This window comes from Euprymna scolopes, chromosome 1 (assembly GCF_053919585.1).
Source record: "Euprymna scolopes isolate OS-2025 chromosome 1, ASM5391958v1, whole genome shotgun sequence".
Classification (NCBI taxonomy): Eukaryota; Metazoa; Mollusca; class Cephalopoda; order Sepiida; family Sepiolidae; genus Euprymna; species Euprymna scolopes.
In genome coordinates this window covers 660,550-732,638 of record NC_136482.1, presented here as the reverse complement: position 1 = coordinate 732,638, position 72,089 = coordinate 660,550, and the positions used below count along the sequence as shown (strand labels likewise).

General features: G+C 35.5%; 1 protein-coding gene across 4 annotated transcripts; it reads left to right on the top strand.

Annotated features, from left to right (window-relative positions):
* Positions 1-14,873: 14,873 nt before the first annotated feature.
* On the top strand, positions 14,874-71,228 carry LOC145293032 (E3 ubiquitin-protein ligase RNF166-like). Of its 4 annotated transcripts, none has more exons than XM_080140358.1 (5): positions 14,874-14,973; positions 47,798-47,954; positions 53,811-54,029; positions 61,713-61,820; positions 69,334-71,228. In XM_080140358.1, exons 2-5 carry the CDS (start codon positions 47,820-47,822, stop codon positions 69,397-69,399), a joined length of 528 nt encoding a protein of 175 aa, XP_079996484.1. In that variant the 5' UTR covers positions 14,874-14,973; positions 47,798-47,819; the 3' UTR covers positions 69,400-71,228. The 4 variants fall into 4 exon arrangements, with proteins under 4 accessions (XP_079996484.1, XP_079997382.1, XP_079995873.1 ...); XM_080141256.1 differs by having other exon boundaries at positions 14,927-14,965; XM_080139747.1 differs by lacking the exon at positions 14,874-14,973 and adding an exon at positions 15,515-16,216.
* The last annotated feature ends 861 nt before the right edge of the window (positions 71,229-72,089 follow it).

Sequence of the window (72,089 nt, the reverse complement as noted above, 5' to 3'; positions counted from 1 at the left end):
TTGTAGTCAGTTGGGAAGCAGGCAGACGGAACAGAGTTCCACAGGCGTGCAGTTCTAGGAAAGAAGCTTTGTTCATGGAATCTACGTTTTGATTTAGGCACAGATAAAGAGTGGGGAAAGTTTTTGACAGTGGATTCAGCTAGACGGGTGTTTTTCATAAAAGATTGGCAAGGGGGGACAAGAGATTGGAGTTCAGACGAGTACCTGCCATAGAAATAACGGTAAACAAAGATAGGCTTGCAATGTCTCTTCTGTGGGAAAGAGGTTGCAGGGAAGAGAAAAGGGTATCCCCCACTAAGCCATGAATTTGTTTTTGTACTCTGTCAAGGCAGAATAGGCTGTTTTTAGCAGCTCCTGCCAAGATATGGCAGCAGTATTCCATCCTTGGACATACTTGGCTTTTATATAGATAGAGAATTGCATCAGTAGTGAGATATCTTCTTGAGCGGTAGAAGGATCCCACCATCTTTTCAGCGACCTTGGCAACAGACTTGATGTACGTGTTCCTTTTCAGATCAGAAGTGAAGATCAAGCCCAGAAGCTTGTCAAAACATGGGGCTTCTCCTAGACAAGAGCCATCCATTTCAATTGATGCCAGATGGCCATCGGAGCGTTGATGATGTAAAGATAGGCGTTTGGTTTTAGATGCATTAAAGGTAACCAGCCACGTCTTCCCCCACTGAACCACGCATTCAAGATCAGAGGAGAGAGAATCAGAGAGAACTTTGTCATTTACAGCCTTTGATGTGTTGGCGTAGATCGTCAAGTCATCAGCATAGATGTTAACGAATGATTTAAGTATGTGTTTAGGGAGGTCATTGATGTAGATCAGGAAGAGAGTTGGGCCCAGGATGGACCGTTAATACTGCAGACCTCTGATTTTTGTCCATCAACCACTATTCTTATGAGCCTATCGGAGAGAAATGATTTAATGATAGAGAGAACATTTCCAGTTATACCATAGCTGGAAATCTTGTGAAGTAGGGCTTTATGCCATAACTTGTAGAAGGCCTTTGATATTTATCAAGAGATTCACTAATCCTATGAGATATAACCATTAGCACATCTGCGGTAGATCTTACAGAACAGAAACCATATTGCGTATCACTAAGAAAGTTATTTCTGCTGAGGTGGTTGACTATTTCTCTATTTAATATGGATTCCAGCAACTTACTCATGACACACAGGAGACTTATTGGTCTGTACTGAGAGGGAGTTGACTTATCACCTGAGTTCTTAAATACAGAGCATACTGATGAGGTTTTCCAGGGTGTTGGAAAGCACTTCTCCTTAAGGCAACGCTTAAACAGTTTTGTAAGTATGGGAGCAAGTTCTGGTTGAAGCTTTTTTAACACTATAATTGGGATGCCGTCAGGGCCAGTTGCTTTACTGAAATCAAGGTTCTTGATTAACTTGGTGGCCTCATGCACAAATATTTGTATGTTACCTAGCGTGTTCTGTGTTATAGGAGGAAATATGGGGAGTTGATGGCCTACGTCGCATAGGGTAGAATTAGCTGCAAAGTTCTTGGCAAATAGTTTGGTCTTGTCTGAAGCTGACGAGATGACCTCTGGTCCATTGATAATGGTTGGGATAGAACGCACACTTTTGTTCAGGATCCTATTTGTTATTTGCCAGAACTGATGGGAACCAAGCCGATGATCAGCTACCTTGGATTTAACAGACTGAACATATAGCTCTCTTGCATTTTTTATTACTCTTTTACAGTGGTTGCTTGCAGTCCTGAAAGCAGCTTTAGTCTCAGTACATCTATTATGTTGGTAGCTATGGAAAAAGTGATTTCTGTGCGCGATGGCAGCAGCACATTCAGGGGAGAACCATGGCTGGCTGTTAGGTTTTTGTTGGAATTTTTTAGATGGTATGAATCGGTCTATGCCTACAATTAACCATTCCGTCAGATCTGATACTATAGAGGATACATCCTTTTTAAACATGGAATGCAAAGGTAGATCAGATATAAATGTACAGAAGCTATCCCAGTCAGCCATGGCGTATCGGTATACAGTATGATGGAGGGGTATGTCTGAAGGCTTATTATATTTCATTTTTATCTTAACTGCTACAACAGGGTGGTTGGAGGATCCCAGAGGAAATAGAACAGAACATGAACATTGCTCAGGGGGAGTTGTGAGGAAAAGGTCTAGAAGGCTTGTAGGTTTCCAATTACTTTTTGATTGTATTTGAAAGATTAAAGCCTAAAGTTAATTCCTGAAAGGAAAAAGATATTTTTACACGTGATAAAAAGTTATACTGAAAAATGTTTTCACAGCGACATTTGGAAACTCACAAGTTCGGCTAAATTTTGAAGTTAAATAAATTCATTCTAAAGTTCCTTCGAAAGATAAATTGTCCCAGACAACTAATATTTCAATATTAGTAAAGTCCTAAGATATTGAATTAAATGAAAAAACACCTTGTTTGTACAAGAAAGAATAGCTCACTTAGACACCAAAAGTGAGAGATTCTGGCTTCGCATAATCGAAAGAAAGTCATCAAGCATGAGTTCTATGGATACCCAAAATGTCAGAAACTCAAAAGGCTATCTGAAAATGATGTCAGGTGGTTGGAGGGAGGGAGGGAGGGAGGGAGGGAGGAAGGAATGCAAAACCAACTGTTTTTCTCCCATCTGTGCATTCATACATTCATATCGTGAACGTTTGTATAATTTTTATCATTTTTTTAATTTAATTATTTTTGTTTGTTCCTGTTTTTAAATTTTTTCAGTTTTTCTCTATTTTTCGAAATTATATAAAAATTATGTTACGCTGAAGATTCCACGTTCATTCATGCAAGGAAAATATTGAATCTTACATATAAAAATGACACTAAAAATGTAATCTTAAAAGAATCTTTTGCAATTATATGTTTTCGTGTGTGAAACTATTAAATAAACGATGCTTAATCAAATAATAATATCGTTAGTTCAAGAGATAAATTTTCTTCGAGTTCTATAGAATTCATTATAATGGACTTTAGGGGCTTTTTTCGTAATGTTCCTGAAAAAATTAATTTTTCTTTTTTGTTACAATTTACGATACTTCATTTTTTATAAAAAAGCTAAAATAAAATAATTCATTTTTTTTTACTACTGAAAACCATAACTTTGGTAAAGGTGTTTTTTGTTTAAACAAAATAATACATTTCCACCAAGATTCCAATAACAATAATGAGTTCATTATATTTCATGATCATTATTTGATAAATACAACATTTTCATTAAAATTGGTCAAATTTCTGATTTTTGGTGAATTTTTAAGTAACGTGTGGAGTCAAAATATTTATATATTTTGAGCATTGGCATTCATTTTGCACGTACAAATGCAAGAATAAAAACATGTTTTCATTTTAAATTCAAAAAAAATTTAAATCAAAGTTGTTTAAATTACTTATCATTCTAAATTATAAAAAAAATTAATTTAAAATAAAAATTCTTTAAAAGTTTAACTTATTTTTCATGCTTTTTTTCCAAATCTGTGTGGGTGGCAGCCATCTTGAATATTTTTCATGCAATATTTACACATTTTAGTCATTCATTTCTTGAGTTTAGATGAGTAAAATTAACGGTACTTGTACAGTTTAATCAAGACATTCAAAAATGAAAATATCGAAAAAAAGGTTATATTATACGTATCCGTTTTGGACTACAGATCTCCGATGATAGCACGTTGAAGTCAGCCATTATGGAATTTGTTAAACACGCCACGGGAAGATAACTCCATGTAAAGCACCGAGACTCCCTCCCCATCTTAGTTACTAGCTTTTCTTCCTAAAAATCGAACCTTTTTCTCGGTATCATAACAAATTGTTTTTTCGCTGTAAAAAAAAAAAAAACTACTTGATGAAATTAAGTGAAATTTTCTTTTGGAGAACTTCGTTCCATAATGGATATGTGCAATATAACCTTTTTTCGATATTTTCATTTTTGAATGCCTTGATTAAACTGTACAAGTACCAAATTAACTTTTTACTCAAAATGACTTGTGTAATGTTTAAGATAAGAAACATTTTTACTGCCTACACATATTTTCTCATATCACCCACAAACCCTATTTAGTGACATTACATTATTATTTATGGATATCTTAAAGTTTCGTCACCCAGCATTTACAAAGGTTTTGCCCAGACAAATTTTTTCTGGTTCTCCTTAAGCAGATGTCTCCCTGAACTACTTTCACTTTTCCTCGCTCACATGCCTCAATTCTGAATTCGTAGTAGCAGGCCGATATGTGGGGAGTTTTTTCATACTGAAATATGCTTTCATTGTTAAGAAGGAAGAAAAACAAGACGCTTGATATAGTCAAGGAGTTGTGATATAACCTCTAGTTTTATTGCTTGTAAATCCGCCCTGAATTGAAGGGCTTGTATATCTTAAACTCTGTTGAATAAAGAGTTCTCTAAGGGGAGGTAACGGTTACATACTATCATATCCTCCTTCTTTCAATGATTAGAGAAACAGATAAAAAAAGGAAAATTTTTATGAAACGATGAGGTAAAGTAAAAAGTCAATTAGTAACTGTCCCATCTCTAAATCTTTTGAGGGGTCTGATGACGTGTCCAAACCTGGTGGTTTTAACTGTTATAGAGTTGTTATAGAGTTGTAAGTGTTCATGTCTGGTACTCCACGGAGTGCTTGTTTAAAAGGCGTCTGTTGCTTTTGTGTGCTGTTTAGCTCTATATTGGGTGAACAGTCTTTGGTCTTTGGTAGGTTCCTGAGGAATTTCAGTTGAGTATGCCTCTGGATGTGATGTGATTCCAGACGGGTCTACTCTAAGATGCTGTTGATTTCAATGAAGAGTTTTTTCGAAAGGGGTCCATACCATGTACGATCTTGGTTCTCTGCTCATTTGTGTGCAGGAGACCACTTGCCTGCTTCCTTATATAAAACATGTACAGGTTGTCCTATGTGCAGGCTGGACAGATCTTTTTTTATGTTTGGGTGACTAAACTTGAAGATAACCATAAATGTGTAGAGAAAATAATTGGAAAAGGGCAAATTTCAAGCAAAATTCAAAAAAGGCCAAACTGCTAAAAAAGTTTAGATTCATGAAAAACGTTGTGTGGTTCTAAAATGGGTAATCGATATACTAAAATGTTGCATCACACAAATAAAATTATAATTGCAAAATATATTTTCCCTTTTTATAAGGTTACATTTTTAGCATAATTTTTATATGTAAAATTCTAATATTTTTATTGCATGGCTGAACGTGAAATCATCAGCATAACATTTTATAAAATATTGAAAAATAAAATAAAATTAAAAAAAAATTAAAAACAGGAACACACAAAAATAATTAAATTAAAAAATGATTAAAAAAAATACAAACGTTCAAGATAGGTATGTACAGATGCACAGCTGGAAGGAAAAAAGGTAAGCCAGTAGGTTTTGCACTCCCTTCCTCCCTCCAACCACCCGACATACTTGTTTCAGTTGGCTTTAAATTTCACTTAGAGACCTTCCAAAAAATAAAAATGTAAATGTTTTTTTGTTTATTTTTTTAGTGTAAATTTTTCAATAATTATAAATAATTATTTTCTTTAAAATTGGTTGATTTCCTGAACTTTGGTGAATTTTTAAGTGAAAGGAGGGGTCTGCAACTCCAAAACAGTCGCTAATATGCCAGAATGCCAAATACTGGAATAGATGATTTTATGTGCTTCCATACTTTTTTGAATTTTGTTGCCATGTTTTATTTGACACGAAAAATAAACCTCATTGCTAAAACTGGCACATTTTTGGATAATTATTGCCTTTTTAGCAAAAGTTAAATGCAGTTATTTTATTAATTTGGTACTCCTGCATTTATGAACCTGCGATTTCCAAGAAGTTACTCGGGTGTGCCCGGCAGATGACGGAAAGAACCGAAAACGGTCGACAAGTAGTTTTTTGGATATTAAGACATCATTTTCCAATGTATTACTTTATGAATTCCAGTGGTTGTAGTCATTCTTAACATAGGGATGAAGGGTTCTAACAATTTGTGTTTTTTGTAATAAGGCTTGACGGGCACATTAACTTTTACTTGAAATGACTCCTCATGTAATAATGTTTAAGATAAAAAACATTTTTAATGTCTACACTAATTTATTTTCTCATATCACCCACAAACCGTATATAACCGTACAGATGTTTATCTTTCTGAAGATATCAAAAAGGCAAATTTCCCAGCAATTGCATACCCGCAAAAAGACCATCAAAGAGTTGATTAAAGAATAACATTGTTAAGAAAAAAAAGAAAAAATGGAAGAGCTTTGAACAAGAGAGGGAGGGAGAGAGAGAGAGAGAGAGGGAGAGGAAAAGGAGTGTAGAAGAAAGGGAGAAGAAAAGGAGTGTAGGAGAGAGAGAGAGAGAGAGAGAGAGCTTTAGGAATGTGCCTCACTTTATTTGGTTGATGAGTTTCGTTTTGAAGAAATTTTCATTAATAAAATTTTGTACGTTTAGAATTAAATGTGAGGAAACGAAAGACATGTTATATGATAAACAGAACTGAATGAGTTCAGAGTGCATATATTCACAAAAGAGATATTTTATATGTTTAAAATAGAACTTTACAGTAATAGGAAAAACATAGCACGTTTGTGAATATTTGGATTAACCACTAAGGAGGCTGTCCTATAAGCAGGTACAAAGTACCAGGGCTGCTGTATTTTTTTTTTTTTAAATTCAATTTTCACCCCAAACAAGGCACAGTGCCACTTTGAAGCAGGGGGCTACTATCCGGGACTTAATTAGCAGGGTCATTATGATGGGAGATGAGTAGAAAGATGTTTGTTATCATTACACTTGAACTTCTGCATATTAGTACAGTTGGGAAAGCAGAATCCCGGAAGGAAGTTCCAAAGACCTGCAGTTCTGGGGAAGAAACTATTCGAGTAAAAGGCTTTCTTGCACCTAGGGATCTCTACTGTAAAGGGATGAGACTTAGTAGCTTGTCGGGGTAGTTATGTCGGGGAGGTACAAGTGTTTGCAGTTCATCAGAGCATTGACCATTAAAGTATTTGTAGAACAGGCGATGGGACAGAGGCTGAAGCCTAGATGACAGTTCAGGACCTATCAGGTTGGCGACTCTCTTTTGAACCCTGTCCAGGAGCGAGAGACAAGCAGCAGATGCACCAGCCCAGATGTGACAACAGTACTCCATACATGGCCGAATGGTGGCCTTATAGAGGTATAGGATACTGTCAGGCGTAAGTAGTTTTCTAGCACGGTAGAGGGAGCCAACCTTCCTTGCAGCAGCCTTGGCAATGCTCTCAATGTATCTATTCCAGTTCATATTCCCTGTAAACGTTAGGCCGAGGAGTTTAAAAGAAGTACTTTCAGGCAATGTGTTCTTGGCCATTGCTATTGGTGGTAGAGAAGGTTTCTTGTAGTTATTGAAGGAAACAAGGTTAGTCTTAGCAGCATTGAATGTGACCATCCATTTTTGTCCCCATTCCACTACAGATTGAAGGTCATCCTATAGTGTTTCTGCCATTTCCTTGGATATGTGTTCATTTGTTTTCCCCTCATATCTGTTATAGAGAGTGGTGTCATCGGCAAATATGCCCATCTCCGAAACAATTTTATCAGGAAGGTCATTTATGAATATCAGGAATAATAGAGGTCCAAGGATAGACCCCTGAGGTACTCCCGCATTTATCTCATATTGTTTGGATGTACGTCCGTCGAGGACAACTTTGATTTTTCTATTACTTAAGAAGGATTTAATTACATTATGAATTCTTCCAGTGATTCCATATGATCTAATTTTCCTTAGAAGACCAATGTGCCATACCCTGTCAAAAGCCTTAGATATATCAAGGGCCACCGCTCTACCCTCCCCTGTTTTATCCAATGAACGGTATATACGTTCAGAAACTACAGTGAAGATATCTGCTGTTGAACGGGCTTGTCTGAATCCATATTGTTTGTCAGTCAGGAGTTTAGCAGCTGTTAGGTGCTGGACTAAGGCTTGATTAACTAAGGACTCAAATATTTTGGCAAAAAGCGAGAGGAGGCTAATGGGGCGATAATTTAGTGAGTCAGTTCTTTCACCAGAATTCTTGAAGACTGGTACCACAGAGGCGGTTTTCCAGCAGTCGGGAAAGCAAGATTCGTTAAGGCATTTATTGTAAAGTTTGGAGAAAACTGGAGCAACCTCGGCAGAGCATTTTTTTAATAGTACAGCCGGGATGAGATCTGGTCCACATGCTTTTGAGGTGTCTAGATTTTTTATAATAGCATGTACCTGAGAAGGGGTGATTTTCAAATCGTCTAGTGTGGCGTCTGTTCGCAGAGGAAAATCAGGGAGTGAGTGGTGTACCGAGTTCAGTGTGGAGTTTGAGGCAAACCGACTGGCAAGCAGATTAGCCTTGTCAGTTGCTGTGCAAGCAACCTCATGATTGTTTGATAGTGGGGGAATAGTTGACTGTCCATTATTTACTATGCTGTTGTAGATTTTCCAAAAATCCCGGGTTCCTAATTTCTGTGCTTCGATGCGTTTTCTTCGATGCGTTTTCTGGTAGTTTCAGAGTAGTCTGTCTTAGCTGTCTCTATCACTCTCTTACAATTATTTCTAGCTTCTATAAACTTCTGTTTATTTGAGCTGGACTTATGTCGGTTGAATCTGTGGAATGCATGCTGCCTTTGACAAATGGCAGCTGCACAAGCAGAAGTAAACCATTGGGGAGAGTGGGGCTTGCTATAGAATTTCCGTGCGAGAACATGTGCTTTAATTGCAGTTTTGAACCATTCAGTGGTCTCATTTGTACACTGTTCCGCTGGAAGAGTAAAGATATTTTGCCATGGGGCATCTCTGATGAGTTTCCTGATGGCTTCCCAATCAGCCTTTTTGTAATATCTCGTTGTTTTGAGTAGTGGGTCTTCAGTTTTAGGACGAGAATTTAGGCTGATTTCTACCATTATCACAGTGTGATCAGCATTCCCGAGTGGGCTGTGGGCATTTGTTGTACAGTCATCGGGAACCGCTGTCAGAAAGAGATCTAGAAGTGAGGCATGTTGATCTTGCTGGTCTGGGAAACGTGTCGGAAATGTAACCAACTGAGATAGGGAATGGGATATAGAGAAGCTAAGTGTTGTGCTACCAGCTATGTCTGTGTAATTAGAGAATCCTAGCCAGTTACTGTGGTGGACATTGAAGTCACCAAATACATGTATTTGTGCGCTAGTATCGAGGGAGAGTGCTATATCTATGCTGTCTGAGACTTTGTTTATTAGGGTACAGTCTTGGTTTGAGGGAGAACGGTAGAGAAAATACAAGTAGCTAATATTATGTTGCATGTTTAGCCTGAAGCACATAAAGGCCTGGTCGTCTGATTCTAGTTTTATTTCTCTAGTCAGGGGGAGGGTGTTACGAATATAGACTCCAAGCCCATGCATATGTCTGTCCGAGTCCTTACGGTAGAGTGGGAGATAACCAGGTATGTTAAAGTGGTTAGAGGGAATGGAAGAGTGAAGGTTAGTTTCAGTTAATGCTAAGATATCCGGGGTGTTTACAAGGAGAAATGACTCAACATCATCTAAGTTAGTTCTAAGCCCACGGATATTAGTAAATGCAAGCCTCAAGGGAGGAGGCAGATTGGTTTGTTTGAGTTTGGTCCTGGTTTAAATGTAACTTTTGCTTGAGCTGTCATTTCATTTTATTTAAAAGTTTCAGTTAGGGTGAGTGAGTGAGGGGTTGCTGGACAAGTAGTCGTGCAGAATACCAGACATACAATACAAGTAGACCATCAGCTGTCCTCACCCACAGGATTGTGGCCTCAGGAAAGCCCACCGGGGATGAGTGCAGGGTCCCTTTCCATGCGCAACATGGCACTACAAACATCCCGATATTATACAACTGTTGATGGAGCAGCCGCTTTAAGCGCTACAAAAGAGTTAGGGCACCTGTACTATCAGTCGGAAACAGCAGCCAAGAAACTGCCAATCCAGTACCCTCAATCCATTAGGCAAAGTCAGCCCAATCCAACTGCACTGACATATATGGCACTGAAGCACCCCACTGTGTCCAGTTTAGGGGGATGGGATGTCGCGGGAGTGGGGAAAAGCGGCGTTCATTGCCCTAGTCAGGAAACAAGGTCAATCACTGGGTGATTCAGATGAGTCCTTGTGATAGTACCTCTATGCCTGGCCAATAGGCAAAGAAGGAGTACGAAAGCCGGGCGATAGACAGAGCCTATCTCCTCCTTAAGCAGTTTAGGTTTGCCAACCGGTGGTTTGTTTGAGTCACCAGCTCTAGGAAGGTTGTCATCCAGGACTGAAGAGGCCTCCCTCCCCTAGGTTTAGCTTCAGAGTTTTCCTTCTAGACGGATGACCTGGGAAGATCTACAGGTCCATCAGCTCCGAGGGGGTTCGCCCCGCACCTGGGTCCTAATCCAGGTATTTCTGCGACCCCGCATGGGTAGTTAATATTAATTGGTTATTTAGGTAAATATCTCTTGAAAAAATCGGGTATTTAGGTTAACTTCTACAGAAAATTTTCACTCCTCAAACGTGGTTAAAAAAGGACATTATGCTTTGGATTGAGATAGACGAGTTAATGTATGGTTAGATATAGTTTTGTAAGTTTAGGAATGTATAGTTTGATATGGTTTAGTAAGTTTAGGAATGTATGGTTAGATATGGTTTAGTAAGTTTAGGATTAGGATAAAGTGTTAAAGTATGATTTACTTGCTATTAGAAATTATGATTTGGTGCCCAAACTGAATATTAAGTATGACTGAAAGATAAGATATATGCTCAGTATAGATATAAGAGAACATTTGATATGGAGTACAGTTATACCTGATAGATATAGGTTATTGCGTATTCTGTAAGTATAGTTGAATATAGATGGATGGATAAGTAGTATGTTGCATTGTATACGAATGCATGGAATTTTAGACAATTTAAGTTGCCTTCAGACTTCAACGAAGGAGGATGACTTCGCCTTTCTCTTAATATCCGGAAGTTTGTATTACAATGAGTACCGGTTTAGTTTGTGTAATAATTATTGCAATACTATCTCTTAACAAGGAGATATTAACGGTTGCTGTTCATTATATATTACTTTAAGTCTATGTATAGGACTATGGTTAGTAAGTATTTACTTAGAAGCTTAGTTATGGGTTAGGAGTTATAATCAGGAGCATGCCTAAGAAATCTTTAGGTGCTAATGGGTATCGATTTACGAGTCTGTTAGGGTCAAGGGCAGAGAGCAAGGACCCCTCTAAGTTATGTGAAATGGATTAGGTTTAGTGGCAACTTAGGAAATAGAGCAGTTTGATTTATTAGTGATTAGGAGAAAGAGAATTTAAGTAAAAATTAAAAAGGTTCGTCATGCAAAACAGACAAGGCAGTCATCTTGGAGGTAAAGTATCTATAGGATGTACTTAGTATACAAGCAGCGGTATTTTGCAGTTTTGAGAGGAATTATAGGTATTGCAGTGAATGGATTCTGGACCATGCAGTGGCTTCTGGTAGGGCTTCTTGATGCCATATTAGTGGGTAATTTTTACGGCTTTACCTTTTCATATGCTACAAAAAAAAAGTTTCTTTTTCTCTTTTACTTCCCCTCTCTGCTTTGCTCTAAGTCTGTCGACCTGTCCCACAAATCTGAACACTCCATCATGAAAAGTCTCCAGAAAAAATACACGATTAAACCCAGAACTCCAACTTCAAATGTAGAGCCCCACTACCATGTTTCCTTCTCCAACATCAGGGGTTTACATTCCAACCTTCCAGAGGTTGAATCCCAATTACAGGAGACTAAACCAGACCTCTTATTTCTAAGCAAAACCGGCATTGGACTGACAATTACCCTAGATGATTTTGTAATTAAAGGATACCCTAACTTAACATCCAAATCTGACCCCCAAGATCGCCATGGGCATGGACTATGTGCCTACATTAAAGATGGCTTTCTATGTGGTAAGGACATCTCCAGAGAGGACCCTAATTTACATTATATGTGCTTCCAGGTTGCACTTGCTTACGCTACAGAATTTATATTTGCCTTTTATCGCCCCCCACAACAGCAGAGCTGAGAAAATTGACCACATCCTGTCTGCTCATCCTTCGGCCAATATTCATGTTTGTGGTGACTTCAATGTTCATAATGTGGAATGGTTAACCCACTCAAACAAGACCGATGATGAGGGAAGGTTCTGCCACGATTTCTCTATTGCTTATGACCTGACTCAGATTGTTCGCGAACCCACCCATGTGCTCAATACTGACAGTCAGTATGCAAATCTCCTAGACCTTTTCCTCACAACTTGCCCTGAGCTATGTTCATTTTCCGTTCTATCATCACTTGGATCTTCCAACCACTCGGTTGTATCAGTATAAAAACAAAATGTAATAAGTCATGCACTTCTGAGAAAGAAGCTCTGCTCATGGAGTCTACGTTTGGATTTAGGCACAGATAAAATTGAGGAAAATTATTGACAGGTGTTTCTCGTGAAAGAATGGCGAGGGGGGACCAGTAGATTCCATGAACAAAGCTTTTTTTTTTTTTTTTTTTTACACAGTAATCACCACTTATCAAGGCCCGGAAGCCACTCAGGGTTATTGCAAGTACATTACGTTAGTGTGGAGATTTCCCTCCTGACTTCAACTTGGATGTCTTCAAGTCCAACACAAACAAATTTTTGATGAACCGCCCCCTTAAGTAATGACACTTTATCAAATCTCCAATACTAACTATTACTACGATATTATCCCATTGATTACTGTACACACAATAACCCTTATCCCCGAGTGGCATCTGAGCCTTGATAAGTGGTGACCTCCATGTAAAAATAAAAAAATATCATCTTTCTTCTCAATAACTTTTATCAATCTCTCTTCATAATGATCTAACATATGCACAATAACATCTCTACATGTTTCTATTAGTTGTTTTTTGGCATCTAGTATTTTTCCCCATAATTGAGCCTCTTTCGTTATTTCAGGTCCATCATAGACAAGTTGCGCAAGCATTTCCAAAACATTTTCCATTAAATTTAGATCTGGGCTTTTTGCAGGCCATTACAAAGTAGTCATATTCACTTTAGCCATCCATTCTTTCATGAAATTTGACACATGGATGCTGCAATTGTCTTGCTGTAGAACAAAATCATTCCTGATCTCTCTTCTTATCCTTGGTAGGGCTTTCTCGTCCAGTAACTGCTTGTAGCTTTCGCTGTTCTGTCATCCTTTCAGCCACTTGAATCATATATTTCCATTAGCAAAGATTATACCCCAAACCATAACTCCTCCTCCTCCCATCTGTCGTTTGTTCAGTACAACAGGCTCACTCCTTCTCGACCAAGTACACTATCCATCGGGCCAATCAAACTTGAAATGCTTCTCATCAGTAAATATAACCTTCTTAAAATCAACATGCTTTGTTAACCACCTTTTAACACTCTCTAGTCTTGCTCCTTCGTGTTTCTTTGTTAGTGTAATTTTTTTCTTAGCCTTTGCATACTTCAAACCAATTCTATGCAGCGTTCTTTGTACTGTTGAGACATTTACATCCAATTCACATTTCTCCTTCACTTTTCTTGCTGTAATTTTTTCTTCAGATGTCAAAAGCCATGTCACAATCCTCTTCATTCTGCTTTCAGACCTCTTGCCAATTGATCTTTTCCATCCTCTCTTCTTTTTCCGCTCAGAGTTTGTGTTCAGCATGTATTCGACCATTGATTTCGACAGCTTCAAATCCATGGCGATCCTTCTGATGCTGAGGCCAGTTATGTTCATGGCAAAGGCTCGTCTATGGTCCTCCCTTGCCAAACTTTCACAAAAAATACTCGTATAGCCAAAACCACTATCAATAATTTCCCACACTCTTTATCTGTGCCTAAACCTAAATGTAGATTTCATAAAAAAAGCTTCTTTCTTAGAACTGCATGCCTGTGGAACTCTCTTCTGTTTGCCTGCTTCCAGCTGACTCCAATTTGATTGTCTTTAAGTCCAATGTAAACAAGTTCTTGATGTAGCGTCCCCCTAAGTAATCCAATTTACAAAATTTCCACTACTTATGAGTACTACGCTATAATCTCATTGACTAATGTATACCCATTAACCCTTATTCAGGCCTTGATAAGTGGTGACTCCTTTGTAAAAAAAAAAAAAAAAAGCATGTTGCAGGGAAAGAGACTTTTAAGCACATGTCGACATGGCAGAGTTTTTTTTTACCACTTGGCGGCAGGACTGGATTTTTAAAACAAAATGCAAGAATCATTTATCTTCCAGACTTTTAACAAGATTTTCAAATGGCTGTACAGTCGAATGAATTACACACATACCAGCTGATTATAGCTGCAGACTAAGCAACTAATTGACCATATTGTCGTTAGCTTGGAAATAAATATCAGGTGGTTTGGTATAGAAATAACTGGTAATAAATATTTTTTCTTTCAACTGAAAAAAAAAAAACTTGTGTCAAATTTCTTTTCCGTTTATTCCTTTGTGAAACCCTATATATAATGTTACATATAGTTTATTTGGTGCTGTGATGACCACACAAAAATCATAAAAAAAAAGGTCCAAAATGATTGAAAAAAAAAGGTTATCATCAGAGAACATTCCGTGACAAAGAAAGGAAGAGTTGTAACAACTGAAAACCAGCAAAATCACAACCCTATACTATAGAGATCCCCAGATTCCAGAAAGTCTTCTATTTAAATAGTTTCTTCCCTCAAACTTCCAGACTTTGGAATTCCCTCCCTGGTTCCTTCTTTCCTATCTGTACTAACACGCAGAAGTTCAAATGTAATGCGAATAAACATCTTGCTGCTCAACTCCCTACATAGTATCCCTGCATAATTGGCCCCAAATAGTAGTCCCTGGCGTCAAAGTGGCATTGTGCTTTGTTGGGTGTAAAAGTAATTAAAAAAATAATAAATTTCTTTAAAAATTAATCTACTTGATAAGTTTACGTCATTCTTGGAATATGACATTTTCGTTCCGTGACTGGTACAGTGGTACGTACATCATAAAGATTTTTTTTTTTTAAATGATTATTTTAATTAGATTGAATTCTAAATAAGAGCCTCTCTTTGTTCCAATTATTTTGTTTTTCAAATTCATCTGTTTATTTGGGGGGGGGGTGAAACTACAATGGCTGAAAGCTAACGTAACCACAATTTTATACGTAAACATTAATTTAATTTTACTATTAAACAAAATAAATAAACATTTTATTCTCAAGACAAAGGGATAATTTCTTAGTAAATACTTTTTCATTTTTATTTATTTATTTTTTTTTGTTATAATTATATTGTTATTGATTTAAATTAATTGTTTTGGTTTTGGGTGCGAAACTATACTGTTTGAAAACTAACTTAACCTGAAGCTAAAATTAAAAGGCTACGTAAACATGTAACGTTTGAATTAAATATTTAAAAAAATATATCACTTTATTCTCAACTTTAAAAGATAATTTTTAAATCCATTTTCATATATTTTTTTCCTTTTTAAACAATAAAAAAAATTTTTTTTGTCAGTATCATGTTTTGTTGTTTTTTGGGTGTTGTTAGTGGAAATTTTCAATAAATTTGTTTCCCTTTTTTGTTTTGCTTGGAGCAGCTTCCTCGAAGAAGACGAGAATAATTGACACTTGACGAAAGAGTTCTGAAATCGACTACAAAACTGTTTAATGAAGAGTTTTTCTTTATTGTAAACCTTTTTACGAAACATTATATGATCAATTAAGAACATCTTACAGAAAAATGGAGGATGAAACAATTATTTACTACTAGAAAATGCCTTCCACATCGGTTCACAAAAGCAATATTTCTACCCACCCAAGATATTTAATTTTAACGTTATCGTTTTTCTTTTTAATTTCCGCTTTATACTTCGCATTCTAGACTGTCTAAAATAGATTAATTTATGTTCAATTTAAAAAAAAAAAAAAAAACGCACTGAGAATAATTTATATTAATTTATAAGCCTGAGAAGCCCCCCCCCCCTTTGCACTCGTTTTAGGATATTCCAATACAACTTAAAGTCTACAAGAAGATCTATTTACTTAAATACGTAAAACGTAAATTACATTTGAACTTTTCTTTTTCCTTAAAGAAATACCACTGACATTTTGAATGTTTACACTTTGTTAACTAATAATAATATTCAGCTGAGACTTATGGCGCAAGCCGACAACATAAAATGTCCAGTATGTTTGGATGTATTCGAAAACCCCGTACGGATACCTTGCAAACATGTGTACGTATATTTTTCATTATTATTAATAATAATCGTTAATTTTATTTATTTTTTTTTTGTCTTCGTTGGCGGACCTATAGAATCTTGCCCCCCCCCTCACTCTTCACCTCAACATTTTTATTTTCTCCAAATGGTAAAATTTTTACATTAAGGCCCGTCTCACGATCGTATATAACAAAATATTTTTTTTGTAGATTTCGGTGTGCTAATAACGAATCTGAAAACCGTTTTCGTCGCAAAGTTTTCATGATAAAAAGAAATTACTTTTTCGAAAAGTGGGTGGTCACTTTTCATTGTAAATTTAAATTAAAATGAGCATCCACTTTCTGGCCACTTAAGAGAGGTGGCATTTTTTCATCTTTCAATAAAGACATGAGGAAATGAAGAAAAATCGTTATTATTTTACTTAGTTTTCGGTGTACTTTAAAAGAATATGGTAACCGTTTCCATCGCAATTTTTTTTTTTTTTTTTTTTTTTTTTTTTACACGGTGGTCACCAGTCACCACTTATCAAAGCCCGGAAGCCACTCAGGGATAAGGGTTATTGCAAGTACAGTACGTTAGTGTGGAGATTTAATGAAGTGTTTACTTAAGAGGGTGGTTCATTAAGAATTTGCTAACGTTGGACTTGAAGACATCCAAGTTGTAGTCAGGTGGGAAGCAGGCAGACGGAACAGTTCCACAGGCGTGCAGTTCAGTTCTAAGAAAGAAGCTTTGTTCATGGAATCCACGTTTTGATTTAGGCACAGATAAAGAGTGGGGAACATTTTTCACAGTGGATTCAGCTAGACGGGTGTTTTTCGTGAAAGATTGGCGAGGGGGGACCAGAGATTGGAGTTCAGACGAGCACCTGCCATGGAAATAACGATAAAACAAAGATAGGCTCGCAACGTCTCTTCTGTGGGAGAGAGGTTGCAGGGTAGAGAAAAGGGCATCCCCCACTAAGCAAATTTATCGTTTTTATGGTACTAACCCCTTAAGTCTGGGACTATTTTCCATTTCACTGCCCAGTGCCCAGCCTTCGTTTATGCTACGCACGAGCATAGAAAAGGGGGTATTATTTTACTTTAAAGCCCGTCTCACGTCCGTATATAACAAAATATTTTTTTGTAGTTTCGGTGTGCTAAAAACGACTCTGACAACCGTTTCCGTCACAAAAAAATAGTCTTCATGCTATGAAGAAATTACTTTTTCGAAAAGTGGGTGATCACTTTTCCATGTAAATTTAACTTAAAATGAGCACCCACGTTCTGACCACCTGAGAGAGGGGGTCATTTTTTGTGTGTTTATAGGCTAAAAAGTTTTTGTTTGCTACTAGTGCACTTATTGATCCGTGTTGAAATAATAACGTTATTTAAAAAGCCATTTTTAACATGGGGAGGGTGTTCTGTACCTATTCTGTACTTTAACCTTACAATTGAATAAAAAAAACAAAACAACATAAAACTTTAATTAAACTTGGAAATACGATTTAAAAAATAGCGCGATCTGTAAGTGCGTTAGCACCGATTTCTTTTGCATGGTATTAACCCCTGAACTCTGGGACTATTTTCCATTTTACAGCCTAGCCTTCGTTTACGCTACGCACGAGCATAAACGAAGATTGTTAAATGTGCACTCGCGTACTGCTTTGTCACAGTGTAGTATTGGCGAAAAATTAAAATTAGACGAAAAACAAGTTGTTTTCCAAATGTTAAACCATCACGGGTGACCATTTTGTGCGCGTGCTTGCGCGTACAAAATGGCCACCCGTGACGCGCGTCATGGCCTACGCGCCACGTCACGCGTAGGCCATGTGCGGCGCTTTCGCATACAAAATGGCTACCCGTGATAACATGTCAATACTACACTGTGACAAGGCAATTTGGTACGCGAGTGCACATTTAACAGTCTTCGTTTATGCTCGCGTGTAGCGTAAACGAAGGCTGGGCTGTGAAATGTAAAATAGTCCCAGAGTTAAGGGGTTAATACCTTGCGACGGAAACGGTTACCATATTCTTTTAAAGCACACCGAAAACTACAAAAAAACTTTTTTTTAATATGTGGAGACGAGCTTTAAAGTAAAAAAAAAAAAATAAAATAATCCGGTTTTTCTTTATTTTTTTTTTAATTTTCTCGTGTCTTTATTGAAAGATGAAAACACAAAAGAAATCGAAAACACCTTTTAGCTAATAAACACTAAAAAAAAATGCCCCCTCTCTCAGGTGGCCAGAATATGGGTGATCATTTTAAAGCTTAATGTACATGGAAAAGTGATCACCTATTTTTCGAAAAAGTAATCTGTTCGAAAACTTTTTTTGTGACGAAAACGGTTTGAAGATTCGTTTTTAGCGCACCGAAATCTACAAAAAAAATATTTTGTTATATACGGACGTGAGACGGGCCTTAATGTAAAATGTTACCAAAAAAGACTGTTAAATGTGCACTCGCGTACCAAACTGCCTTGTCACAGGGTAGTTAGTATTGGCGAAAATTTTAAACTAGACGAAAAACAAGTAGTTTTCCAAATATGAAACCCTGTAATTCTATGTTATTACGGGTGGCCATCTTGTACGCGTAAGCACGCGCATGTGGTCGTCGACCACATCGATTTTTAATTTTTCGCCAATACTACACTGTGACAAGGCAGTTTGGTACGCGAGTGCGCATTTAACAGCCTTCGTTTATGCTCGCGCGTAGCGTAAACGAAGGCTAGGCTGTGAAATAAAAAAAGTCAAGTTCAGGGGTTAATACCATGCAAAAGAAATCAAATCTTTTTAGCCCATAAACACACAAAACTGGCTCCTTTCTCAGGTGGGCAGAAAGTGGTTGCTCATTTTAAGTTAAATTTAGATGGAAAAATGATCTCTTTATACCATGGAAACTTTTTTTTTTTTTTTTTTTTTTTTTTAGCACACAAAAATCTACATAAAAAATATTTTATGGACGAACGTGAGACCGGCCTTAAAGTAAAATAATACCAACATTTTTAGCGGATTTTCAAAGTCTACCAGATTATTAAAAAAAAAAAAAAAAAAAAAAAATGGAAAAAATGTCTATTTGTAGAGTGATCAGTTTCTAATGCAACATTCTTAAATCGATCACCCATTTTAGAACCACTCGATGTTTTTGGGCCAAATTTCGCGAATTTAGCATTTAAATAGTTTAGCCGGGTTTGTATTACTGTACACATAGATTCGAAAAAGTTGTCAAAAAACAAATATATAACAAATAAATGTTATCAAAGGCAAGATAAGTTACTTTTCTACTAAACTGGATATATTTTTCGTGTTTTTATTCAATGTAACATGTTTATTCAGCTCGAAAACCATACAGTGTTTACCGATGTATTGGAACATTCAAGATGGCGTCTGATTCTCTCTTTAACACGTCGCTGGGGTAGGTCGTAAAAATACTTTTTTTTTTTTTTTTTTTTTTTTAGATGGGATTTTAAGAATATTCCTTTTTCCTTAATCGTAATAAAAGTAATCACCTGGCATTACTGCAGATTAACACATCCGCTAAATAACCCTCCCCGCACAAAACTGAGACTACTTTTATTTAAATAAACGGTAAGGGTTGGGGCTGTCAGCCTCCCTTGCGCGGTCGTAAAATACGCTTAAATATATATAATTTGGTACTGGTCGCGATTAGTTCCCTGCCGAACACCCTAAAAAACACTGACTTCTCCCTACGCATGAGCAAAGGACATGTTTTAGTTGCCATAGTAACTAAACGATCATGAATTTTTATCGACTTTGTTTTACTGTTTATGAATATTGAAATAAGACATTACTACACATTTATTAATAATATCTCACTTTTAATCACTTTTATCGACTTTTTTTTTTTACTGTTTATGTTTCTATAATTTATACATAAATTTATGCAGACTTCAAATTTGGTGTTTAAGTCGACAGATCGATACTTGCTTGTCATATGGAAAATAGTAACATTAAAAAATTATGAAAATTTATTGAGTTAAAAATCCAGTTAGGTAGAAAAGTAACATATCTTGCTTTTTTGATAACATTTGTTATATATTTTTTTTTTTTTTCTTTTACATAGGGATCACCACTTATCAGTGCCAAGACGGCATTCGAGGATAAGGGTTAAAGAGTGTACAGTAGAAATTGGACAATTTAGGTGTGTCAGAAATTTCGTGAAAAATAGTGAATAATTCCACCCGGTCTTTCCAAGTTTATAACTCCTCGAAAAATGTAATTCAAGCCCTAATTTTTTTTTTTTTTTTTTTTCAATTAAAGGACCAAGGACCAAGGTTTCATTAAAAAAAAACAAACAAAGTGTTTTTTTTTTTTTTATAAAAAGGTTTTAAACTTCGGACTTTACAGGTAAATTTCTAAAAAAAACACTACTTTTTTTTTGTTTTAAATTTGAATATATTACTTATTGACTTTTCCTCTTCAATTTGTGATATATAACACTTTGGTGAGTAAATTATTTACTTTTTAATAGACATTTCAAAATGGGAGGTGTGAATTATTCGACCCCCAGTCTTTCCAAGTTTATAACTACTCGAAAAATGTAATTCAAACCCTAATTTTTTTTTTTTTTTCAATTAAAGGAGCAAGAACCAAGGTTTCATTAAAAAAAACAAACTACGTGATTTAAAAAAAAAAAGGGTTTTAAACTTCGAACTTTACAGGTAAATTTCTAAAAAAAACACTACTTTTTTTGTTTTAAATTTGAATATATTATTTATTGACCTTTTTTCTTCAATTTGTGATATATAAAACTTTGAGTAAATTAATTATTTACTTTTTAATAGACACTTGAAAATGGGGGAGCGTGAATTTAAAAAAAACGTTTGTCTAAAATATTATATTCAATTTATTGGAAAGAGCATAAAATGTCACATTGACCCTGAAAATATCATAAAAATAGAATCAATAGAAAAATTTTGATAGATTTTTAAAGTTTAAAAATTGAAAAATATTTAGTTCGTAAAATTCATTACTGTTTTTTAAAAAATAAAAAAAATATTTCTATTACTTTTAAAACAACTTTAATAGTTTATTTTGGAAGTATAATCCATAAAGAAAATAAACAACCTACTTTTAAAAGAGAAATTACGAGTTTTTTATATTTTATTCGCAGTTTCGTGTTAGGGGTGTCAAAAATTCCTACAAAAATTCTGATACACCTAAGTAACCGTTAGTAATGGAGATTCGGTAAATTTCTTAACTTATATGAAACGCCTCATCAAAAACTTGTTTATGTTCGACTTGAAGACAACCATATTGTAGTCAGCTGGAAAGCAGAAAAACGGAAGACAATTCCATAGGCGTGCAGTTCTAAGAAAAAAACCTTTGCTCATGGAATCTACGTTTACGTTTAGGCACAGATAAAGAGTGGGGGAAATTAGTGAGTGTTTTCTGCTAGACGGGTGTTTCTTGTGAAAGTTTGGCGAGGGAGGGGGGACCATAGAATGGAGCTCAGCCGAGCACTTGCCATGAAAATAACGATAAACAAACTCGCAACATCTCTTCTGTGAGAAAGGTTGCAGAGAAGAGAAAAGGACATCCCCCACAAGGCTACGAAGTCTATTTTGAACTCTATCAAGGCAGGATAAGTCCTTTCTAGCAGCTCCTGCCCAGATGTGGCAACAGTACTCCATCCTTGGACGTACCTGGCTCTTATATAGATAGAGAATTGCATCAGCAGTGAAATATCTACTGGATTGCTAGAAGGATCCCACCATTTTTCCAGCGGCCTTGGCAATGGATTTAATGTATGTGTTCCATTTAAGATCAGGAATAAAGATCAAGCCCAGAAGCTTGTCAAAACATGAGGCCTCCCCAAGACAGGAGCCATTCATTTCAATTGATGCCAGAAGGGGATCAGAGCATTGGTGTAAAGATAAAAGCTTGGTTTTAGATGCATTAAAAGTAACAAGCCACCTCTTTCCCCATTGTACCACTTGCTCAAGATCAGAGAGAATCGGAGAGAACTTGGTCGTTTACGGTCTTAGATGTGCTACCATAAATAGTGTCATCAGCATAGATGTCTATGAATGATGTAAGGATGTGATATAGATCTTTGATATAGATCAGGAAAAGAGTTGGGCCCAGGATGGACCCTTTAGGGACTCCAGCATTAATACTAAGAGCTTCTGATTTCAGCCCATCAACCACTACTCTTATGAACCTATCAGAGAAATGATTCAATAATTGAGAAGACATTTCTAGCTATACCGTAGCTGGAGATCTTTTAAAGTAAACCTTTATGCCATACTGTATCAAAGGCCTTTGATATGTCAAAAGCAATTGCCCTAGAAAGGTAGCCTCCGTCGAGAGATTTGCTAATCCTATGAGATATAACTGTAAGCACATTTGCTGTAGATCTCGCAGAACAGAAACCATATTGCGTATCACTAAGGTTGTTTTTGCTGAGATGGTTGATTACTTCTCTATTTAACAGATTCCAGCAACTTACTCATGACACACAGGAGACTTATTGGTCTGTTCTGTGAGAGATGAGCGATCACCTGAATTCTTAAATACAGGGCATACTGATGAGATTTTCCAGGGTGATAGGAAGCAATTCTCCTTAAGACAACGTTTAAACAGTTTTGTAAGTATGGGCGCAAGTTCTGGTTTAAGTCTTTTGAGTACTATAATTGGAATACTGTCAGGGCCAGTTGCTTTACTGGAATCAAGGTTTTTGATTAGCTTGGCAAGATCACGATATATGTATATCACATAGCGTGTTTTCTGATACAGGAGGAAATATTGGAGGTTGGCAGCCTTGGTCGCAAAGGTTAGAATTAGCTGCAAAGTTCTTGGCAAAGAGTTTGGCTTTGTCTGATACTGACGAGATTACCTCAGGTCCATTTGAGAGTTGGGATAGAGCACACGCTTCTGTTCAGGATTCTGTTTGCTATTGGTGGGAACTAAGCTGCTGCTCAGCTACTTTGGACTTGATGGACTGAGCATATAATTCTCTTGCATTCTTTTATTACTTTTTTACAGTGGTTTCTGGCAGTTCTAAAAGCGGCTTTAGTCTCAGTACATCTATTACGTTGGAAGCAATGGAAAAAGTGAATCTTATGCACAATGGCAGCAACACATTCCGGAGAGAACCACGGCTGGCTGTTAGGTTTTTGGAATTTTTTCGAGGGTATGAAACGGTCTATACCTACAATTAACCATTCTGTCAGGTCTGATACTATAGAGGACACATCCTTTTTAAACATGGAACGCAGAGGTAGATCTGATATAAATGTGTGGAAGCTATCCCAGTCAGACATAGAGTATCGATATACTGTATGATGGAGAGGTACATCTGGAGACTTATTATATTTAATTTTTATCTTAACTGATACAAGATGGAGACAGAACAGGAGCTGAACATGGTTCATGGCAAGTTGTGAGAAAGGTCTAGGAGACTTGCATACTGGCCGTCAGTATCGGGAACACGGGTGGGTTCGTGAACAATCTGAGTGAGGTCATAAGCAATGGAGAAATCATGACAGAACCTCCCCTCATCATCGGTCTTGTTTGAGTGAGTTAACCATTCCACATTGTGAACATTGAAGTCTCCACAGGCATGAATATTAGCTGAAGGATAAGCAGATAGGGCGTGGTCAATTTTCTCAGATATGCTTTTAAAGATAGTAACTCCGCTGTTGTGGGGGCGATAGAGAGCAAATATAAATGCAATAGTTTGAGCAAGTGCAATCCGGAAGCACATATAGGGTAAGTTAGGATCTTCTCTGGAGATGTCCCTACCACATGGAAAGCCATCTTTTATATAGGCACATATTTGATGCCCATGGTGACCTTGGGGGTCAGATTTGGAAGTTAAACTAGAGTATTCTTTAATTACAAACTCATCTAGGGAAATGGTCTCTCCAATGCCAGTTTCACTAAGAAATAATATGTCTGGTTTAGTCTCCTGTAATTGGGTTTCAACCTCTGGAAAATTAGAATGTAGACCCCTGATGTTAGAGAAGGAGACCTGGTAGTGGGGGGAAGGTCTACGTTAGAAGTTGGAGATCCGGGTTTAATCGCATGTTTTTTTATTGAGACTTTTCATCGTGTTTTGGGATTTGTGGACTAGGTCGACAGACATGCCTGAAGCAGGGCAGAGAGGGAAAGTAAGAGAGAAATAGAAATTAAATTTTTTTTTGTAGCACATGAAAAGGTAAAGCCGTAAGAATTACCCACTAGTATGGCATCGAGAGGCCCCACCAGAAGCTACTGCATGGTCCAGAATCCATTCACCAAATGGCAATACAGCAGCCCCAGTACTTTGCACCTGCTGATAGGACAGCCTCCTTAGTGGTTAATCAAAGGTTCGGGTCTCTGACTATCAGGCAGATGACATCAGCCCATATAAAATGTTTACCTCCAGCACTCTTACTAGTGACATAGCTATAAGGATAGACATAGAAACAGAAAATTTCCGAAATCCTTGGCGGCTGTTTACGCAAAATACTGCCAACCTAGAAAACAGCTTTTTCTTCTTCCTTTGTCAGAAAAATCACTCATTAAAAATGAGGACTGAGGGACAAATAAAGAGAAGCAAGAGTAACAGGAGCTGTCGATAACGCATCCACAATGTATTGTCTACTCTCCATTTTAAAAAAAAAAAAAAAAAAAAAAAAAAAAAGTATTGTACTTAATAAAATTTATAAGTATATAATAAAACTATTTATAGCTAAAAGTATTTTTATGGAAATTTGGAAATGGCATTTCTCTAGATGTGAAGATTGTGAATAGTGGTGGGACGATTAATCGGAATCGGAATCATTAATCGTAAGAATCGTGTATTTTGGGAGGTATCGGAATCGGAATCGCATCGTTAAAAAATACCTTAATTTTCCGATTCCTTCATTACGATTCTTTTAGTCTGATGTTGAAAAAAAAGAAAAAAATTTTCTGATATTTCTAACCGCAAGAGAGAAATAAAAAGAAACCAAAGAAATTCATTATTAACAGGGCAATGCTTAGTGCCCCTCCCTTACAAGGTTCATTCATTCAGATCTATTGTAATCAAAACTACAAAGGAGTTAACTTGAAAAGAAGTATGCAGGGGGCAGGGCTCTACATTGCAAGTAAAAATAAAAAAAAACGCTTATCTTTTTGGCGATTGTTTTTTTTTACTGACAAATCTTCTAATACTGAATGAAAATGCTTTTTCAACTTATATTTTCTTAAAATAAAACGAGCAAAGTCAAATTATTTAAACAGTAAAAGGTTTAATAGAACAATATACTTTTTTTTCTTTTTTAAAAGAAGGCTTTTGAAAGAAATATCTCTAAAATGAAATTGATCACGTTGTATTATTTCGCAAAATTTTGACAGTAGTCGGTTTCTTTTGAAGTTTCAAAAAAATCGACCCCATACCTATCTCTTCCAAACCTAAAGTTATTAAATAACCCCTTCGTTAATTTAAGGGTAATTAATTCAATTCAGTCAAGTTTTTTTTTTTTTTTAATTTCATTGAAATAAAATCCATTATTTTTTTTTTCTCCAGAAAGATAAAACCCTGAATTTGATTATATTAAAAGCAGAATAATATAATCTTTTTTCTAGAATTTTAAATTGAAAATTAAAAGTGTTTTGCGCAGTTTTTTGCCGAACGAAAAAGAAATTAATTTTTTTTTTTTTAAAAGGTTTTGTAATCAATTAATTTTTATGTCTAAATAATATTTACGGTTAATTAAATAATTTCATTTTAAAAAGTATTTATAAATAGAATTTTACTAAGGACTTATAGTTTAGCAATATTGAACCGCATCAACGATGTGTGAATTGAACACAGTCAACCAAAAAAAAAAATTCAAAAGAAAATGCGGGTTTGTATTACTGTACACATAGATTCGAAAAAGTTGTCAAAAAACAAATATATAACAAATAAATGTTATCAAAGGCAAGATAAGTTATTTTTCTACCTAACTGGATATATTTTTCGGGTTTTTATTCAATGTAACATGTTTATTCAGCTCGAAAAGCATACAGTGTTTACCGATGTATTGGAAAATTCAAAATGGCGCCCGACACTCTCTTTAACACGGTAAGTTCAGGAGAAGATGTTATAAATAATAAACTATACAAAATACTGCTAGAAACTCGCTCAATATATGTTACCGTGACATATTTTGACATATATTCGGTGTTTTTTTAATAGTATTTTGTCTAGTTTATTATTTATAACACCTTTTCCCGAACTTACCATGTTAAAGAAAGTGTCGGGCGCCATTTTGAATTTTCCAATACATCGGTAAACACTGCATGTTTTTCGAGCTGAATAAACATGTTACATTGAATAAAAACAAAATAAATTACCCAGTTTGGTAGAAAAGTAACTTATCTTGCCTTTGATATTATTTGTTTGTTATATATTTGTTTTTTTGACAACTTTTTCGAATCTATGTGTACAGTAATACAAACCTGAAAATGCATATTTGCATTTCATTATGTAAACTTTTATACATTGGTTTCAAAAATTAAATTCTATAAGTTTTTTTTATTAACTACCGGTTGGTACAATTTACCACCCCATCCCTTTATATTTTTTTCTTTTTGTCTTTTTTAGCGGATTATTTTCAATTAATTATCCAAATAAGTGACTAGCTTTAAAACAAAATTTAATAGTAAATTATTTGTTTACAGATAAACTGAATTTTCTAATATGGCCCAAAGTCCAAAAAAAAAAGTCTTTTTGAAGATGATGAGTTGAAAGCCATTTGCAAAGTCTGTCAAATTAAAATATCGCGAGGAATAAAACCATCTAACATGACCACAACCAACATGTTAAAACATTTAACTATGAAGCATCCAAATAAATTGGAGGAGCAAAATAAAAAAGAAAAGGAACAAAAAATTACCAACTAGTCACTCAGAGCAGTTTTATTAGTGAGGGTCGAAATCGCAGTGTCTTTTTTTTCTTTTTTTTTTTTTTTTGCCTACGTCACCATCTAGGTGTCACCATTTTTTTTTTTTACCCTCCTTAACTTCAAAGAGTAAATACAATATATACAACTAAAAAAATGATTTTTAAAAATGCTGATTCCATTCATGAAAAATTCTTTTAACTAGAAATTAAAATTTAGGTAAAGATAGCTGACTGACAGCAACAGGAGCACTGGTTAACTACTGAACCACGTGGAAAGGTGTGGGGGGAGGAAAAAAAAGAGGAAATTAAATGATGATAATAAATTATGATAACCGTCTTTGAAAGGCACTAAACTCCTAAAATTTACTTCTTTAAAATTTTAGGCGGCATTCCCTGGCGATTTTAAAGCACTCTCTCTCTCAAAAAAAAAAAAAAAAAAAAAAAAAAAATTTGATTTTTAAGTTTGGGAAAGATATATTTATTATAACCAAATTCCTGTATGAAGACTGGATCTACTTTATTGGACGTTAATTTGTGAGATAAGTAATTTTTCAATGTTTAATGTTTTTAAAGTTTCAATTATCAATTAAATTTTTTTAATTGCATTTATTTTTCAATTTATTTTAAAAAAACAGGGTTTTAAATGTATTTTTCAAGGTAACAAGCTTCGAAAGAAACCTAATAAAAAAAAAATCACTTAATTTTTAATTCCGACAACCCTGAGAATTTAATTATTAAAAAAATATTGAAATGTGACATTTTTTTATTTAACATTTCTATTAGTTCAATTAATTTTCTTTCAATAATTCATTTCACTCAACAAACTTCACCATTTTTTGTTTGTTTTTTTTTATCTTTTTCTGTAATTTTTGTAATTATGTTTGCTCAATTTTATCTAGTATTTCACTTGTTTTTTATAGTGGTATCATTTTTATATGTGTTCCTTTGATATACCCTATTTCAAAATTAGTTTGGCTAAACTTATTCTTCACGTTAGAAACAACGTGTAAAAGCAATGAAAAAGTAAGAAAAAATAATAGGTGTTAACTACTCCTTGTGAATTATGGAGGTCTGAAGAACTGCCGTCACAAATACAACTATCAATAGCTAAACAAAAAATCGTTTTTGAAATTCCTTTAATTGTAACTTTTGACTATACCTACCTTTTGGTATAAAACACAAAAACTTTCGATTAATGGTATTTCTCATATATGGTCGTTAACTTTGGAAAGGTTATTTTGTATCTACGGCGCGATGTCACGTGGTATATTGTTTTTTGGTCGAGTTGAACAACTCACACACCCCCTGTAATTTTTTTTACCGATAGTTTCATTAAATTCTTTTGCTGGATTTTCATTGATTACACACTAATCTAATAGATTATGAAAAAAAAAAAAAAAATTACCATTATTTCGACATTTGGAAGGGGTGCTCACTTTTTAGTTACAACGTTCTGGTAAACCGGTCACCCATTTTGTAACCATCGATATTTTTTTTTTTCTCATAATCTGATAGATTAGTGTGTAAACAATATAAATCCAGCGAAAGATTTAATTAAAACTATCGGTGAAAAAAATTACACGGGGGGGGGGGGGAGTTGTTCAACTCGCGATGTTTGTTTTTTATGAAATTGTTTTTTATAACAATGAATGGACATATTTTTAATTTTTTTAATTTTTTTTTGTTTTTATGAAAAGAAAGTTTCATTTTTTTTTTCTTACTTCGTTTTTATTTTTTTTGTTAAGGATTCAAGTCCTATAGATTTACAACATTCTGGTAAACCGGTCACCCATTTTGTAACCATCGATTGTTTTTTATAACAATGAATTTTTTTTTTTAAGTTTATTCTTATGTGTGTTTTTATGAAATAAACGTATCGATTTTACACAATCTATCAGATTATGAAGAAAAAAAAAATTTCCTTCTGGCAAATTGGTCACTCACTTTCGGAGAACGGAAGTGAATGTCAAGAAATTGCATTTTTTTTATTGCCCTTTTATTGCGCTTTTTTTTTGTTTTTATTAAGACTAGTTATTTTTCCATTGTGAACACGTGGTAATTAATTTTTAATTATGGCTACCTCCGGAAACCCAAGGTGGGAGTTAATGAAGAAAATGAATGAAACGCCAATAGATTATGCCAGGGAGAAGAATTTGATAGCGCAAAGTAAGGTTTGTTCATGTGGCCATGACATGGCCCTGCAGAAATATGGGAAAGCCAAACTGGATGGCTTCTGTTGGAGATGCTGCCGCTGCAAAAAAATCACATCATTACGGAGTGGTACACTTTTTGAACACGCAAAAGTGACCATTTCCACACTGTTACAAATAATATACGACTTCGTAACACAAACTCCTGTTACAGGGTCGGCAAACGCCATTGGCATTAGCGAGAAAACATGTATCCAGTGGTATCAGTATTGCCGGGATATTTGCTCCAGTAAAATGCTGAAAGACTGGGAAAAGCTAGGCGGTCCGGGACATGTTGTAGAAATAGACGAGAGTTTATTATTTAAGAGGAAGTATAACATTGGCCGAGTGACAAACCAGATATGGGTTGTAGGGTTCTATGACCGAACCCAAAGGAAAGGATTCCTGCGACGAATCTCGGACCGCTCAGCAAGAACATTGGAGCAAGTAATTGTGGAATGTGTTGCTGTCGGGTCAACAATTTATACAGACCAGTGGCGGAGCTATTCTAATTTAGGAAATCTCGGATATGTGCACGGGACAGTCAACCATTCGGAACATTCGGAAGTCTGCACAAACAGTATTGAAGGGTACTGGTCAAGAATTAAAAGACGCATAAAATACATCTATGGGTCTTCCGGAGACATGAAATGGTCCCACGTTGATGAAGCAATGTACCGGGAGGCATACCACATGACAGCAGACAAGGGGATGGAGAATTTTGAAACATTTCTCCAACATGTCAGTGAAATCTATAGGACTTGAATCCTTAACAAAAAAAATAAAAACGAAGTAAGAAAAAAAAAAAAAATGAAACTTTATTTTCATAAAAACAAACAAAAATAAAAAAAATTAAAAATATGTCCATTCATTGTTATAAAAAACAGAAAAAATAAAAACGAAGTAAAAAAAATTGAAACTTTTCATAAAAACAAAAAAAAATAAAAAAAATTAAAAATATGTCCATTCATTGTTATAAAAAACAATTTCATAAAAAACAAACATCGCGAGTTGAACAACTCCCCCCCCCCCGTGTAATTTTTTTCACCGATAGTTTTAATTAAATCTTTCGCTGGATTTATATTGTTTACACACTAATCTATCAGATTATGAGAAAAAAAAAAAAATATCGATGGTTACAAAATGGGTGACCGGTTTACCAGAACGTTGTAACTAAAAAGTGAGCACCCCTTCCAAATGTCGAAATAATGATAAATTTTTTTTTTTTTTCATAATCTATTAGATTAGTGTGTAATCAATGAAAATCCAGCAAAAGAATTTAATGAAACTATCGGTAAAAAAAATTACAGGGGGTGTGTGAGTTGTTCAACTCGACCTGTTTTTTTTTCATTACGCACGTTCATTTATAAATTATTAAATCAAATATTTATCTTTTTTATATTTAATTAGTATATATTTTCTTTCTCTTCCGCTATATTTTTTTTATTTAATTCATTAAATCTGTTAATTATGAGGACCAAAATAATGAATCGTGTGTATTTATTCTCTAATTTTCTTGTTTTTGTTCTGTTATATAAATTCTATTTTATTTGTTTTTTCTCTGAAGGATGAATTCTATTTTCTTTGAGTTTTTTTTTCTGTATTCCAATTAAGTAAAATAAATTTTCTCTAAAATAAATTTTGCTCATTTTTCCGTTTAGTTTACTGTATAATAATTTTATTTAAACCAAAACACGACGATGTAGACATAAAATATCTCTTCCAAAGTTAGGGAACATATTTGGGAACTACTGACCATAAGTATAAAACTACCTGGTATATTTCAAAACAATAAATTCCCTAGGAATCGGAATCGGAATCGTACTTGGTATCGGAATCGTTAATCAATATTTTCCTGGAATCGGAATCGGAATCGTATAAAAATTAGGAATCGTCCCAACACTAATTGTGAATAGAGGGGACGTATTTATGTCCCCCTACTCGATGAATTTTTGTAATTTTAGGATGTGTTATTATTTTCAATACAACAATTAAATTTTTTTTTTTTTTTTTTTTTTTTTTTTATTACATTTTCACCCCAAACAAGGCAAATTGCCACTTTGGTGTAGGGGGCTACTATCAGGGGCAACAACTACTGGGGTACTATGTAGGGATTTGGGCAGCAAGGTGTCGGTTCACGTTACACTTGAACTTCTGCACGTCAGTACTGTTGGGGAAGCAGGGACCTGGAATGGAATTCCAGAGTCTTGCGGTTCTGGGGAAGAAACTATTGGAGTAAAAAGATCTTTTACATCTAGGGACCTCTACAGTGTGGGGGTGGGATCTAGTAGCCTTTCGGGTTTGTCGAGGGTGCTCGCGTCGTGGGGGCACAAGTGATTGCAGTTCATCAGAGCATTCACCACTAAAATACTTGTAGAAAAGGCAGAGGGATGCAACATTTCGTCGATGGGACAGAGACTGAAGCTTAGATGCCAGTTCAGGGCCTATCAGGTTTGCGACTCTCTTTTGAACCTTGTCAAGGAGCGAGAGACTAGTAGCAGATGCACCAGCCCAGATGTGGCAGCAATACTCCATACATGGGCGAATGGTGGCCTTATAGAGGTACAGGATACTTTCGGGTGTTAGTAGTTTTCTAGCACGGTAGAGAGAGCCTACCTTTCTTGCAGCGGCCCTGGCAATGCCTTCAATGTAATTGTTCCAACTCATGTTTCCTGTGAACGTTAGGCCAAGGAGTTTGAAAGATGGACTCTCAGATAAAGAGTCGTTGGCCATTGCTATTGGTGGTAGAGAGGGTTTCTTGTAATTATTGAATGAAACTAGTTTAGTCTTGGCAGCATTGAACGCGACCAACCACTTTTGTCCCCATTCCACTACAGATTGGAGGTCTTCCTCTAGTGTTTCTGCCATTTCTTTAGAAATGTGTTCATTCGTCTTCCTGTCGTGTCTGCCATAGAGTGTAGTGTCATCAGCATATATACCCATCTCAGAGGCAATGTTGTCGGGGAGGTCATTTATGAATATCAGGAACAATAGAGGTCCAAGGATAGAACCCTGGGGCACTCCCGCATTTATATCATATTGTTTAGATGTGCGACCGTCGAGGACTACCTGGATTTTGCTCTTATCTAAGAAGGATTTAATTATGTTAAGTATTCTACCAGTGATACCGTATGATCTGATTTTACTGAGGAGACCCTCATGCCATACCCTGTCAAAAGCCTTAGATATATCTAGAGCTACCGCTCTGCCTTCCCCCGCTTTGTCCAGTGATTGGTATATACGTTCAGAGATCACGGTGAGGATGTCTGCTGTGGAACGGGCTTGTCTAAATCCATATTGTTTGTCAGTCAGTAGTTTAGCATCTGTAAGATGATGGACTAGAGCATGGTTAATTATGGTCTCAAATATTTTGGCAAAAAGTGGGAGGAGGCTAATGGGGCGATAATTTGATGGGTCTGTCCTTTCGCCAGAATTCTTGAATACTGGTACAACAGAAGCAGTTTTCCAACAGCCCGGAAAGCAAGCTTCATTAAGACATTTGTTGTAGAGTTTGGAGAGAACTGGAGCTACTTCGGCTGAGCACTTTTTTAATAGCACAGCTGGGATAAGATCGGGTCCACATGCTTTTGAGGTGTCAAGGTTTTTTATGATAGCATGCACCTGAGCAGGGGTGTTTTTCAGATCGTCTAGTGTGGCGTCTGTCCGCATAGGAAAGTCAGGTAGGGGGTGGTTGGAAGGGTCCAGTGTGGAGTTTGAGGCAAACCGACTGGCAAGCATGTTAGCCTTGTCGGTTGCTGAGGAGACAACCTCGTGATTGTTGGTTAGTGGGGGAATTGTTGATTGCCCATTAATTACTACACTGTTGTAGATTTTCCAGAAGTCTCGAGTTCCTAGTTTTTGTGCTTTGATGCGCTTTTTAGTGGTTTCCGTAAATTCTCTCTTAGCTGTCGCTATTTCTTTCTTAACGTTATTTCTAGCTTCTATATACTTCAGTCTGTTTGAACTGGACTTATGTCGGTTAAACCTACGGTATGCATGCTGCTTTTGAGTAATGGCAGTTGCACAAGTCGACGTAAACCATTGGGGAGAGTGGGGCTTACTATAAAATTTCCGCATGGGAACATGCGCTTCGATTGCAGTTTTGAACCAGTCAGTGGTCTCGTTTGCACATTGTTCAGCAGGGAGAGAGAAAATATTTTTTCATGGAGCATCTCTAATTAGTTCCCTGATGGCTTCCCAGTCAGCCTTATTATAATATCTCGTTGTTTTGAGCACTGGCTCTTCAGTTTTGGGTCTAGAGTTTAGGGCGATTTCAACCATTATCACTGCATGGTCAGCGTTCCCGAGTGGGCTGTGGGCCTTCGCTAAGCAGTCATCGGGAACTGTGGTCAAAAACAGATCTAGAAGTGATGCGTGTTGTTCTTCCTGGTCAGGGAAACGGGTTGGAAACGTAACAATTTGTGATAGGGAGTGAGATATAGCGAAGCTATGGGTTGTGCTGCCCGCTGCATCTGTGTGAGTAGAGAATCCAAGCCAGTTTTTGTGGTGGACATTAAAGTCACCAAACACATGTATTTGTGCGCTAGTGTCGAGGGACAGTGCCGTGTCTATGCTGTCAGATACTTTGTTTATTATGGAGCAGTCCTGAGTTGAGGGAGAGCGGTAGAGAAAATAATAGTAGCTAATACTGTGTTGCACGTTTAGTCTAAAGCACATAAAGGCTTGATCATCTGTTTCTAGGTTTGTTTCTCTAGTCAAGGGAAGGGTATTACGAATGTAAACTCCAAGTCCGTGCATATGTCTGTCAGAGTCCTTACGGCAGAGTGGGAGATATCCAGGCATGTTAAAGTGGTTAGAGGGAATGGAGGAGTGTAGGTTAGTCTCACTTAGTGCTAAGATAACCGGGGTATTTGTTAAGAGAAATGCTTCAACATCAGCTAAGTTAGTTCTAAGCCCACGGATATTTGTGAATGAGAGCCTCAAGGGAGGAGGCAAGTTGAATTTGTTTGTCCCTAATCCTGGTTTAAGTTTATTTTTAGATTGTACTGTCGTCATATTTATTTTTAAGAGTTTCGGTAAGGGGGAGCTAAACAAGAGGTTATGCGGAGCTTCAGACATGCATCACAAGTAGACCATCAGCTGACCTTTCTCCAATTAGGATTGTGGCCTCAGGAAAGCCCACCGGGGATGAGTGCAGGGTCCCTTTCCATGCGCGTCATGGCACTGCAAACAACCCGATATTATTCAACTGTTGATGGAGCAGCCGCTCTAAGCGCTACCAAAGAGTTAGGGCTCCTGTACTACCAGTCGGGAACAGCAGCCAGGAACTGTCAATCCGGTACCCTCAACCCTTTAGAAGAAGGTCAACCCAATCTAACCGCTCAGGCATATCTTATACTCAAGCACTCCCAAATGTTCAGTTTTAGGGGTGGGGCGTGCTGGGAATGGGGAAGAACGGCGTTCATTGCCCTAGCCAGGAAACAAGATCTACCGCTGGGTGTTTCTGTTGAATCACTGAGATAGTGTCTCTGCGCTTGACTAATAGGCAAAGAAGGAGTATGGAAGCCGGGCGATAGACAGAGCCTATCTACTCCTTAAGCAATTTAGGTTTGCAAACCGGTGAATTTGTTTGAGTCACCAGCTCTAGGAAGGTTGTCATCCAAGACTGAAGAGGCCTCTCTCCCCTTTGGTTTAGTTTCAGAGTTTTCCTTCTCCTAGACGGATGATCTGGGAAGACCTACTGGGTCCGTCAGCCCTGAGAGGGTTTTCTCCGCGCCTAGGTTCTAATCCAGGTATTTCTGCGACCCCGCGTTGTTAGTGTTACTGGGTTAGTTTGTGGGGGATTATATCTACTGATTAGTTACACTCCTCAAAGTGATTTAGGGACATGCTATTTACTTGTTAATGAATAAAGGGGGTGGGTGAAGTTCATGCAGTGTAAGCGTCTACGTTTGTAAGAGGGCTTGTTAGGGAGGAGATAATGTGATTTTAGTCGTACCCTTTTTTTTTATTTTATTAATGTTAGCTTAGGTCTAGTATAGTGTTACAGTATGAGTAGGTATTAAGAATTGAGCTACGAGTTGTGCCCGAGCTATTTTAGATGATAGGAGGGTTAAGATGTAAGTGCAATATAGCATGGATAAGACAGCAAGTATTGAGTCATACGTAATTAGGTGAATAGATATATATGGGCAGGTTTTCAGTAGGTGCGAATAGAGTTGAAGTTGTAGGTATTTTTTAGTAAGAGTCATGGGGCGTTTTGCATAACAAGGAGTGTCGTTTCAATAACGTAATTAATCGTTGCAAAACTCGAGACAGTTGTGTAGTGCATATCGCTTTGTTTCTGGGTACTTTGGCTGTTAAGTACCTGCCTTTGTGTGCATAGGCTGTTAAGTCCCTTAAATAAATATTGTTTTTGCTTAAAACCACACATTAAATAATCGATCCGTCGACTCACAAGAAAGCACCTATATTTATTATTACAGGGCCAGTTCTCTCTCTCTCTCTCTCTCATAATTATATATAAGTACTGCAGGTACCACCACAGATATGTGTAAAACATCAGCGTTTCACACTAACAGCAACGTCATCATCATCATCATCATGTGTTTACTATTTTCTGTGTCAATTTCTATGGATGGGCATTGGTGCTATAGTGGTTAATAGAAGTAACGTTTCTTTTTTGTTATCAGATTTTCATATTTACATTTCTATTATATTGATTTAGAAAATGTAATAATTAAATATATACATATTTATTAATGTGTTAATTTTAACGTCTTCTGTTGACAGTTGACACTTATGTATATAAAGATAATATTGTTGGAAGGCCGTCGCCTTTTTTTTTTTTTTTTTTTTTTTTTTGGAAAAACGGCATAAAAAAATAAAGTAATATTTTACTGGTGGAATCCAAGTTTAGCGTTACAAATTCCAAAGAATTATTTGAGGATGGGCACTATTGCCAAACGAATTTTGCGCTAAATAGGATTTTCTGCTTAAAAAATTAACCATTGTAAGCGTAGAATAAAATATCAAAGCCGGTCATTTTGTTTACCTTATCACCATCATGTAAATTGAAAAATCTCGGCCTCTCCTTCTTCATGAAGTGATTCTTTAATCTGATTGGTCCATTTTTTTTTTCTTCGCGAGTGACCTGCCCTTGGAGGTGGGGAGATTTTCCCTTTTAATTTATTTTACATTTTTGAACAGAATAAAACAAACGAAAACATTAAGCATTTATTTTACATTTATACGGAATGAAATAAATTTATTTTATTCTGTACAAATGTAAAATAAATGTTTAATGTTTTTGTTTGCTTTATTTTATTCCGTTCAAAAGTGTAAAATAAATTAAAAGAAAGGGAAAATCCTCCCACCTCGTAGGGCAGGTCACTCTCGAAGAAAAAAGATGGACCAATCAGATTAAAGAATCACTTTATGAAGGAGGAGACGCTGACATTTTTATTTTTCAATTTACATGGTGGCATAGGAGTATCAGAATTTTTGGAGAATCTTTGACACCCCTAACACAAAACTGCGAATAAATATATAAAAAAACTCATAATTTCTCTTAAAGTGGGTTGCTTATTTTCTTTATGGAATATACTTCCAAAATAAACTATTAAAGTTGTTTAAAAAATGATAGAAATTTTTTTTTTTTTTTTTTTTTAAGTGTTTACAAAGTGCCGCTATGCAGTTTTTTTTTTTTTTGTTTTTTTACGTAATGAAATCAATTGAATTTTACGAGTTAAATATTCAATTTTAAACTTAAAAATTTTTCTATTGGTTCAATTTTTACAATATTTTCAGGGTCAATATGAAATTTTATACTCTTTCCAATAAACCAAATATATTTTAGACAAACATTCTTTTTTTTTTCTTTTTTTTTTTAATTCATCCCCCCCCCATTTTGAAATATCTATTAAAATTTAATTAATTTATTCACCAAAGTTTTATATATCACAAATTGAAGATAAAAGATCAATAAATAAAATATTCTAATTTTAAAAAAAAGTGTTTTTTTTTTGTTTTTTTGTTTTTTTATTTACCTGTAAAGTCCAAAGTATAAAAACCTTTTTTTTAAAGTGGAATCATATATTAAGTAAATATTGTCAAGTAAATATCGGACGCTTACAACAATTTTTTTTTTTCTATTTCATTCAATATTTTCTATTTTTAAATATTTAAAAAAAGAATTCACTTGATAAAGAATTAAAATATTAAATAAAAAAGTTCATGTATTTCTTTAAGAGAAGGAAAAAAAAAAATGGGAATTTGGTAGAGCGAATTTTTTGTAATCGGCCAAAATCCATGAATGAAATGTTCATATTTTGCAAATATGGTAGCACATACTGAGAACTTTGTAGTTGAAATGAAATATGTCAAAAATACAAAAGGGAGATAAGGATGCATGTGCTGTTTTTACCTTTTTGAAATAGTTATGTCCTTTTGAGACATCCATATTTGATAAATTGAAAATTAGAAGCCACACGGCTTTAAGCTAATGACAGAAATGAGTTGTGAAAATGTGATTTTCTGGTACCCTTGCTTTAAAAACCCTTTTTATTTAAAAAATACATGGAATATAAAATATAAATATGGACAATTCTTATAAATGAAGATTGGAAGCATCCATTGCTTATTTTTATTTTTTTCTAGGTAAGTGATTTTTTTTTTTTTTTTTTTTTTGGGCATTTATTTATATTTTTTAGATGTGGTTTCAGTTAAAACTTTTTTAACATGGAGGTCACCACTTATCAAGGCCTGGAGGCCACTCAGGGATAAGGGTTATTGCGTGTACAGTAATCAATGAGATAGTATTGTAGTAATCATTAGTATTGGAAATACACTGTCTTACTTAAGAAGGCGGTTTGTCAGGAATTTGTTTATGCTGGACTTGTTGAAGACATCCAAGTTGTAGTCAGGTGGGAAACAGGCAAACGGAAGAGAATTCCACAGGCGTGCACTTCTGAAAAAGAAGCTCTGCTCATGGAATCTACGTTTGGATTTAGGCACAGATAAAGAGTGGGGAAAATTATTGACAGTACTTTCAGCCAGATGGGTGTTTCTCGTGAAAGATTGGCGAGGGGGGCGAGAGATTGGAGCTCAGACGAGCACTTGCCATGGAAATAAAGACCCTCGCAACGTCTCTTCTGTAGGAGAGAGGCTGCAGGGAAGAGATAAGGGCATCCCCCACTAAGCTACAAAGTCTATTTTGTACTCTGTCAAGGCAGGATAGGCTGTGTTTAGCAACTCCTGCCCAGATGTGGCAGCAGTACTCCACCCTTGGACGTACTTGGCTTTTATACAGATAGAGAATTGCATTAGTAGTGAGATATCTTCTGGAGCGGTAGAAGGATCCCACCATTTTCCTAGCGTCCTCGGCAACAGACCTGATGTACTTGTTCCATTTCAGATCAGGAGTAACGGTCAAAGCCATAAGCTTGTCAAAACATGGAGCCTCCCCAAGACGAGAGCCATCCATTTCAATTCATGCCACATGAGGATCAGAACATTGATGTAAAGATAGAAGCTTGGTTTTAGATGCGTTAAAAGTAACCAGCCACCTCTTCTCCCACTGTACCACGTGTTCAAGATCAGAGGAGAGAGAATGAGAGAACTTTGTCATTTATGGCCTTTGATGTGTTGCCGTAGATGGTCGTGTCATCAACATAGATGGCAATGAATGATGTAAGTATGTGTTTTGGAAGCTCATTGATGTAGATCAGGAAGAGAGTTGGACCCAGTATGCACCCCTGAGGGACTCCAGCATTAATACTGTGGGCTTCTGATTTCTGCCCATCAACCACTACTCTTATGAACCTATTGGAAAGAAATGATTTAATGATTGAGAAAACATTTCCAGTGATATCGTAGCTGGAAATCTTGTGAAGTAGACCCTTATGCCATACCTTATCAAAGGCCTTTGATATGTCAAGAGCAATTGCCCTGGAAAGAAAGCCTTTGTCAAGAGATTCACTAATCCTATGAGATATAACTGTTAGATTATCTGCGGTAGATCTTGCGAAGCGGAAATCATATTGCATGTCACTAAAAAGGTTATTTCTGCTGCGGTAGTTGACTACTTTATTTAATATGGATTCCAACAACTTACTCATGACACATAGGAGACTTATTGGTCTATATTGAGAGGGAGATGACTTTTCACCTGAATTCTTAAATACAGGGCATACTGATGAGGTTTTCCAGGGTGTTGGGAAGCACTTCTTAAGGCAATACTTAAACAGTTTTGTAAGTATGGGGGCAAATTCTGGTTGGAGCTTTTTCAGCACTATAACCGGAATGCCGTCAGGGCCAGTTGCTTTACTGGAATCAAGGTTCTTGATTAGCTTTGTGACCTCACGCACAGATATTTTGTATGTTGCATAGCGTGTTGTCTGTTATAGGAGGAAATATGGGGAGTTGATTTCATGAAATCTTTTTGAAAGAAAACCGATGAAAAAAAAAAAATGTATATTTTTCGATTAAACCTTTTATGATTTTAAAATTTCGTCTCAGCTCATTTTATTGAAATAAAAATTAGGGTTTGAAATTACATTTTCATATTAGCTTGTAGTCTATTTAATTGAATGTTTGCAATGGCGACTTGCCCAAAAATTCTGATACACCTAATGATGAGTATAAGGTAAACAAAATGACCGGTTTCGAAATATTATTCTACGCATACAATGGTTAATTTTTTAAACAAAAAATCCTATTTAGCGCAAAATAATTTGTTTGGCAATAGTGCCCATCCTCAAATAATTCTGGAATTTGTAACGCTAAACTGGGATTCCACCTATTTTACATTAAGGCCCTTCTTGCGTTCATATATAACAAAATATATATTTTTTCTTAGATTTCGATGTGCTAAAATCGAATCTGCAAACAGTTTCCATTGCAAAAAAGTTTTCATGGTATGAAGAAATTACTTTTTCGAAAAGTAGGTAATCACTGTTCCATGTAAATTTAACTTAGAATGAGCACCCACTTTCTGACCATCTGAGAGAGGCAGGATTTTTTGTGTTTATTGACTAAAAAGTTTTTTTGTTTGATTTCTTTTGCATGGTATTAACCCCTGAACTTTGGGACTATTTTCCACTTCACAGCCTAGCCTTCGTTTACCCTATGCGTGAACATAAAGGCTGTTAAATGTGCACTCGCGTACCAAACTGCCTTGTCACAGTGGAGTATTGGCGAAAAATTAAAATTAGATGCAAAACGAGAAGCATCGACCATAAGCGCATGCTTGCGCATACAAAATGGCCACCCGTGATAACATATAGAAGTACATGGTTTAATATTTGGAAAACTACTCGTTTTTCGTCTAATTTAAATTTTTCACCAATACTACACTCTGACAAGGCAGTCTGTAACGCGAGTGCACATTTAACAGCCTTTGTTGGTGCTCGCGCATAGCGTAAACGAAGGCTGGGCTGTGAAATGGGAAATAGTCCCAGAGTTAAGGGGTTAATACCATACAAACGGTAAATTTGCAACGGAAACGGTTACCATATTCTTTTAAAGCACACCGAAAACTACAAAAAACTCCTTTTTTTTTTTTTATATGAATGTGAGACGAGCCTTTAATCGAAATACTGATTTTTCTTTTTTTAATTTCCTCGTGTCTTTATTGAAAGATGAAAACACAAAAGAAATCGAAAACACCTTTTAGCTAATAAACACTAAAAGAAAAATGCCCCCTCTCTCAGGTGGCCAGAAAGTGGGTGCTCATTTTAAAGCTAAATGTACATGGAAAAGTGATCACCTACTTTTCGAAAAAGTAATTTGTTCATATCATAAAAACTTTTTTTTTTTTTTTTTTTTTTAATTTTTTTTTGTTGTTTTTTGTTTTGTTTTTTAATTTTTTTTTGTTGTTTTTTGTTTTTTTTATTTTTTTTTATTTTATTTTTTTTTTGTTTTTTATTTTTATTTTTTTTTTTATTTTTTATTAATTTATTTTTTTTTTTTTTGTGACGAAAACGGTTTGCAGATTTGTTTTTAGCACAGGCACCGCCAAAAATGGCCGCAAAATCAAGTTGTTGTTGTTTTTTAAAACTAAATTACATTTATTAAAATCCATTATTTCTGAGTAACTTTTTTTTTTCCAGAAAGATAAAACCCTGAATTTTATCATATAGAAAACAGAATAATGTAAAACTTTTTCTACTATTTTTAATTCAATTTTAAATGTTAAATTTTCCCAAAAAGTTAACAATTGTTATTTTTTGTCTTGCACAAAAAACGTACTTAAATATTTAAAAAAAAGGGTTTTTGAAATAATTTATTTATTCATTTATTGTTTAACTAAGATTTAGGATGATTTTCTAAGAGAATATGCAAAAATATTATAATATAAGTACCTGAAATTCAAATAATTCCACTTATTCATATATTTAACCAGATATTTCGCGTCGCCGATGAGTTCAGATCGACTCTGTTTACGTTTTCCTTCGATGAGACGAAAACTATGGGAGACTAAACAGGCCCAAAAAAATTATTTTTCAGTGACGAAAATTTCAATGTATTATTAAGCTGAGGCTGGCCAGTACCAGATGGGTGACCATTTGTATGAGTTTGGTTTTTAATGTGTATGTGTGTGGGGGCCAGGCTCCCCAAAATGGGGGGAGGGGGCAATTTAAAGCAGAATAAAAAAAAATTATTTCAGCGCGTTTGGTCCACCGTAGTCGAAAGGCGGCAAACGTTTTCAAACGAGATCGAAAAAAATGATGCTATTTTTAACACAAAGGGCACAATATTTATCGAATTTTTTTTTTTTGTATCGATTATTCAAAGCATGCTCTGTTTAATAATGGTCATGCATTATTCGGCTCGCTAAAAAAAAATTGTTAATTTATTTATCAAAAATTTTAAAATGGCTTTTTTCGTATAAATATAAAAAAAATTTTTTTTTTGTTTTGCTTAACTTAAATTAATTATTTTACTTAACATATTCACCGAATTTCACACTTCAAAACTCAAAAGCGGGATAATTAAACACAATCGAAGTTCTGATATTCAGACGTCAAAATAAGGTATGCAAACAATTTTTTTTTTTTTTTTTTTTTTTAATCTATAATTTTGTCCCTTACAACAACACAATATGTTTTGTTCAGTTTCAGATGATTATTTTAAGCATATTTGTTCCCACTTCAAAACAAGGGGGGGTTTTGTAAGCAAAAATATATATATATATAAATATCGTTTATGAAAAATAAGTACACTGTTATAAAGTTCATTCTTCTCCTAATAATCGCTGAAAATTTCGTATTGATCGGATAATTACCTGATTTTTGGTAGATTTTTAAAAAGACGGTCCGTCAAAAAGTACTGACCTGCCCCCCAGTTTTGGCGGTGCCTATGCTTAGCACATCGAAATCTGTTATCAAAGCTGACCTTTGGTAACATACATTTGTTCTTTAGATATTATTTTTTCACCCCATTTTTACTTTGTTGGCTAATTGACATGACATGTAAGTAATAAGTACGTAATGTTTTCAACTGAAATGCGTTGGTTGAAAACCTGCACAAGCAACGTCACCACTCTCAAAAAATGAAAGTGTTGATAAAAGATCTAGTTCATTTGTGCTGATAAAAGGAAGATTTAAGTTTTATTTTTCCATGAAAACAACAAACTCTAAATTTGTAATTCTCAGAAAAGTAATTTTACTTGAAATGGATCTTAAAATAATTTCTTTCCAAGAAACCATGCAATATTGAAACTAAAAAAAGATTTGTTTAATAGTCAAGTAGGTACCTCCCAGTGCGAGAAATATGATGTAACTGTAATTTAAAATAAGTTTTGTACCATTTAAAAGGAACTTTAAATAAAATATTTTTACAGTGTACGAAATTAATGAAATGCGAGACCAAAATCGTGAGTGATCATTTTGAAGCTGTAAACATACCTGTGTTTTAAAAAAAATCTAGCAAAAATCAACTAAGGATCAGATTTTCATGAAATTTTCAATACGTATTCAATTTTAAATTAACTTATATTTTAAAAGTTTTTAAATATGTGAGGGGAAATTTTTTCTTTAGTTGTACCCACCCCCACTCATTTTGGATTACAGAAACTAAAAATACATTTAGGTCCATAAAAATTGCAACATCTTATAAAGCTGAAGAGTTTAAATAATTAAAAAGTACATATTTTTTAATTATTTTGTCATTTATTTGTAAATGCTCTGTTACATCGAGCTTCATAAATTAAAGGATTGGTATAAATAAAAGGTGAAATATAACTGAATAAGCATATTTTCCCATAAACACACACACACACACACACACATACATATATATATATATATATATATATATATATATATATATATATACCCACTACTTATTTCACTTATCTCAAAGTTGTAAATAAAAAGTGGACATAAAACCAATATTATGTTAAAAAAAATCAACATTTTTTTTTCTTAATATGTACTATAATCAGTTAAATTACAACAAAAAAAATAATTCTAAAAAATAATTTTTAAAAGATTTAAATAGAATAAAATTCCAATATTCCGCAAAGTTGTTCAATAATCCAGAAATCAAATTTTCACTTGTTGAAATTAAAAAAAATATGTAGACTATCACTCATTAACTTGCTTGAGTCCTTGCATGTTGTCTACATCATGACCGTGTTCGTCAATTTGGCGATCCCCGCCCAATTTAATTTCATGATTTCTTGTTTCATTTCAAGGTTGGGTTTGGTTTGGTTCTCATTGACTTTTGTCTCCCTGTTTCTAGCTTCGTTTATTTTCTCTCACATTCCCCTATTCTGAATTCGTAGGCCGGGATTAGTGGACCTTTTTTTTTTTTTTTTTTTTTTAAGTTTAACCTATTTTAAACTGATATAAATTATTGCACAGTAAAAAAAATTAAAAAACAAAAACGAAAAACATTGTTTATAACCTTTTTGTTAAAAAAAAAATCCACTGATGCCAGCCCACGCACGACTACAAATTCGGAATAAAGAACATGTAGCTTTGGTTGTGTATAACATGAAAAAAGCATGAAATAGAAACTCCATTTAACACAAGACCAACTATGAACATTCAAGGTTTGAATAACTTTTATCAACAAGACTAGATTGAATGTGCATGTTCAAAAAAGTTCATTTCTATATGTCATCACCTCTAAAGTTTTCCGGTGTTCAACAAAAAAATAGTTTTCGTTTCCTTAGATTGTGGCTGTGGTAATTTTATGAAGGTAGTCCAAACGTGCATGTTTTTTTTCTTCTCCTAAAGAGAAAAAACAATTTTCAATTTGGATAATTATATAATTGCAATTATTATAATTGCACATTGGGATTCTTTTAAAATATAAGTTAGTGAACTTGTTGAACTTTTATTTCTATCGAAGGAAATCGAATATTTTTTTTTTTTATTGCAAAATAAACAATTTTTATAAGAATATTTTTCAGTCCATTCTTAATAATAAATAAAACTTTTCTACACTTTAACTTAACAATTTAATGAAAAAAAAATACCATAAAAATGTAATTTAACTTGAAAATCTTATCTAAAATATAGCACCATTATTATTATAACAACAATAAAAAAAATGTACTTCACAGGGAATGTGGACCCTGCGTAAAAGGGGTTTTAATTTAATGGTTGCTCCCTAAAAAGTGTATACAGAAAAGGTTCTCATTAGTTTATTTAATCACAAGAAATTTTTAAAAGTACTATTTGAGGCAAAAAAAAGGCCAAAAGCAAAATTTGAATATGTATGAAAAAATAAATGTAACACTAAATAAAAATATTTAGTGTGGAAAATATAATAAAATGAAAATAAAATAAAAACAAGCACGAAATAAAAATGAATCAACTTTAATCTGTCACCTCTGTTGAAAGTTTTAGACAGACATACATGATGATGATTGCAACGTCTTGTCAAACGAGAGCCACTCCCTCAATCACTAAAAGTCCATGTACCCGAAGATGACTTTTTAGCCCTGCCAGAGACTTGCACACCCTCAAGCAGACATGACACTGAAAACGTTCACTGGTTTGTGTGAAACTAACAGCAGCAGAACATCGTGGGCTTTCATGTGATTAACAAAACCTGCCTTAGATAACAGCCCGATCACGCACCTTACAGATCCAGAGATCTCCATGGTTGGGCGGCAAGGTTTGGCATTTCCTACATGCTCTCTTAAGCTTCTCTCGGTCTATTTTGGCTGCTTCAAAGTGTTCTGCGCTCCTATATATCAGTGTCCTCCACTGCTTGTGATCATACGCTAGGGACTCCTAACTCTCAACAGGAATATGAAAGCTCACCAGACTCTCCTTGATGCTATCACGAAAACGATTTTTGGGCTTGTGCTGGGGTCTTTTTCCAAGAAAGAGCTCACCATAGAACAATTGTTTTGGGAGACGATAGTCTTCAAACCGGATGAGATGACCCGCCCAATGCAACTGGTTCTTAATAACAATGGTAGCAATACTGGTTGTTTTGGCCTTTTTTAAGACATATGTATCAGGGACAAAGCTATACCACTTTAAACCCAGAATCTGTCTAAGGCAATGCTGATGGAACTTCTCAAGCAATTCTATATGTGACCGGTACAAGGTCCAAGTTTCAGATGCGTAGCGTAGGGATGGTACTACACATGCTTGATATACTGAAATTTTAGTTGTCAGAGTTAGATCACCGTCAGACCAGACTCTATCTTGTAACCTTCCAAAAGCATCAGAAGCCTTGCTGATCCTGTCTTATTTCTGCATCAAGAGTGCCATCATTTGATAAGGTACTCCCAAGGTAGACAAAATTTTTTATGACTTCAAGGCGCTTTCCACAGACGAAGAAATCAGGTTCCACATATAGATCATTAGGAGCAGGAGTGTACATGACTTTAGTTTTCTTAATGCTAACTGTCAGTCCGAAGCAGGTACAAGCATTTGTAAAGAGATCCATCACTAATTGCATATCTACTGGGGAGTGTGTTACCAGGTCAGCATCATCAGCATACAACAGTTCCCTAACAAGTCCATCACTAACAAGTGTTTTGGCTTGGAATCTTCTGAGGTTGAACACCTTTCCAGTTGTTTGGAATCTAATATATCGCAATCGTGGAAACCATACCAGAGCACAGCAGTCAGATAGAGTGAAAACAATATTGGTGCAGCTATATCACCCTGTTTTCCACCATTATCAATGGGGAATCCTTCCGAAAGCCAACCATTGAAGTTGACGTGACCTTTCATACTACGATGAAGTTGCTTGAACTTGTCTGTAAAAGCAGGTGTATAGCCAAATTTTTCCAGCACTTTCCAGAGAGCCTCACGGTTGACTGTGTAACACCTTGGTTAAGTCCACAAACACCAGGCAGGCAGACAGGCAGACATACATACATACATACATACATACAATTAAACAGACAGGTGAGATTTATATAATCGATGGCTTGAATTAAAGTTTAAAATGCAAAAGTCAAGGCAAGTATCATGCTTCAGTTGTGCTCTAAATAGAAACATTCATTTCAAACAAGCCCCTGTCATATCAAAGAACTTACTGTTGATTTTATGTTAGGCCTTTTGGTTTGTTTGGTAATAAAATTCTTCAAATACACTTGTGGTGTTAGGCTGTGTAAGATGTTAACTTTGGTCAAAATCGCCTGTTCTTTCTTTCATCGGAGTATTTTGATTATCGATGCTTATCGAAGACATTCTGACACAAAATCTAAGAACACCACCAGACATATAAAGTACCTTGTGGAATTTTATAAAAATCAAGCCAGCTGTTTTTGAGTTCATAGGGAATGAACTCCCAGACACGCAAAGTTCCTTTTAGATAATGTATTTAAATTTGAAGTTTTAAGGGGGATTCTACTCCCATGACTTGTGTGTGTGTGGGGGGGGGGGTCAGCAAATAGAAGGGAATGTAGAGATTCGGGACCACTTCCATTTTCTTCCTCAGAATTTTATTCCTGATTTAAATTATCCAAATAAGATATATTTGAAGTTTTAAAGAAGGTTCTGCCCACACACCTCTACTCTGGCTCTTTTAGGGGTGTACTTAAAGATTTGGGTCCTTTTGATTCATGGTCCTAGAAAATTGTACATATGAATACAAATTTTTTTTTTTTTTTTTTTTTTTTTTAGATTCTCTAATCTTTCTAAAGAGAACATGCAACCATTAACATTTATGTATATATTGTCACCTCCTGAATTAACACTCCCATATGAGTATATAAGACAATACATTAAAAAAATACTCAAGTGTTTAGCAGAAAGACAGGTAGGGCAAGAGAAAAAAAAAGAGGTGGAGTTAGATAGGAAAAAAAAAAAGGAAGAAATGGTAGGTTCAAAGAATTGGGGAGAATGTTATAAGTAACATTAAACTCATTCAGCAGACAGGACATGCTCGACCTTAACAAGACACAAGCGACAGTAGGAGTTATTAATTTATTTGTTTGTTTCTCTGCTAGACACTGTAGTTCTATTTGTCTTATATTTTTTTCACTCATTAAACATTATTTTAATTTTAATGTTTTCAACACTATGTGACTGCTCTCCAGATTAGAACTTCTGTGAACTTTCTCTAAAATCCATTAAGGACTGAACTTTATTCCTATTTTACTTTTCAGATTTTGCCAGAATTGTATTGATATGCAAATAAATGTTGTTGAACCAAAATGTCCTATGTGCCGGGCTGTTTTTAACAGACATTCAGTGCGTCCTGCTGGTGATATTTGTATAAAGATATCTAACCTGGAAGGAACGTGCACTTCATGTTCAAAAAAGGTATTTTAATGTTATATTTATTTTGTCCCATTTTTCTCCTATTCACATAAAACTTTAACCACTTTGTTTTGATAAATATCATTCTCTTTCAGCTGACCAAAGTCAAAGTAATATAAGACATAATAATGACTTCTCATTTTTTTTATATGTAATCGTACCCATATTATTTTTAAAAGTTGATGAGTTCTTATTCTTCTGATCAGTCAGGGTGGAAAATATTAAAAATTGACATAACTAAAATTGTTTCTGCAATACGAAGCAGGTACTGTCAAGAATGAAACATTTTAACATGCTGAAATAACTGGTAAGATGAACATCTTGGAATTTGGAATATAAACTTTTTGTCATTTACTTGTATGTGTTCTATAGTTATATTTAACATCGAGCTTCATAAATAAAGGGTAAAATATAATTGTATAAGCATATTTTTCCCTTAAACATGCTAGCAGGCTGCTCGGCATTTCCTAGTTATAAGATACGCTTAAATATATTTGAATACATGCAGATTATATATTTATTATAGATTATAGACAATTCTCCAGGGATTATTATATTGAAGCTAACATATAGTAGTGAAATCAAAACTAAAAAAATATGTATATGACTTCGGTGCCATCAGCTAGAATTGAAACCAAAACATACGACTGCCCACCCTAATTCCTTAACCTCTGGGCCACGCCCAGACATGTGTTGGGACAATTAATCAGAATGGAGAATCCGAAATATCGGAACTTTTGGTGGTATCGTAAAAATGTGTGCTTATTTTCCGATGCCAAAAACAATTCCTTTTTATCATTTTTTTTCATTTTTTTATTTGATTTTGTTTGAAACGAAATCTTCTACTGCTAAGAAAATAATAAATATTAATTTTAATCTACCACTAAAGCTAAAAGCTCTAAATTACCTCCAAGTGTTTTTAACATTTCGAGAAAATATATGCACATTTAACACATGTTTTTACTGTAATCCTGACAAAATAAGAACCTTATACTTAAATATTTAGATTTATAAAGAATCAGAATCGGGAATTTAGTACAGAATCGGTAATTGTATCAGAATCAGGCGGAGGGGGGGGGGTATTGGAATGGTCCCATGACTAATATACGTATATATTTAGTAGAAATGGTAATTAATAAAAACCCGAAGAAAGTGCTCAATACTGTTGTAGAGCAAATATGCGTTTTATTTTTTATTACCATATTTTTCTATTTAGTTACATTATTGTTTCAGCTACGCGACCGTTTTTTCGGCCGTCATGTAGCCTCATGTAGTACATGAGGGTATCGATATATGTACGTACCTGTGTATGTGAGTATGTGAGAGTATATGTGCCCGCTACCTACTGTCCACATATGTATGTATGAGTGTGCAGTTGTGTGTATGTTGATGTATGTGTTCACGAATATAAGTATCTGTATGTGCGTGTATGCCTGTATATATGCATGGGGATGCATGTATGTCTGAATCAATATATGCATGTAGGCTCATGTATACGATTGCATGGATGTATGGGTATCGGTGTGTATGTGTCTGTATATGTGCGCATCCATGCTTGCGCACACGTACTCAACACTTTAAGGTCAATTGATGTCAACGGGAGCAATGCGGGTGTATATGTATGCATGTATACATATGTGCATGTGTTTGCATGCCGAGGTGGAGATGGATACATGCACTTGTACGGCCCCAGGCTAACCTTCTCAAAGCACTTAACAACAAATAAAAATCAAATAGATAAACCGAATCCTAGCCCCCCCCTTGCCTCCCAACCTAAGTGAACACCCAACAGGTCAAGGCATACTTATCAAGAAATCCTCTCACCAACGAGACACCAACAACCTAAACCTTAGAACTCGAAATTTAAAATAGCCCCCTCTTCCTACCCCTACATATCTCCCTCCCCCCTCCATGTATCCCTATGTCCTTAGCCACACCAGAGATGAACTTCCCAGACTTCCCACAACCACCTAATGTTCTTGAACTCCAAAACAAGCACCCCCCCTCCCACCTTTCCCCCTTTTCCCTTTTTCCGCTTTTCTCGCACACCACCCCTGACATTATTCACTCTTTCATTCCACCATAAACGAACATTTCTGTAAAAGTCTGAAGAGGCTACATGACGGCCAAAAAATGGTCGCGTAGCTGAAACAATAATGTAACTAAACAGAAAAATATGGTAATAAAAAATAAAACGTGTATATATATATATATATATATATATATATTTGTATTTTCACCTAAGACAAGGCACAGTGCCTTGTGATATAGGGGCTACTATCTGGGACATAATTTGTAGGGGTACTATGTAGGGAGTTGAGCTGCAAGATATATGTTTACATTACACTTAAACTTCTGCATGTCAGTACAGTCAGGGAAACAGGAACCTGGAAGGGAATTTCAGTCTTGCAGTCCTAGGAAAGAAACTATTCGAGTTGAAGGCTTTCTTACATCTCCAGATTTCTGTGTAAGGGTGGAATTTGCTGCTGTTCCGAATTGGGGGAGAATTATGTCGAGGGTGTACAAGGGCTTGTGGTTTGTCGGAGCACTTACCATTAAAGTAGTTGTAAAACGGGCAGAGGGATGCAACATTTTGTTGATGGGACAGAGGTTGAAACGTAGCTGTTGGTGGCAACTCTTTTGAACCCTGTCTAAGAGGAAGGCTAGTAGCAGATGTACCAGCCCAAATGTGACAACAATACTCAATACATGAGCGAATAGTGCCCTGTAAAGGTACAGAATACTCTCTGGCCTAAGTAACTTTCTAGCATGTTAGAGTCTACCTTCTTTGCAGCAGCCTCTCAATGTATCTGTTCCAACTTCTGTTCCCCATGAATGTTAAGCTGAGGAGTTTGAACTTCCACCTATGTAATATTAGCCATAGCTATTAGTGTAACCCCAAACGTGTGGCTCCTTGACATATCGCTGACTCCCAACGTCGGGTACAGTGGATTTTTCGTTCGACTATTCCTCTTATGGCCGGCTCGTCATTTTCTCGCTGGTGACTGTCTGTGAGGACACACGTGTGGTTTCACAAAAGTACAAATATGAACAAAGAAAGGAAAACCACAAACGCCAATGTTCACATATAAATTGACTTTTGGACTTGTAAGTATGTGTGTGTCTTCTCCCTGTTCTATCAATGTTACATTCGTCTATCTCTGTTCCACAGTCAACTCTAAAATTGTCCACGTCTCTGTTCCACAGTCAACTCTAAAATTGTCCACGTCTTTGTTCCACAGTCAACTCTAAAATTGTCCACGTCTCTGTTTCACAGTCAACTCTATAACTGTTCAACTGTAGTCGTTAACAACTCCCATCCGCCATCAAGGGTATCTAGTTGTCAACTTCCATCCGTCATCTAGCGCATCTAGATGTCAACTGACTGTCTCCTCTGTCTTGGTATCTCAGGTCACCCACCCCACCCTGGCTACTGGAAGCTGCCCTTCCATGTTTTATCCGTAGGTTTATATTGTTATTGTTTGCTACTTCCTATCTATTGTTGATTGTAGGATATTTCCAATTTCTTTGTTTATTCTAAGCTATTTCCTCTTCCTTTGTCTATCCCCCCCTCTCAGCACTTAGTGGCTCAAATCCACCTCGGGGCCACTTTATAGTATCACATTAGTGGTTGAGAAGGTTTCTTGTAGTTATTAAGGGAAAGGAGCTTAGTCTTAGCAGCATTGAATATGACTAAAAATACTTTTATTTGTTTTACATAAGCATTAATATGTCTCTACATATTCATGACCATGTTTTGGTCTGCCAGATCTTCAGGTGATATTCTTATTGAAAAGTTTAATCTGTAATGAAAATTATTCAAGGATTCACAAACACAAAAAAAAATTTATCGCGAGGTCACATCACATGTCCTTCAAAATAAAGAAAAAAGATAACAGCATTTTAATATGTGAGGAAGAGGGGAGAGTAAAGTTTGTAGCAAAATAAGAAAAAGAAACGGAGGAAAAAAGCCATAGAGGAAAAAAAAAAGAAAGGAAGGAAAAGATGGGAAGAGAAAGAAACAGGAAAGAGTACAAATAATAATCATATCCACTTAATAAGATATACATAATATATATAAAAAAAAATATTTGTATCATGATAAATAATAATAAAAAAAAAAAGTGTGTGCCTGCTGTAGTCTAAAGAATCCAAGTAATACGAGTAGTTGTTCATTGAAAGAAAGACTACTTTGTTTTTGCTTGGTTTTGTAATAAATGTATTGCCACAGTCTAGGAGGATTTGTGATCGAGGATAGAAAGGCTTAAATCTAGTATTATGACCTATACAACCGTTTAACATTAATTTTATTGTGAAAAGTAATTTAAAAAAAAAAGGCTGTTTTAAATGAGAAACTTTCTATTTTTAAAAGTGAAAGAACGGAAAATAGCAAACAGAAACGAAACCAATAATAACTTAGTAAATAAAAGCAGGAAACGTAAATGTTTAAGTAAAAGTTACTTATGATGAGCTGAAGAGTATGTCTAAGATGTCATTTTTGAAACCATACACCTTCAAACCTTACGTTATTAAATTCAGTGTAACCGTGACCTGTTTATGATACATAGGGGTCACCTGTGACTAAATTAATGCAATGGAGGGGTGGGTGTATAATTAATTTTTGTATTTGTTACTGTTAGTTGTTTCAAAAACAACACTGAAACTAGGTCAACTAGTCACTTAGATTTTTCTTTCTTGCTACTGTATTCTACTAGTTATAAACACTTTCTCACACTTGAAGTAATTCTCTATCTCTATAAATCTATCAAATCATGGATGGAGTACTGTTTTTATATTTGGACTGGTAAATCTTTGTCAAATGTTCTTGATAATGTGCAGAAATGTATCTGTAATTTGATTGACCTCACTCTTCTCTGCAACCTTTTTTTTCTCACAGACGTGATGTTGCTAACCTCAGTCTTTTCTATAAATATCATGACATGTTTTGTAAAACTCCAAGTTATAGGAAGAAGAAAAACAGTCAGTTTACAATTTTGCAGTTCTTGGAAAGAAGCTACTGGAATAAGCCATATTACAGTGAGGTATCAAAACAGATTGGTGAAAACCACTAGATCAATAAGTCAAACGAGCTGGAACAAAGGAAGCAGGAATACATTAGACAATTCTAAAGAACATGCGCCATAATATTTATAGATTTAAATTATTGTAGAGAAGACATTGTTCTTTTCAAACTATGGTGACCCTTTTAAGTTGGGTAAATACAGACCTGATCAACGCAACAAAATGGTTATCTCCTGTCTCTACTTAACCAACAATGCCACTACTCTACAAGATCTAAAACTTTTCTGATTTTGTCTAAGCCACGATTTGGCTTTGACTGTATAAAACAAACAATATTTAAAAAGTTTTCAAACAATACATTGAGGACAGTTATGAAGGCTGCTGCAAAGTGGGTCCCTCTAGCATGCTAGAAGACTACTCACACCTGAGAGTATTCTGTACTTCTACAAAGACACCATTCGCTCATGCATAGAGTATTGTTGATGCATCTACCACTAGTCTCTCCCTCTTGGATAGGGTCCAAAAAGTCTCCAATCTAATAGGTCCAACTTAGTTAACTAAGCTCCAACCCCTGTCCCATCGCTGCAGTATGGTATCCCTGTGCCTGTTTCACAACTATTTTAATGGAATGTGTTCTGATAAACTCGTTGCACTTATGCCCCTTCAACATACATATTCCCAACAAACCCGTTTAGCCATAAAATCATACCCCTTCATTGTTGAGGTCCCTAAATGCCAGAAAGCAACTGAATAATTGTTTTCATCAGTTTTTTTTTTTTTTTTTTTTTTTTTTTCCACATTTAATTTTACTTTATTTTTTATTTTTACTTTTGACAGATGGCGCTTTCTCTGATGAAACGACACTCCTTGGAATGTAACAAGGTTGATAAAAAATACCCACAATTTAAGCCAATTGCTCCAACGACACAATCTCCCAAAGAAGATCTACCAAATAGATCAACCTTTCAATGCCCCTACTGTGGACTTGCTAATTTAGCTTGCGAGTCCTTTGTCCAACATTGTTTGACTAAACATAAAGACAGTAATGCAAAAGTCGTAAGTAAACAATTGTTCCTTTTTAAAGACACTTTGCTTTTTCTTTTGTTTTGATTTACGTGTGTTTATACATTTTGTACATTTTTTTTTTTTTTTACTTTTCTTTATAGTTTCTTAAAGTTTTAATAGATTTTTTATTTATTGTGGCAACACTACTTCATGCATCAGAGAATTGTGGCCTTGTAGAGGTACAGGATACTAAAGTGTGAGTAATTTTCTAGCTCGATAGAGGAGTCCACCTTCTTTGCAGCAATCTTCGCAATGTCCTCAATGTATTTATTCCAGTTCATAATTCCCGTGAATGTCAGGTTGAGGAGTTTGAAGGAAGAATTCTCAGGTAGGGTGTTGTCATGGATATTGGTGATTGGAGAGGTCTTATAATTCTTAAGAGCAGCTTAGTCTTACTAGCATTAAATGTTGCCATCCATTTGCGGCTCCATTCCATTATGTTCTGGAAATCATTTTCTAATGATTTGCAATTGTCTTAGATTTATATACATCTGTTCTTCCCTCATGCATGGTATAGAGCATTTTGTATTCTTTACTATTTATTTTTGACTTTATTTTTAATTTTAAAAAATTAATATTTATCTATCTTCCTCTCTAAAAATATACATGTTAATTTCCCAGAAGAAATGAAAAGCTGCAACAATGCTTGGGAAGGACTCACCAAGGACTCTATTTACTAATATTCTATTAGTAAGTACAATATTGGGCCTCTATTATGACCAGCCTTGGACCTCTATTATTCTTAATGTTCATAAATGACCTCCCTGACAAAATTGTCTGAGATGGGTATATATGCTGATGATACTACACTCTATAACAGACATGACAGGAAAACAAATGAACACATATCTAAAGAAATGGCAGAAACCCTAGAGGATGACCTTCAATCTGTAGTGGAATGAGGACAAAAATGGATGGTCACATTCAATGCTGCCAAGACTAAACTCGTTTTCTTCAATAGTTGCAAGAAACCTTCTCTACCACCAATATCAATGGCCAAAAACTCTTTATCTGAAAGTACATATTTTAAACTCCTCGGCCTAACGTTCACAGGAAAAATGAGTTGGAAGAATTACTTTGAAAGCATTGCCAGGACCACTGCGAAGAAGGTAGGTTCTCTCTACCATGCTAGAAAGCTACTAACGCCTGAAAGTGTCCTATACATCGATAAGGCCACCATTCGCCCATGTATGGAGTATTGTCATATTTGGGCTGGTGCATCTGCTACAAGTCTCTCACTCCGAGACAAGGTTCAAAAGAAAGTCACCAACTTGATAGGTCCTGAACTGTCATCTAATCTTCAGCCTCTGTCCTATCGACAAAATGTTGCATCCCTCTGCTTGTTCTACAAGTACTTTAATGGTGAATGCTCCGACGAACTGCAAGCACTTGTACCCCCTCAACGTAAATACCTCCGACAAGCAGCTAAATCTCACCCCTTAACAGTGGAGATCCCTAGGTGTAAGAGAGCCTTCTACTCCAGTAGTTTCTTCCCCAGAACCACTAGACTTTGGAATTCCCTTCTGAGTTCCTGCTTCCCAAACTGTACTGACATGCAGAAGTTCAAGTGTAATGTGAACCGACATCTTGCTGCCCAACTCCCTACATAGTACCCCTGTAGCTTATGTCCCTGATAGTAGCCCCCTACATCATAGTGGCAATGTGCCTTGTTCGAGGTGAAAATGTAATAAAAATTTAAAAAAATACTCTATGTAAATAAGTATTTATAGGTAGCAAATTTTAAAAAATATTAAACACCAGCAACATTTGTTTTCTCATATTCAAAATCAGTAAAAGACAACCGGCAGGTAAAGTCTGTCCAATTTTCTTGATCAGGTTTTAAAGGAATTTTTAAGTTGGCACTGACTTATTACTGCTATAGTAGAAGTTTTATGTTTATCTGTGCAGTAAATTAGACCACATTACATTTTAATCTATATTGCACTGTAGAGAACCTACTGTTTTTATTAATTATTTTATACATAATAGTTTTTTTTTTCTTATTTTTATTTGGAAGTTACCAATTATCAAGGCCTGAAGGCTACTCCTGGATAAGGTTGGTTGGTTGTTTTACGGCATATCAACCCTTTTCAGCAGTCACTGCCAGCAACCACTGTAAAAGAGTAATAAAAAATGTAAGAGAGCTATATGCTCAGTTCGTCAAATTCAAAGTAGCTGAGCAGCGACTTGGTTCCCTCCAGTTTTGGCAAATAGCAAACAGGATCCTGAACAGAAGCGTGCGTTCTATCCCAACCATCATCAATGGACCTGAGGTTATCTCATCAGCATCAGACATGGCTAAACTATTTGCCAAGAACTTTGCAGCAGCTAACTCTACCCTCTGTGATGAAGGTCATCAACTCCTTCATCAATTCCTCCTTCAGCAGACAACACACTGTCCAACATACAAATATCTGTGCATGAGGTCGCCAAACTAATCAAAAGCCTTGATTCCAGTAAAGTAACTGGCCCAGACGGCATTCCAATTATAGTGTTGAAAAAGCTTTGACCAGAACTTGCCCCCATACTTACAAAACTGTTTAAGCATTGCCTTAAGGAGAAGTGCTTTCCAACACCCTGGAAAACCTCATCAGTATGCTCTGTATTTAAGAACTCAGGTGATAAGTCATCTTCCTCTCAGTACAGACCAATAAGTCTCTGGAAGTTACTGGAATCCATATTAAATAAAGAAGTAGTCAACCACCTCAGCAGAAATAACCTCTTTAGTGACATACAATATGGTTTCTGTTCTGCTAGATCTACAGCTGATGTGCTAACAGTTATATCCCATAGGATTAGTGAATGTCTCAACAAAGGCTTCCTTTCAAGGCAATTGTTCTTGACGTATCAAAGGTTTTCAATAAGGTATCGCATAAGGGCCTACTTCACAAGATTTTCAGCTATGGTATAACTGGAAATTTTTTCTCAATAATTAAATCATTTCTCTCTGATAGGCTCATAAGAGTAGTGGTTGATGGGCAGCAATGAGAGGCTCACAGTATTAATGCTGGAGTCCCCCAGGGGTCCATTCTGGGCCCAACTCTCTTCCTGATCTACATCAATGATCTCCCAAAACACATACTTAAATCATTCATTGACATCTATGCTGATGACATGACCATCTATGGCAACACATCAAATGCCGTAAATGACAAAGCTCTCTCTGATTCTCTCTCCTCTGAACTTGAGCGTGTCGTACAGTGGAGGAAGAGGTGGCTGGTTACTTCTAATGCATCTAAAACCAAGTTCCTATCTTTACATCATCAACGCTTTGTTCCTCATCTAGCATCAATTGAAATGGATGGCTCTCATCTTGGGGAGGCTTCATGTTTTGATAAGCTCCTGGGTTTGACCTTTACTCCTGATCTGAAATGGAACATGTATATCAAGTCTGTTGCCCGGGGCCGCTGGGAAAGTGGTTGGATCCTTCTACCCCTCCAGAGGATATCTCACTACTGATGCAATTCTCTATCTTTATAAAAGCCAAGTACGTCCAAAGATGGAGTATTGCTGCCACATCTGGGCTGGAGCTTCTAAAAACAGCCTATTCTACCTTGACAAAGTACAAAATAGACTTTGTGGCTTAGTGGAGGATGTCCTTTTCTCTTCCCTGCAACCTCTCTCCCACAGAAGAGACGTTGCAAGCCTGTCTTTGTTTTATTGTTATTTCCATGGCAAGTGCTCGTCTGAGCTCCACTCTATTGTTACTCTCTTGCCAATCTTTCATGATAAACACCCATTTAGCTAAAACCACTGTCATTAATTTTCCCCACTCTTTATCTGTGCTTAAATCAAAACATAGATTCCATGAACAAAGCTTCTTTCTGAGAAGTGCACGCCAGTGGAATTCTCTTCTGTTTGCCTGCTTCCCACCTGACTACAACTTGGATGTCTCCAAGTCCAACATTAACAAATTCCTGATTAATCGCCCCCTTAAGTAAGACACTTTATCAAATCTCCAATACCAACTATTACTACGATATTATCCCATTGATTATTGTACACACAATAACCTTTATCTCCGAGTGGCTTCTGGGCCTTGATAAGTGGTGATCCCCCATGTAAAAAAAAAAAAGGTTATTTAATGCTGATTCAATCAAAAACAAAGAATAAGCGAAGTAAATATTTTTAAATATTAAATATAAAAAATCTTAAAACTTAAAAAATTAAAAAAAAACACCAAAAAAAACTAACATAAGGCAAACGAATGATGTTAAATGTAAAAATCGGAAAAAAAAAAACACAACTGTGACGGAAAAAGAAAACAGAAAAACCAATGTTAAAGCTTCTTTAAAAAATCTGAAAAATAAAAACCAAAAAAAACTTGTGAAAAATGGCTTAAATAACCCTGTTTCAATATTAAAAGTTAACCCCCCCCCCCAAAAAAAAAAGACATCTCACACCACGATTCAAACCTAAAACCTTTAAATAATGAGGCTGCCCTCTAAGCAACTGATCTAAGACGACGTCGACAAAATTGGATCATTTTTTTTAATATTTAAACTAAATCATATTCTGACGTCATTTGCGTATGCGTAGAAGCGAACTTGTCATGTGAGGACGGTTTTTGCTGACCCCTCCCTATAGAAAACTGATGATTTTAGGGTGAAGGAATTAATGTCTTTGGCCAATTTTTCGATATTTGTTGGGCGAAGGATCGAACTTTAAAATGATACCAATCTTGTGAAAATCCGTGACCTGTGTCAAAAGTTTTTGCGAGACATACAAACACACACACACACATACAAACATATATTCTCGCTTTTGTATATATAGACTAGCGGGGGGGGGGGTACCTGGCGTTGCCCAGGTGTTTGGAAGTGTGTGTGTGTTGGGGAGGGGAGGTAGATCAAAACAACCCTGTTTAAAGTTGGCCGGGAGTTTGGAGGTGTAAAAGAAAAAGAAAAAAAAAATTTTAGTAGAAAGGTAGGCTTGAACTCCAAACCTTTGACGCAGAGGTGGAAAGGAAATGGGGAAAAAAAACCCTGCGACCTAACCATCTCGACCACAGGAATAGATGAATGGATAAGTGTGTTAAGTTGACGTTTATAAAGCGAAATTAACAGGTGGTAGAACGTTAACTCACGTGATGTTTGACTTAGTTTTGCGCTGGAAGCCAGTTTCTGTTTAACCCGCTACGCGGCGATCAAAAAATATCTCAAAACTAGCTTGTAAAAGTCGAGAATCACGGTCAAAAAAACCTTTTGTAGCCATACACAAAAAGCGAATACACATACATACATACATACATACATACATACACACATTTTGGCTTTTATATATATAGACTAGCGAGGGGTATCCGGCGTTACCCGGGTGTTTGTAGGTGTGTGTGAAAAAAAACAGGTGCCCGTGAAAAAAAAACAAAGCCTTAACAAAGTGCAGTTGGAAAATAGTAAAGTGTGAAAAAAAACAGGTGCGCGTTTTTGATTGACGTGACGGCGATAGGTATTCAGCAGTCAGCATTTTGTGCGGGACAGTTTTTAATGAGGTTAATAAATCGGTTTGTTTGTTTTCAAAAACCCGCTCCCCCGTCTGATATGACGAAGTCGACAAACGTTCACTGGCTCTGGGCCTGTTATTAGAGTCGAGTTTTGCTTTTTGTTTATACCGAAAACCGAATGTAACGTGTGCCGATGCGGGGAAATGTGGAATAATTAACGTTTGAAAGTCAATAAAATCAAATAGACAGGTGAGCTCCGTGGTTAAGTGTGAAATATTACAATTTATAGATGATATAAAAAGTTTTAAGAAGTTGTGAAGCGAGCGAGCGCTTCTCTGAAAGAAGCCTTTTGTGGACATCGAGGAAAAGCGTACATACATACATACATACATACATTTTCGCTTTTATATATATAGATGACTTCAAAGTTTAAAAAAAAGTTTTTTGTTGGAATGCTGCATTTTGATGTTGACGCTGGTTCCTTTTCATTTTTTTTTTTTTTTTTTTTTTTTTTGCTGTTTATGTATTTGTCTTATTTAAAAACTATACAGGTACTTATTTTTATAGAAATAATCTAAAAATAGGTGTTATTAACAAAATACAAAAGAAGAAAAATACACTTCCAATTTGTACAGAAAATTGAGGCCAACTGCTGTTCTCAAAGTAATGGTCAAAAGTTTGTGGCCATCAAATGAGCTTTTGACGACCCAAGAAGTAGAGAAAGGTTGGTGTGAGGATGAAGTAGTTGTGGAGTGGTTGAATGTTGTTTATCATGTTGGAAAAGTAACATTTATAGATGAACAGTAAAGAAATAGTGCTCACTAACTTGAATTTATTATGGGCAACATGTACAAGACATGTATAAGAAAGTCATGAAAAATATGGTCTTAACATGCCTGTTCAGGATGGGGTTTAGATACAAAAGAGAAGGAAAAGGAAATCACAACCTATGGGCTGAAAAATGCAACTGCTAGAAATAAGGGGTGTGCGGTGTACCGCTGAATTATTATTATTTTTTTTTTTTTTTTTTTTAAAGATTAAAATTGAATAAAGTTTATTTTTACAAGAACGTTTAGGCATTTATGTAGCGAATAAGCATAAAAATATATATATATAAAAAAAAAAGATTTATTTAAAAAAAAAATCAAAATCATGCAATGGGGTTGAAGTTGGCTCTTTTTTTTCTTAAACGTTTGATTTTTTTTTTTTTCCCCCCTTTTAAATAATAAACATGTTTTTTCATATTATGTTTATTCATTTGATAAATGTATAAAGATCATGGTAAAAATAAATTTTGTTGATTTTTTTTTTTTTTTTTTAGAAAAAATAATTCAGTGGTACATCAAACAGATTTATCAAAACAAATTAGTTTTGTTTTACAATGGAAAACATTGGCTTCAGCTCCATTGTTGGATTTTAAAAATAATAAACATGGTTTATCACATGATTTTATGTTTATTCGCTAGATAAAAATGTAAAAATAAATTGTTTTTTTTGTTTTTTTCTGTAGAAAGTTTTTATGATGGAATGAAATTTGCCACATTGGCATAATTTTTGGCGTGCTGGCATGCCAAAAAAGAATTACCCCTGAATCCTAAGTAATTGCACATGTTTCTTGTCTGTACAATGGCAAATTTCTCAGAAAATAGATTTGTATGCTGTGAATCCTATTATTGAATTCCAGTTCCTTTTTAAAATGTAACTTTTTTGAAAAGTTCCATTTTTCTTTCATCAAAATTTTTTTATTTGTTACTCAGAAAGTGAACCATGATTTTACTTTCAGCAGCCTCATAACTCTCATTTCCCTTATTTAGTCCTCATACTCTGTTGGAGACGCTCCTCCATGGGATTAATGGACTATCTCATAACGTCACTTCCGGTAATGAGTAATGGTGCCCGGCAGTCAGAGATTGGCACGTGGCCAAGGAGGTCATGTGCAAACGCCTTACAGTTGAGGAATGGTATTGCTTAACCTGCTTTTGCCTGTAATATATGTGAATACATGTTCGTTCCTAAAAGTCCTGTGTTCCTTCGTCTTATTACCATTTAACCCCATAATACCTTCCATGAATGATATTTTTTGACAAAGAATTTTTTTTTTTTTTTTTTTGTTGGAATCTGTTCATCTAACATTCATTGTTTTTGATCTTGAAATTTAATTTTACATTAAGTGGCTACATTGTTTTCATGGAAATCACTTCAAAGTAAAATATAACTGTTCTTCATTTCAGGTATGTCCAATTTGTGCTTCCATGCCATGGGGTGATCCCAACAGAGTGAGTGCCAATTTCTTAAATCATCTCGACCTGAGACATCGATTTGAATATGATATGTTTGTGGTAAGTACACAAATGAGACATTTTTTGTTTTTTGTCCAGAATTCCCCCGATATTAAAAATACAAAATAAAAGAAAAATCTGTATTGTCTATCTAACTGTGATTAAATGAAGATATTCCAAAAATCACATAAATTTGATCAGTGCAGTTTTATTTTTTAATAAGAAAATCAAATTTTATGAGTAAGAGAAGGATGGCTGTTCTATCTGCCATGTTGAAAACAAAAGAGAATTCGAACTTGCAAAATTTATGTTGTAATGCCTACAAATTCCCATTGATCACTTAAAATCATTTTCTTTAGAAAAATAAAACTATTTGATCAATTTATGTAAATTTTGGAAGATAATATTTCTATTTTAATGTAGGTACATACATACAGATTTGTTTTGTTTTTTTGTTTGTTTTTTTTAATATAGGAGGAATTCAAAACCATCTTTTTTCAGTACTTGCTTAGTTCAATCAAGACATTAAAAAATGAAAATATTGAAACAAAAATTATATTGTTCATACCTGTTATGGAATTAAGTTCTCATAATAAAATTTCACTTAATTTGATCAAATAGATTTTTAACAGAAGAAAATCAAATTTTAATGAGATCGATTGTCTCCTGGCTATCTTATTTTGTAGGTGTGGTGGTGGGAGGGGGTGCATATTAAACAAAAAGGGATTAACAAAGGACAAAATGAAAAAGGGATTAAAAAAAAAGGACAAACTCTGTAAAATAAGTGAAAAAAAACCTAAAATATTTATCTAGGTATTTTTTCTATGCATGTTTTAAAATAATCTTGTCAAATTTTGACACTTTAAACGGTGGAGTTATCTCCCTTGGCACTTCTCCTCATCTGCGAAATAGGCAAGATGGCAGAATACGATCACTCATTAAAATTTGATTTTCCTCTGTATAAAAGAAAAAAAAATTTTGATCAAATTAAGTGAATTTTTTGAGAACTTAATATTGGGTACATACAATATAATTTATTTCAATATTTTATTTTTTTAATGTCTTGATTAAACTGAACTAGTATCCTTTTTTCTTTTAATTTCTATATAATATAGTTTTCTCTCGTGGCAGGTCAAACACTTTCTGAGGCTTATCATATTCATAAATAAAATGTCAGAAAAGCTTTGTGAGATCAAGATGAACTGATACCAACTGACTGACATGGCCTCGGCAGAATATACATGTAGACAAGCGTGTAGAGGGTTGATGTAGAGACACACTCAGAATCTCCATACTCGATAATGAAAAATCTCAAACAAACCAAGATTAAACCCAGACATCTAACTCCTAACATAGATCCTCACTACCAGGTGTCCCTCTCCAACATCAGGGGCCTGTTCCAACCTTCCAGAGGTTGAAATCCAATTACAGGAGATCAGATCTTTTAATTTCTATATAATATAGTTTTCTCTCGTGGCAGGTCAAACACTTTCTGAGGCTTATCATATTCATAAATAAAATGTAGTGTTTTTTTGTTATCCCATTTTATGACTATCACATAAGAATGTTGGATTGGAATTAGTCATATCTAGGGATAAAATCGTTTACCCTTCATGAAAATTTATGTAGTTAGCCCGGGCAATGCCAAGTTAGCTGAACGATTATGATCATTATTGATATTTGTAAAAATAGAAACAGAATGTTATCAAGATGAAAGGTATTTACAGATAAAATAGTTCCCAAAATGTTAACTTGGTGAAAAGAAATGTTAGTTTTCATACCATAATCAAAAAAATGTGATGCAGGTGGATCATTCGATTTGTCTTTGGTCACATGGTGTCAATGACGTAACAAGATAGATGTATGCAGAGATTAGTTCAATATCCAATGTATTAGCAGACCGATGGGGGTCTTGTGCTCAGAGGTTTGGACTTGATGCCTGTGGAAGTCAAAGGGGTGAATAGCAAAATCTAGACTTGTACAAAGTGTGCTCGAACTCTGAAAAGATTATAGCAAAAAGAAATGATTTCAAACAAATACAATTTGAATCTCCCTCCCCCCATATATATCTATAAAAGTGAAATTGTGTGTGTGTGTGTGTGTGTACATTTCCATACCAAATTACTCTGTCAATTTTCAGTCTACAGATTCGAGATTTGACATAAGGGGTATTGAGATTTGAAAAAATCTTTTTAATTGGTTTCCGGCCAGAAATTTGGCTGTCAACAGGTCAAAGTTCAACAATTTGACTTTTGTAAACTCTACCAAACTCCTCCCCCAATTTTGGGTCTAAACATTTAAAATTTTAGATGTAGGTTCCTTGGACATGGATCAAACTTTTTAATTTGATTTGAGCCCAAAACAAATGTTAAGGGGTTAAAATTGGACTCAAAGTTAAAGATTTGACCTCTCAGTCAATTTTTGGTCTAAACATTTGAAATTTTACATAAAATGTATTCAGACATAGGGCAAGCTTTTTAATCGGTTTTTGGCCAAAAGTTTGGCTACCAATGAGTCAAAGTTCAAAAGATTTTTACCTTTGCGGTCTCTAGCAAACTATTCAGCTAATTTTGGGTCTAAACATTTGAAATTTTACATAAAGGGTATTCAGACATGGCAAGAGGTCACAGTTAAGTTAACCTTTGCAGACTCTACCAAACTCCTCTGCCAATTTTGGGTTTAAACACTTGAAATTTTAGATATAGGTTACCTGGACATGAGTCAAACTTTAATATATAAACTATATATATATATATATATATATATATATATATATATATATATATGCACATAGTTATGAACAGTATATAGGGCCTGAGCAAAGCTGGGCTGAACTGCTAGTGTGTATGTATGTATATATATATATATATATATATATATATATATATATATACCTTCCATGTGACATGAGTTGGATGAAAGGAAGCCGTAGTTTGTATAATAAGTATAGATAAATAATCATATTAGGTTGGCAAGAACATTCTTGCAGAATTATTTTGATTTCAAATGCTGTATTTTCAAATAAGCTTTCGTTTCTAATACCTTTTACTTTATATATAACATGTAGATAAGGAGGCTCTATGATGACCAATACTTTTAAGAAGATAAGTGCTCAGGAATGACAAGTGCAGGTTTTGCTACACAAAAATAGTGTAAGCTACCTGACATCTAGCTTTAAGATTCTGCTGAGGGATGACTACGATACAATACAACACAATGACCAACTGTGATACTATGTTCAACTGAGGATATAAAGTGGTATGAATGAGATAGAAATGACAAAAGTAGGTTTGGGAAGATGGACAACAGAAACTTGATATTAGATTATGGTAAAGGTGTGACAAATGAGGGACAGAACAATGAATAGTGATATATTTAGTTTTATGACATTGGAGTAGCTATGAGTAAGCGACAATCGAAATGATTGACAACAAAAGTTGGACTTAACGATGGTGTTTAGTTCGGAGTGTTTAATGACAGTCCAGTTAGTGACAGTCCCGTTGACAACAACCAATTGAGTTGGATTTGGACTACAGTTGGAGACAGTGTAGCTGAGACCAAGTCAGAAAAGTTTTGTGAGATCAAGATGAACTGACACCAACTGACTGACATGGCCTCGACAGAATATACATGTAGACAAGCGTGTAGAGGGTTGATGTAGAGACACACTCAGAATCTCCATAATCGATAATGAAAAATCTCAAACAAACCAAGATTAAACCCAGACATCTAACTCCTAACATAGATCCTCACTACCAGGTATCCCTCTCCAACATCAGGGGCCTGTTCCAACCTTCCAGAGGTTGAAATCCAATTACAGGAGATCAAACCAGACTTCTTCTCCCTGGGTGAAACTGGTATTTGGACCGACTCTTTCACTAGATGAGTTTGTAATTAAAGGATATTCTAATCTAACATCCAAACCTGATCTCCAAATTGTCATGGGCATGGAATATGTGACTACATTAGAGATGGCTTTCCATGTGGTAGGGACATCTCCAGAGAAGGTCCTAAATTACCCTATATTTACTTCAGTTCACTGGCTCACAGCACCACATTCATATCTGTCCTCTATCACCCCCATAACAGCGGAGTTACTATCATTGAGAGTATTTCTGAGAAAATTGACTACATTCTGTCTGCTCCTCCCTCAGCTAACATTCACATCTGTAGAGACTTTAATATTCACAATGTTGAATGGCTGACCCACTCAAACAAGATGGATAATGAGGGGAGGTACTGTTATGATTTCTCGATTGCTTATGAACGAACACAAATTGTGCATGAACTCACCCATATGCTTGACACTGATAGTTTGCAAGTCTCTTTGACCTTTTTCTTACAACTTGCTCAGAATTGTGCTCATCCTTATTGAGATCTTCAGATCACTCAGTTATCTCAGTTAACATAAAAACAAAATGTAATGTCTTCAGATTTACCTTTCCATTGTACTGTATTTGGATACTCTATGGCTGATTGGAATAACTTCTGAGCATTTATATTAAATATACCTCTGCGTTCCATTTTTAAAAAGAATGTGTCCTCTATAATATCTGACCTGAGGGAATAGTTAATTATCAATATAAATAAAATATATAAATTCCATATAATATATAAATTCCAGCAAAAGCCAGCTGTGATTCACTCCAGAATGTGCTGCTGCCATTGCGCACAGAAACCACTATTTCCATTGCTTTCAATGAAATAGATATTATGAAACTAAGTTCATATTTAGGACTGCTAGCAACCACTGTAAAAGAGTAATAAAGAATGCGAGAGATTCCTAAGCTCTGCACGTTAAGTTTAAAGTAGCTGAGCAATGGCTTGGTTCTCATCGGTTTTGGTGAATAACAATGTCCTGAACAGAGATGTCCTCTACTCCAACCATCATCGATGAACCTGAGGTATTTCATCAGTTTTTGCCAAGAACTTTGCAGCAAATTCTACCCTTTGCGACCATGGCTGCCTACTCCCTGTATTTCCTCCTGTGAATGAAAGCACACTATGCGACATACAAATATCTGTGCATGATGTTGCCAAGCTTATCAAAGACATTGATTCCAGTAAAGCAACTGGCCCTGACAGCAATCCAATCATAGTATTCAAAAAACTTTAACCGGAACTAGCTTCCATACTTACAAATTTGTTTAAATGTTGCCTTAAGGAGAAATGCTTCCCAATACCATGGAAAGCTTCATCAGTCAGCCTTGTATTTAAAAATTCTTGAGATAGGTTATCTGCCTCTCAGTACAGACCAATCAGTCTGTGTCATGAGTAAGTTGCTGGAATCTGTAGTAGAGAAATGGTCAACCAACTCTGCAGAAGTAACCTACTTTGTGACATGCAATATGGTTTCCATTCTGCTATATCTGCAGCTGATGTACTAACATCACAGAGGATTAGTGAATCTCTGAACAGGGACTTCATTTCTAAAGGTCTACTTCACAAGATTACCAGTTATGGAATAGCTAGAAATAGTAGTCGTCGATGGACAGAATTCAAAGTTCATAGTATAAATGTAGGCATCCCACAGGGTTCCATCCTAGGCCCAACTCTCTTCCTGATCTTCGTCAATGATCTTCCAAATCACATTCTTATATATTTGTATGTGATATTGCCAAGCTTATCAAAGACCTTGATTCCAGTAAAGCAACTGGCCCTGATGACATTCCAGTCATATTGCTCAAAAAGCTTCAACTGAAACTTCATACTTACAAAGCTGTTTAAACATTGCCTTAATGAGAAATGCTTTCCAACACCCTGGAAAATCTCATCAATATTCCCCATATTTAAAAATTCTGGAGATCAGTCCTCTCTCTCTCAATACAGACCAATCAGTCTCTTGTGTTTCATGAGTAAATTGCTGGAATCTGTGATAGAGAAGTGGTCAACCACCTCAGCAGAAATAACCTCAGTGACCTGTAATATGGGTTTCATTCTGCTAGATCTATACCTGATGTGCTATAATATCATACAGGATTAGTGAATCTCTCTCTAGCGGTGTAAGCCAGGTTTAGTTTCAGAACAGTTTCCGATGGTTTGTTGTTCTACACAAGTCCTGGGAGGTGACTGGTTCGCAGTAGACAGTTCTCGAGTTGGAAACCACAGAGCAAAAGATTCTTCCCGTGTTGACACCAAGAAAATATATGTGAAATTGCTACAGGAAGGTTTAATGTTTATGGAGCAATTCTGGTTTCTGATTGGTTGGTAGCAGAACGTGAATTAATTCGATTTGTCAGTTCCTAGCAGCATCGTTTATAAATAGAATCTCCCGACTGTGCGAGATCATACCCTATTATAGTGCAAAAATATTGTAACACTCTCAACAAGAGCATTGTTTCTAGAGCAATAGCTCTTGACATATCAAAGGCTTTTGATAGGGGATGGCATAAAAGTCACACTTCACAACATTTCTAGCTATTCCATAGCTGGAAATGTTCTCTTAATTATTAAATCCTTTCTCTCTCATAGGCTTATAAGAGTAGTTGTTGATGGGCAGAAATCAGAAGCTCATACTATTAATGCTGGCATTTCTCAGGGTTCCATCTCTTCTTGATCTTCATCAATGACCTCCCAAATAACATTCTTAGAATATTTATAGACATTTATGCGGACAACACCTCAATCTAAGGCAACACTTCAAAGGCCAACAACGATCAAGATCTTTGATTCTTTCTCTTCTAATCTTGAGAACTTGGTGCAATGAGAAAAAAAATGTCTGGTTAATTTTAATGCTTTTAAAACTAAGCTTCTTTCTTTTCATTATAAGCACTCTAACCTCATCAGCCCCCAATTGAAATGAATGGCTCTCGTCTTGGGGAAGCTCCATGTCTTGACAAGCTTTTAGGACTGATCTTCTTTTTGCCCTTCATTGCCGACGATTATTTTGAAAAGTTTCTGGCAAAAGACGTCAAAGTAGTTTTTTTTTTTTTTTTTTTTTTTTTTGTGTTTTTTTTAATCTCTACTCCTCCCTTCATTTCCTTGTCTTTTGTTTAATGGTTTGTTTTTTTTTGGGTTTTTTTGTTGGGTCTTAAAATCTGCTTAAATATATTTTAATTCATGCAGATTTTATATTCATTATTACAGTGCCAATTGTCTATTAAATATATTGTGCCTAATATATAATAATGATTTCAAAGTTGAAAAAAAAAATGTCTTGAGTGTCATTAGCTAGAATCGAAACCAAAACATTTAACACTCCAGTCGCATCTCCTACTGATGTAGTTATTGTGAGATAGGTAAGAAAAATTTAATATTAAATTAATTTGAAGAAATTAATTGAATTTGAGCATGCACAAAAAGAAGCAAAAAATGTAGGCAAGTTGAAATGAACATTTTGCATTTCAACTTGCCAATATATGTCTGTGTTATTCTTTCATTCAAACAAAGATTTTACTTGTTATAAACCATCCTTGGTGTATGATTACTATCTCCTGTTTATTTCAGTGTTATATGACCAGTAATTTAAGAGTCTATAGACAGAGACATCTACTGTTATATTTAAATAGAGAAGTTCTCCTGTGGTAGAAAAAATATTTAATTCAGTTGATATCTTCTTTTTTTTTTTTCTTAGGATTACTCCAGACCTGAAGATGAAATGATGCAGGCAGCGATAACCGCTTCTCTACAAGACCATTGATTTTGAATATAAAAGTCTATACATTGAAGTTCAGCATACAGAAGCTGATTATTTGTGCCTGTGGAAGATCATCTTTATGACAGAAATTGCAAAAAAATACAACCAAGCCAGCAAGCAAGCACATCTAAAGTTGCAACTGGAAATGCATGAAGCCATCTTTTGTTTTAGCAATTTGGAATGCCGTGGACATATGTGTAGATTCTATTTAAAAGATCCACTGATGGTGTGTTGACCTATACATTCATTAATAGTTTTGTAGGTTTTGAGATTGCCATGTCTGGTTGAAGGCCATGAAACAGTTGTAAACTTTTCTTTACTTCAAAAAGAGAAAGATTTCCCATAAAATATATTAAAGGAATGAGATGCATATGATACGAGATCAATTTATATGTGATTATATGGAAGATTAATACTTCTTTTTTTCTCTTAGCATTCTGTGTCTTTTTCTTCTCTCTCTTCCTCTACTCTAATCTTCTCTCTCTTCCTCTACTCTAATCTTCTCTCTCTTCCTCTCCCCTAATTTTCTCTCTCTTCCTCTCCCCTAATTTTCTCTCTCTTCCTCTCCCCTAATCTTCTCTCTCTTCCTCTCCCCTAATCTTCTCTCTCTTCCTCTCCCCTAATCTTCTCTCTCTTCCTCTCCCCTACTCTCTCTTCCTCTCCCCTACTCTCTCTTCCTCTCCCCTACTCTCTCTTCCTCTCCCCTACTCTCTCTTCCTCTCCCCTACTCTCTCTTCCTCTCCCCTACTCTCTCTTCCTCTCCCCTAATCTTCTCTCTCTTCCTCTCCCCTAATCTTCTCTCTCTTCCTCTCCCCTAATCTTCTCTCTCTTCCTCTCCCCTAATCTTCTCTCTCTTCCTCTCCCCTAATCTTCTCTCTCTTCCTCTCCCCTAATCTTCTCTCTCTTCCTCTCCCCTAATCTTCTCTCTCTTCCTCTCCCCTAATCTTCTCTCTCTTCCTCTCCCCTAATCTTCTCTCTCTTCCTCTCCCCTAATCTTCTCTCTCTTCCTCTCCCCTAATCTTCTCTCTCTTCCTCTCCCCTAATCTCTCTTCCTCTCCCCTAATCTCTCTTCCTCTCCCCTAATTTCTCTTCCTCTCCCCTAATCTCTCTTCCTCTCCCCTAATCTTTCTTCCTCTCCCCTAATCTTTCTTCCTCTCCCCTAATCTTTCTTCCTCTCCCCTAATCTCTCTTCCTCTCCCCTAATCTCTCTTCCTCTCCCCCTCCCCCTAATCTTCTCTCTCTTCCTCTCCCCCTAATCTTCTCTCTCTTCCTCTCCCCCTAATCTTCTCTCTCTTCCTCTCCCCCTAATCTTCTCTCTCTTCCTCTCCCCCTAATCTTCTCTCTCTTCCTCTCCCCCTGAATCTTCTCTCTCTTCCTCTCCCCCTAATCTTCTCTCTCTTCCTCTCCCCCTAATCTTCTCTCTCTTCCTCTCCCCCTAATCTTCTCTCTCTTCCTCTCCCCCTAATCTTCTCTCTCTTCCTCTCCCCCTAATCTTCTCTCTCTTCCTCTCCCCCTAATCTTCTCTCTCTTCCTCTCCCCCTAATCTTCTCTCTCTTCCTAATCTTCTCTCTCTCTGCCTTTCCTCCTCTTCCCCTCCCTCTAGATGTAATTAAGAAAATTTATATTTTAGAAATTAGAATAGATTAGTTTTGTATATAATTTAATATAAAATTATCCCCCAGTTTCAAGGCCATTCTAACTTTTTAGTTTAGTTAATCAAATGTTTTTACTACTAATTCCAAGTTGCTGAGTCATAAAACCATACATAATCTACTAAAGTGAACCCTAACCTCCGTCAAAAAAAAAAAAAAGAAGCAATATACATGATTTATCTCTTTATTTTTAAAACAATCATTAACTGCTCTAAAATGCTAAACTGACATGGTAATGGGGAATTATTTTGTTGTATTTATGTGAACCTGATCCATTCCATTTAAATTATATTATTCTTCCCACTAAGTTTTTTTAGGATGTTCACATGTAATTGCTTAAAAGACTTATGTGGGTGTGGGGATGTTAATCCGTAATTATACTAAAAGTACAACATTTCTATTATAACTTCTATATCTCAACCCTTCTTTATTCTCTCTGGACACATACACACACAATCATCCTTTATGTAGATCTCTCAAGGAATGAATCTGCATTTTCTTTCTACATTAGTACATAAAAACATTAAAAATTACAGAAAAAAAAACGCCCCCCTACCTGTCTCTAAAAAACCTGTCATTCATTGTTTAATCTTAGACATTATTCATTTGAAGCAACATCAATCAAGAATAGCAACTTTGTAGATGTTTTTTGTAGTTTTTAATTTTTAGCTGAACATACATAAACAAACACAATTACATTATACATAACAAGAATTTATAAAATATATTCTCAGGTGAATACTAATGCGTTATCTCATTAGATTATTTCTTTTAATAAAACCTAACTGATCTGATTTTAAATAAATAAATGTGTACAAACTGCTACAACTAATACAGATTGGCCAAGATTAAAACAACTTCCAAGGGGCTTTGGCCAAGTAACTAGCCAGCTCAAGATAATCCTCACCTAATGTCAACTCTTTTCTTGTCTGAATAAGTTTTAAATGTTTTTTTTTTAACTTGCCAACTAATCCACGATTATTTTGTTGACACCCCTACCTTTTCAAACTGATTTACATTCACTTTGTGATAATAAAAAAA

Bases quoted from the DNA above. Each gene is read 5' to 3' on its own strand.
- LOC145293032 (XM_080139747.1), top strand. From the start codon at position 16,137: ATGGCGCAAGCCGACAACATAAAATGTCCAGTATGTTTGGATGTATTC. The intron at 54,030-61,712 runs GTAAGTAAACAA...TCTTCATTTCAG, and splicing joins AAGACAGTAATGCAAAAGTC to GTATGTCCAATTTGTGCTTC. The intron at 61,821-69,333 runs GTAAGTACACAA...TTTTTTTCTTAG, and splicing joins TTGAATATGATATGTTTGTG to GATTACTCCAGACCTGAAGA.